A 72,089-nucleotide genomic window follows, 5' to 3' on the forward strand; every position below is an offset into this window, starting at 1 on the left:
AGATTTCTGGAAAAATTCTCCAAGAATAGTAAAGAAAAATTATTCTTCTTCCTCCTCTCAAATCTTTCCCTATCTTCCAAAATTACAGAGTTCACAACTCCAAGAGAATACAGAGGTTGACCTTGGTGGTGACTATTTGTATTTGTTGGAAGTTTTTTTTGGAGATCGAGATCCATAACGAAAAGTTCGTGATCCGAATTGAGGGAATACGTGAAGAATTATTTGGTTACAAGGGTAAGTCATTTTCTTCCCTAATTCTTTTGTGAATTAAGAATGTTGTAAATTAAATCTGTATAATGCATAATTTTGTTATGTAAAATTGAGTTTCTGTGAAAAATGAAAATTGGGACCGATCCCCACGTTTCCGCTCAGAACCTTCATAGGTTCCTTCAGCAGGTTGGTTCAATAATCTCTTTTCTCTAAGTATTTACATATATGTTACTTTTCTTTTGTCATTATTATTTATTTATCTTGTGAGTGTTGACTGGAGTGGAGATAGAATAAATGGTAACCATATGACTCATGAGATAGTGAAACAGTAAATCCAATTTATTTTCCATTCAAACTTAAATTCCATCCTAATTCTTTTATTTCGTTATTCTTTTCTTATTCAAAAAGTGGTGGCTATTTGTATTTGTTGGAAGTTTTTTTTTGGAGATCGAGATCCATAACGAAGGGTTCGTGATCCGGATCGAGAGAATGCGTGAAGAATTATTTGGCTACAAGGGTAAGCCATTTTCTTCTCTAATTCTTTTATGAATTAAGCATGTTGTAAATTAAATCTGTATAATGCATAATTTTGTTTTGTAAAAAAATGAAAATTGGGACCGATCCCCACGTTTTCGCTTAGGGTCTTCACAAGTTCCTTCAGCAGGTTGGTCCAACACTCTCTTTTCTCTAAGTATTTACATATATGTTACTCTTCTTTTGTCATTCTTATTTATTTATCTTGTGAGTGTTAACTGAAGTGGAGATAGAATAAATGGTAATCATGTGACTCATGAGATAGTGAAACAGTATCCAATTTATTTTCCATTCAAACTTAAATTTCATCCTAATTCTTTTATTTCATATTCTTTTTTCATTGAAAAAGTGGTGATCATTTGTATTTGTTGGAAGTCTTTTTTGGAGATCGAAATCCATAACGAAGGGTTCGTGATTCGAATCGAGGTAATACGTGAAAAATTATTTGGCTATAAGGGTAACTCATTTTCTTCCCTAATTCTTTTGTAAATTAAGCATGTTGTAAATTAAATCTGTATAATGCATAATTTTCTTTTGTAAAATTGAGTTTCTATGAAACATGAAAATTGGGATTGATTCCCACGTTTCCATTCAGGGCCTTCACAGGTTCCTTCAGTAGGTTAGTTCACTACTCTCTTTTCTCTAAGTATTTACATATATGTTACTCTTCTTTTGTCATTCTTATTTATTTATCTTGTGAGTGTTGACTGAAATGGAGATAGAATAAATGGTAACCATGTGACTCATGAGATAGTGAAACAGTAAATCCAATTTATTTTCCATTCAAACTTAAATTTAATCATAATTCTTTTATTTCGTTATTCTTTTATCATTCAAAAAGAAATCTCATCCAAATTCTTTTATTTCTTTTTTTCTTTTCAATCTTATCCTAATTCTTTATTTCGTTTTCGTTTCCTAAAGAAATAGCATCTTCAAGGAAAGTTTTTCACTTCAAAAAATTTCTCAAAAGCACACTACTAATTTAGCCAAAAAGATAGATAACAATACCTCTCCATAAATCGAATCTGAATTTTCAAGGCCTCATCTTGATCACGTTCAATGTTTTGCTCCCAAAGAATTTTTTTTTTTTTGAATCCTCATCATTTCTGAAAAGGTTTATTTGATATGAAAACTTTTTTGTGGTATCGCATTGAGATTGTGAAAATTAATAAATGACAATGAGATTATTAAGTTATTTATTTTTATAGGTAGATTGCACCCATATAATATAGTAGAAGAGTTGTGTTGTTAATATTTGCAGTTGTAGTGAGAAGTCGATTTTTTCCCACCCACCTATTTGTTTGTATATGATGTGCCACTATGTAAGTTTTTTTTTCCCCTTTCCCCAAAGCATATAAACAATTGCAGGGGCAAAATATGAATTATTAAAAAACACAAGGGCAAAGAGAGAATGTATAAATTCTCCATTTTAGATATTGTAGATATCTAGAGCATAACATTTCTTTTTTTTGGATCGAAGTTTACCCCAAAATTATTTAACATCTCTTGATTAAGAAGAATAGATATGCGAATGAAGTTCAAATCTTCATTGATGTGATTCGAGAGATCCACATCTATTTTTTTTTTTCCTTTAATTAAATTTAAAAATTGAAAGATAAAGAGTTTTTTTTATCTACGACAAATATTTTGTAAAAAATATTACTTTCATGTGGGGAAATCATCAATGTTGATTGGTTGCTCATGTTTTAACTTTTCATATATGTATTAACAATTTACTGGGTGGCTAAAAAACCACCTTCCATGGACGAATTCTACTATTCCCTCTTGTTTCATTTGTCTTTAAGCATTTTTTTAATACCTTTATTTGTATTAAAAAAAAAGTAGATATAGTTTAATTAAATCTTAAAAGGTAGTCTTTTAAAATTAATTTTTTATCGATATTGGTAAGATTTAATAATAATTTTCACGTAAAAAATGAGACTACGAAAATATTTTCATAATTTATAGAAAGTATGCTCACAAAGACAAATTTTATTTAGAAAAATTAACAAGAAACTAACCAGATTCAAGATCTATTAACAGTAGAAAAACTAAAGTAAATAGTTGAAACTATAGACATCGAAATATAACTAAACTCAAAATATCGACTTGAAAATGAAATTATCAATTTTGGAATTTTTGTTGAAGGCACAAATGTGTAACTCGTTGCTATAAATAGTAGTCTTCAGGAGAAAAGCGCGGGTCGCATTTCAGAGTTAGTGCGGTTCGTCAAGTCCGCCACTGTATCTCAGTGCGATCGTGCGCATCGCTAATTCGCACAGAAGGAACAAGACATTGAACAAGACGTTGAACGGCGACTTGATTCGAACGGTGCTGTCTTCGATCACCGAGCCGCCGCGGACGGCGACTTCGAATAATGGAGCGCTCTGTTTTCAAGTTCAGCACTAACGACGGTATGATTCATCAGTTACGTCTATTATTTCCTGATCATCTTCACGATCTGTTTATTGTTTTTCTATGGAAATCTGGAATTCTTAGGCGATTTTCTGTTATCGTTTTGCTTAGTTATGGAGTTTAGCTGAATTTAATGTAGGAATCTTCGATTGCTTGCTTATGCATTTATTTGTTCGTCAAACTTGAATGCGATGCCAGATCTTGTTATATTTGGAGTAATTTCGACTATCAACCGAATCTGATTGTTAATATGTTCGCGCATCGGAAAATTGTATTTCAATCTTCAACTAGTTTTTTGACGTACTATTAATTCACGAGTCATAATATCAATCACGATATTGAAAATCTCAAGTGATGTGGTCATATTAGGTCGTGGCAGCAAGCTGCCGCGATTTAGTAGGTATCATCAACAGTAAGGTGATGATATCGACAATAATTTAGTTTCTTCACAGAATCGGTTTGAGTTAAATCACAGTCGGGAGATATTTGGCTTGAGTTTCTGTAACCCGTGTTTCCACGACATGCAACTAAGTTTGTGATTTGTAAATATGTAGATTAAGAAATGAACTTTAGAAGATTGTATATGTAAGATTACTAAACTAAAAAATAAATGATCTCATATGTCAAGTATCCTATATATATAGAAGATAGACAAACTTATTATTTCTATGGCACTGAAGACTGAATTATCATCTAACTCATTGCTATAGAGAAATCTAACGAGTAAGTCGTTTTGTCTGGTTTTGGAAGGCCTTATCTCATTAGCGGCCTTTAGGTCTGCACAAAATACAGTGCCCCTACAATTGCTAGCTCCACATATCATTCAGTGGGTCTTATCTCTTGATCTGAAAACGGAGCGCACCTAGGTTCATTTGGTTTTTTAGTTGTTGATTTTTAAATATTAGGATTATAGATACCACTTCTATGCATTGATTTTTATGCTTTGTTATCTACTTTTTTTAGTAACATTTTCAAAATGGATCTAGCTACCTTTTGAAAGCTAAGAAAATACATCTTGAAAACTTGTTTTTGCATTTCAAAATTTGATTTAAAAGTCAAATGTTTACCTAGAAAAAGATGCTATGGTACAGGAATGGTGAGAACATAAGAACCCTTTTAGAAAATAGAAGATATAAAATCAAACGGTTATCAAATGGTTCAACATTCTACCCATCGATTTTGTTATATGATGGATGCACCATATGTTTGCAGTTTTAGACCTTTATGTTTCCTTGAATTTTTACTTCATGTTTTTCGTAGCTAGTCACTCATTGGGTTTTTTAGCTCCCGTTTTTTAGAGGTTTTCTCTCCCCCAAGTAGCAATGAGTTCCCGGTGCCTAACCTACTACAGTTAGTCTGCCACATCCTCAGCTTATCAGATAGATCAGAGTCCTTCTAGGTCTTAATTACATATTTTGTTTTGTCTTGGTGTTTTGTAACATATTAGCTAGGGTGAGAGGAACTTTTTGGATGTACATATATGTCTGTAAATATATATGTATGTTGGACCATTATGAGATGTATAAAGTTTTTTTATTGTCTAAGAGCTTAAGAAATGAGATGGATGTATGTTGCAAAGATATTACTATTTATTAGGACAAGCAGATGAGCAGATTAAGCTAGGAGATAAGCTAGGAGATAGGTGGACAGTAAATGTCATAAAATGGTTGATATTTACTATCTTCACATCCAGTTTCAGGTTAAGATAGTAATTCGGAGGGGGTGGGACATGAAACTTTGGAATTGAAAAGAAATCAATATAAACAGAATGACAAAAAATTGAATTGATTTTCATATTTATACATTTTAAATTTGGTAAGATAATTAGAAGGTAGAAAAAAAATAAAACTACTCTTAGTTCTGTTCATTTAATAATATTTATAAATCCAACGGTTTAAGGCATAACAAGGTCATAAGAACTTCTACATCTATTGAACTCAAATAATAATTGATAATAATGACGCATCATTACTATCATCTAACTTAATTCTATAAACATCTTCCATGAATTAAAACTAGTTTGTATACTCTTAATTAAGTTTTTAATAAAAATAAGGAAAATTAAGTGTATATTTTAAATCTTGTAAAAACTACTTTTTAATTAATCGGAGTTTTTAAAACCTTTTCTTTAAAATAGTCCTATCTATTAAAAGGAAGAGTCATGTCCTTATTCTTATACAACAAATTTCATTATAATAATAACGAATTATTAATTATTTTTATTATTATTTAAAAATCTAGATGAAATGATTTTAAAAAAATTGTATTTGAATTTTACATGTGATTGTTTTAGAGGCGATATGGTATAAAATAATTACAAATTCCTTTGGTTATTTTAGAAGATTTAAAATTTTTAATATAAGGAAATTAGAATCATAGTAACTTTCTAAGAAATGATATTAGTATAATTTATTAATTAGTTTTTTAAAATGTGATACCTAATTAATTAAATGTTAAGTTTGCTGCATGAATGTAACAAATCATTTAGAGACCAGATTTCAAATGAATGAAAACGTGACTGAACATCATGAGTTGTTCAGTAATAAAACTTGTTGATGATACTTTATTCTTGATTCCTTATTCCATAATCCAAGCTCGGAGAAGGAAGAGCCGTGTGCAATGAAAAATGTAAGTACGGTTTGGTGATGGATTTATTTATTTATTTTTTAGTTGAATACCTCATTCAAGAATTTTTTTTGATCCAATCCGTAGGAATCAATAGTTATTCTTTTCTAAAGAAAGAAAAAAAAAGTGTATGAACTACATATATATAACTACAAAATTTGATGCCACGAAAGCTTTTCAAATAAATTGAATGAACTAATTATTAACACAATTAAAAAGAAAAGATGGTTAGAATACAATTAAAAAAAAAAAAAAAAGTTAGGAAATATACATATGTTAAACAACGAGATAAATATCTCCCTAGCTGGTAACTTAGCAACTTTCCCCGGATCTTTACAACGGTCTTTACAATTACAACTTTGGGGGAAAGATAACTTTTATGTTAGAGAGGTTAGTTATTTATTCAAAGGTAAAAAGTGCCTCCCCTTGTAATCCATCTTCCAAAGTCAAATATCGGATAGCAACTATCCTCTCCATTTTCTCCCGAGAAGTTCATAATTCTGTACATAAGCATTGTTTTTCAAAATTAAACGTGATATTACACTTGGTTTTTGGAAAATTAAACCTTCTATTTATTTGTTTTCTTATCAAAATTTTAGCAGTGTTTCAATCTAAAAGCTAAAATATTTGAAAATCAAGAGTCCATTTGTTTTCTTATCATAATTAAATACGATGATTTTTATTTTTCTTGAGTAATAAAGTTAAATTCTTATTTAAATTTTATATATAAAAAAAGTTTTTAAAAGCTAGTTTTCTTAGTTTCAAAACTTGGGTTGATATTTGAAACATTGGTGGATAGTAGAATGGATGTTCATAGACTTAATTTTCAAAAACTGAAAATTAAGATCCATTTATTAATTATCTCGTTTTTTGTTTTTTGTTTTTGAAAATGAAGGCAATTTTTCCTATTTGTTACAATGATTTGCATATTTCTTATGTACAATAGTTGAATTCTTAGTCAAATTCAAAAAATAAAAATAAGTTTTTTAAAAGTTACTTTTTGTTAGTTTTTAAAATTTGGCTTGTTTATAAATCATTGGTAAAATGCAGATAACAAATAAAGAAATTTAGAGACTCTATATGCTTAATTTTAAAAGACAAAAAAACCAAAAATCAGATGATTACCAAACTACTTTTTGAAAATTAAGTTCATAAATACTCATTCCATCTCTAAATTTCTTACTTTTTTAATTTATTTTTTTACCAATATTTTTAAAAATTAAGTCAAACTTATACAACTCTTTGTACTTAAGTAAGATGCAAATCTTTCCAAAAAATTGGAAGAAAATAAACTTAATTTTCAAAAACCAAAAAGAAAAAATGAAACGACTACCAAACAAGACTTAAAAAATGGTTTTTAAAAAAACTTGTTTTTATTTTGGATTGTACATAGAAAAGATTAAAACCACGATTAAGAAATTATGGAAAAATAATAACAATTAAAATAGAAACAAATAGTTTTCAAAAGAGTGTCATAGTATCTAATTTTCATGTATTTTCTGAAGGATATCTAGAAGATGTTTAAATTTTAAATTTTGAGTCTATTTTCGAGAGCAACTAAATACAAAATTTAAATTTATAAACTTAAGTTCCATTGGGTAATCATTTGATTTTAAATTTTTGAAAATTAAGTTTATAAACACCCATTTCACCTCTAAATTTCTTGCTTTGATATCTACTTTTTTATCCATGTTTTAAAAAACTAAGTCAAATTTTGAAAATTAAAAAAGACTACTTTAAGAATTTGTTATTGTTTTTGGAGTTTGGCTAATAACTCAACTCTTTTACTCAGGATTGATACAAATCATGATAAGAAAATGAGTAGGAATAGACTTGATTTTTAAAAAGAGAAAAAAAAAAATGGCTATCAAATTAGCCTTATAAATTGTTTTTGAAAATTTTTGGACTTATTAAACAAAGACCTAAATGCTTAAGTTGTAATGGATGACGATTTTGTTGTTAAATTTTTGTTCTTGAAACTTATCTTTACTATATTTTTTACATTTCTTACAAAAAAAAAATCGAATATTTAATCAAATTTCAAAAATAAAAACAAAATTTTAGAAATTAGTAGAAAAGCAAAAGAAACCATGAATGAAAATAGAATTTGTAAGCATTTTTTAGAAACCAAAAAATATATATAAACAAAACCATGCATTTGACTTTTAAAATTTGTTTCAATTTTCTCACAATTTATTACTACTGTTTTCATTTTCCTTAAAAGAAATATTTAAATTCTTAGAAATATTTCGAATTCTAAATTCCAAATCTCAAAAACTTAGTTCATAAACTATCTTCTTTTTTCTTCTCAAAACTTAGTTTAAAAACATTTGCCAAAAGTAGATTAAAAAAACAAAAAAAATCTATATAATATTTATAATCTTAATTTTAAAAATTAAAAAAAATTAAAGGTTATCCAATGGGTTTAGAAATTGAATTTGTAATATGAAAAGAAAAAAATATGTGACTTACCTGTTATAGAGGTCTTCTTCACAGGAATAAATCGATTCAGAATACCAATCTGCGGTAAGAAATCTCGAGGTTGCTCTGTAGAACTCAACAAAATACCGTTTTAATGAGTTATTTAATGCAATTTTGTATCGCATGGAGATAATAAGCAAATAGAAACAATGAATAATTACCTCATTTCTGTATCTTCATGATTAGAATCTGACTCAGAACCAGAAACTACCTCGGGAAATTCTGGACTTGTGTACCTACCCAATTTTTTCTACCTATTAGCTATTAATGAAAAAGATTCCGAGATTATTTTTATATATTTTATTTTACTTCATACGTCAAAAAAAATAAAAAGAAAAGTAGGTTTTGAAAGACTATTTTTTTCAAGCCACATTCCATAGCTTTATATAATTTATTTTTATAAGTTGTTTTTTAAAAAGGTTATTTTAGTTAACAATTTTATTTTTCAAAAACAAAAAAAAAAAAAAAATAGTTATCACAAATTCCCAACTGTAAAATATGAAAGTTTTTTTTTAAAGAAAAGAAATATGGTTAACATATACAAACATGTGTTATTTTAAAACTACATCACGTAGAGTCCACCATTCTTAAAAATGGATAATAAAAGGCTATATATATATATCAGAGATACTTTCGTTTTTAAAAATTTTAATATAATTGTTTTTTTAGTAAAATGAAAGTAGAGAAAAATCAATAAATAGCAATATATTTTTTAAAAAAAAAAAACAGAAAAATAAAAGTGTTATAAAAGCTTTAGAAATAATAGAAATAAAACAATTAAGTATGGATAAGGGAATATAAATACAGATGTTTGGAAAAATGCATACCTGCAATAGGTTGAGATTTCTGGCATTAACTCGACGAGACATTTGTTTTGCGATTCTTCGTGCAATAGTTGTAAAAGTTCACTATCTTGTTTGGTCGTAGGAATTTCATTTTCTAAGAAAATATTGCTATCTGAGAGTGATCTTTTCATGGTAGACCTGCAATCCATAATATTTACGAATATTTATGATTTTTGAAATTTAAGTGAATAGAAACTTTGATTCTCTATTTCCTTTAAAAATGATTCCAAATAATGTCATATTTTACCACCATCTTTATTATAACCGTTTATTTGCAGTCCAATCATTCTCAAGCTCTACCATTCCTAATTGTTGGATATGAATTTGAAATTTGCATGGCTCCTACACCTATTAGATATTTAGTAACCTAGAACTTTGGATCACACCGTTTTGTCATCCCTCAAATATATATATATTTTTAATATGGGTAATTGCATTAGATAGGTTTTTTAAGAATAATAGTTAAATGTATAACAACATTTAAAAAAAAATTAAAACTATAGCAAAACTTGTCATTGGTTGGATCTATCAGTTATATACTTATGTGAGTGATATGGTTTGTTAAGATAGGCCTCTACTAGCATTATGGTTTATCACTAATAGACTTCGAAAGCAAAACGAAACCTAATATTTTTATAATTAAAGTTAAAGAAAAACCTCCATTTATTGTGCGTGTCTGGATCCAGCAGCAACGTGCGCTTCTGAGGAGGAGGGTTCCCTAAAAACCTGCCAAAACAAGAACACCTATAAACATCAACTCCTTTTGCTATTTAGAAAACCAATTTTTACTGCATTCTGCAATTACAAACAAACCCACCAAAATACTCACAGGTCAATGCCATTTTGTTTCTCTTCGTCCATATACACATTGTTTACAAATCTTTGAACAGATTTAATAATATCTGCATACTCAATCGTTGGTTTCCATTGACCTCTTCTCTCAGAAAATATCTGCAAGAAAATGCCTATTCAGAACTTCGACTCTAAAAATATAGTCTCCGTTTGATAACCATAGTAGTTTATTTTTTAAATTTATATATGTTTCCTCTCGATTTCTCTAATATAATTTTCATTATCTACCATTGATAGAGAAACTATTTTTTTTTTATACGATTGAAAACTGCTTTTTTTAGTTTTCAAAACGTGGTTTTGCTTTTATACATAAGAAAGGTAACAAAACATAGAAACTTGTGATAAAATTAGTGTTTATAAGTTTAGTTTAAAAAAATAGTTATCAAATGGGGCATGTTTTAAGTGAACATGTTCAAGTATGAGCATAATATTAGATTGTTTTATTAATTGCCTACAAAAAGTTAAAATGAAAGTTAAGGTGTGTTTGGCTGACCAACTTCATAAGTTGGTATTAAACCGTTTAATTTCACTTCAATAATAAAGATAGTTGAAGCTAAACATTTGTCGAGAAATTTTATCTTCCTCTCTTTTTTATTTTGTATGTCTATCGAGAAACTTCATCTCAGAAAAAGAATGCATCTTCAACTTGAAAAAGCTAAAAAGAATTATTACCTTATTGTGGGCAGGTGAACCACCATATTGGAGAGCAAGCTTGTCTCCCATTATCTCATAAATATCCATCAAGTGTCTTGTAAGAGGGTCATCTAGATCAATGTCCGGTGATTCTAAATATCCAAAAGTTTGAAGCTGATGTCCTAAAGCAGCAAGCCCATAGGCATACTGAGCAATATTTGTTCGATCTAAACAATCAAAACAGTTGGTTCTGAGAACTCCATTTTGAACTCTTTTTATTTTGACATTACATTTACCGTTTGCATCATCGCTCCCACTGGTATTATTTTCACTAATATTTACATCTCTGCATGAAAAGTTCACAGAAGAAAAATAATAATTAATATTAATATTTTTTTAACAAATGTGTGTGGAATATCTATACCATTAAACTATGCTTATGGTCACATAATAAATTATTTACAATAAAAGAAATAACACCAAAAGAAAAACTAGGAGAAGATTGTCGCCTATCCAAAAATCATATATGCTTTATTTTTTTCATTTTTCATTTCTTTTGTTTGAGAAAAATAAGAGATGAATCCTATTCACGATATCGGTAATGAAAAAAAAAAATTAAGCTAATTTAATTTTCACAAAACATTGATAACTAAATGAAAATATATAAGTTTTAGGGTTTAAATTAGAATATTCCTACGAAAAATTAAAATTTTCTTGTAATCATGTTTTCATATGAAATCTCATATTTATATTGTTTTTAAGAACTCTATATATAATAATTAGAGTGAAATTTTGATAGTTTTAGTTCTCTGTTTTCATATTATCTTTTAGAGAGAAAAAAAAATATATATTTTAGAGATCATAAATATGACTAAGCCAGATCAGTGATTCTTTTGATTCAAATAAACTAAAATATATATACATTTTTTTTTATCATACTTACTCGAGATAGGGCCGAGCAGAACCCTCTGATGGTGAATTTCGAGTCACTTGACAATGAAATATTCCATTCAAGTCCAATGCTAATTTTGTCAATCCTTTTAAATTTGACAATACGGTTGAAGCTTCACTGAAAAAAAGTTGTCGTTTTTTCTTTTAAGTTTTAAGTAAAATAATAAAATAAGATGTGATAATGAGAATGAAGAGAAAAATTAAGATAACCTTCTTGAGTGTTGTTTTAGATCCCATTGAAGAAATTTTAGACGATTTTCCTCTGAACGTTCTGCGTTGATACATCCTATAGCATTTACGTACTCGGCATGGAGTAGAGTTTCTCTAGGCTTCTTTTCTCGCGTCTGTGTATTAGTAAATCGTTATTGTTGGAAAATTACAATTAATAGATAAAATTAAATAAATACTTAAAATCTATTAACCTATTAATTATTAAAAAGGAAGAACAAATAATTTTGAAATAACTTATCAAAAGTTTTAACAAAAACATACAAAAAAAAAAATCAATCATCATGTATTATTAAATACCTTAGTTAAATCTAAGATGATTATTGGGTTCCCGTATCTCTCAGCAAGATTTTTGAAGTGAAGTTTTGTGGCTTTATAATCTTCTTGCTTCGGTACTGAAAGCAGAAAATAAATTAAAAAAATAATTCAAAATAATATGTAGAAATAAACCAGTGAAACTTAAGATAAAATGTAAATGCATACATATAACGACTGGATTGAATATTTTCAATAAAGAAGTTTCCTGTGACCAAAAGATTGGAATTGAGCCTCTATTTTGGACGACGGAACTTATTTGCAATGTTCGTCCTTCAAACATAATCTCACTAACAACTTGTTCTGTCTCAACATCATTTGCAACTTTGCCTTTATCATTTACCCCTCGTCTTAAAAATCTGAAGAAAATAGTAAACAATTATTTTTCTTTAATAGTTATTACTATTAGTAGTGTCAAAACACAAAAAGAAATAAAATTATATTTATATCCAACACAAAGTTTTACACAATAAGCTATATTTTCTTTAATCTAGAAGAATCAATAATTTCTTAATATTATTTCAATATATTTTAATTTGTGGGTAATATAAAATTTATATAATATAATATTTCAAAGTTATTACCTCGTACCGGCATAATGACGTGAACGTCGAGCTATAAGAGTTAAATCAAAGTCCCTGCCAGATACGGAAAGTTTAATCTGCAATATTTGAAAGGTGAAATCAAAATTTATATATGTATATATATCTAATTATACCTTCTTATAAGTTATATAATAAAAATATTGATATTAGGGAAAATGTATTAAAGGTTATTATTATTATTTTTCTCTATTCAAATAAAACAGTTTAAGAATAAAAATTTATTAAAATATGAAATCAAAATTAATATATTGTGGATAATTTTTTTTAATTAATCGTGGCAATTCATATATTTTTATTGACAAAACAAGAAAAATAAAAATATATTTACATACCTGTTTAAAAAAGCCGTACACTAAAGCCACTGTCCAATTATTATTCATGAGCTGCTTTCGAATTCCTCGAGTTAAATATTCATTCCACACGAACATTGATTTATAAATATTTTGATCTGTTTTATTTTTATTTAAATTATCTTGAAGGCTACGCATAACATTATATGAGTAGCTGAAAAAGAAATCTTTGGTTAGATCCACCGAATTAAGAAGCTTCTGATATCTGTTTAAGAAAAAATAAAAATCACAAAAATAATATTAATATTATTAAATTATGGGGAAATGTAAAAATAAATGGTAAAATTTGAATAAGGTGTGAACAATTATAAATAATATTCTCCGTTTTCTCAAATTTGATTTAGAAACAAAAACAACATTAATAAAGTCAATCATAAAACAATAGTGCAGAAACTTGTGAAAAAGAAACAAAAGTCTTACTTATATTCAAACCAAACCTAAACCAATCAATAGTTTAAAAACAAGAAAAAATTACAAAAGATTACAATGTTACCTTTTCTCCGTATTGCAATAAGCCTTTTTGGTCCTTACAATAGGATTTGGAATTATAACCATCATGCTCCTAGAAACGCCGTATACTTTAGCCCCAAGCATGGTGCCTATTTTCTTTCTCTCGGTAATTATTAGCATGTAATATGGTTCTAGAAACCGTATGAATCCTAAATTAACCCAAAAGTGATAGAGACAAAAAGAAGTATGAGTTGATAACATAGAAAAAAATACATAATCAATAATTAAACTTTATAAGGCATAGACATAAAAGCTTACCAACTATTCCATAGCCAATGGTAATTAATTTAAGACCACCCATAGATCTGTTCCCCTGATGTATTCTTTTCAAAAGATCAGAGCACTCTTCTGCCGTATAAGTGGTTTGATCTTCAAAAATATTAAGATCGGAAGGTTCCATTCTGTCAATTGAAAACACCTTCCACAAGGTTCTCTTCCTCCCTCTTCCAACTACATAATATCGCTGTAGTAATTGAAGTAACACATCATTAGAATCATATTGTGAAATCAGTTTATTGATTTTAATTTTCAACCATTTATAAGCCCATATATTTGATGAAATCAAAATTAAACAGACACTCTTCGGCCATCAATAACAAGACATTGCATTCCACATTCATTGAGTGTTCTTTGCAAACTCCCAAATCATTCTCTGGACGTATACATGAAACATATAAAATATATAAGAAGAGTAAAAGCAAGCAGAAGATGTTGGAACAGAATTTCATAAGCAAGAAACAGTAGAAGAAAGTAAAACCAAGCGTTACAGTAAAAACATATTAAAATCTTTCTCAATGAGCTAGAATTTCGATAGCCATAAAAAGTAAACGCAAGCAGAAGCACCATAAATTTTTCCCAAAAGCACTGCAACGCCTCAGAAGTACTAAAACTTGAAAACTTGAAAACTTGTGTACATTTAATGTGGCCTAAAGAAATTGAAAAGACAGAAACAGAAGGGATATTTATAGGACTTTCAAGCATTGAATGAAGAATATACCAAACCGAATATCAAACGAATTTGCACATATTTGATAACATTGTACTCACATCTATGTCTATAAAAGAAACCGCCAATCATTGTGATTCTGGCATTATAATTTCCAATCATCTACCTTACTCAAGTTGCTATCTAAGGAAACACAAAAAGTCCTTACAATCTCCAGTTTATCACTCCTAAAGCTCAATTTCAGCATCAAATAGAAGCCAAACTTTGTTTCATTCAAGTCGCATACAGATGGGAAAAATTATCAGAAAAGTAGACAAACTCATTCTCGGATCAATAACAATTTTGATCGCTCTTCAAAAACGTCAATAACAAATTAAGGTTTAAGGAAGAAATAATTGTCCTGCAAACACGTTTTAAACATCTTCCTAATTCATCTTCTAATCAATGAAATTCGATAGGATGCAATTCATGCTTCAAAAATACAATGTAGCATTCGAAAACACAGAAACACAAAACCTATAGGATGAATTACAATGTATGCATCAAATCAACACAGCAATACTATTTCAAACAAATTAAACGAGCGCTAGTTTGCATAGGAAAAAGAAAAAATCATACCGCAAATGTTTGGTAGAGCCAGAATTTCTGGACGTCGAACGTGCAGGAGTTCGACGATTCCATTAAACCTATTCAAATTGCTCGAGTTCAATCAACAACAATCCGGTAAACAATCCGGTAATCAATCGTAGCTCAATGCAAGTAAATACCGCCGATTAACGTAAAAAGTCGAAAATCGCCAAAATCCTTATGTAGCTTCTCTGTAATTCCAGCAATGCACAAAACCTCTAAACCTTCTCGCCACAAAACGCGATCGCATTTACGATGAAATTCCGTGGACAACTAGAAAAATCGTAATCTATATTCGATAACGATTCCAAGAGTTAGACGGAGATTGATTTTTAGTGATAATGAAGAATGTGATCAAACATTGGGAATCGAAAATTCAGAAGGAAAAGGAAAGAAAAAAAAAACGGAGAGAAACCTGCGAAGAAGAAGATGGAAAGAATCGTATGGTTGCAACACTCACCATTCTAACCGCGGGAAGTAAGCTTTTCTGATTCTTATTATGATTTGTTTTGGGTTTCTTTATTCAGTTAAAATTTCTTATTTCTTCCCTTTCCTATTCCCTTGTTTAGCATTCAAATTCAATTTTCAGCCGTATATTTTATAATAATCTTTTTAAAAAATAATTGAAAATGTGAAGTCTATCTTTTTCGTTTATAATGATTTTATCATAAATAAATAAATAAAGTAATTGTAATATATATCTTAATTTATTTTTAAATATTTTAAGGATGTTTATGTGTTTAAATATGAGTGGCTTGGCCAACTAATTTTACATTATTTAATTTAGTTCTTTGGTCAATTCCTAAAAATTTTAGTGGTCTTTTATTATTTGTATTATTTCATTTTCTACCTACAATTTCTTGTATTAATTTTTTTTTTCTTCGAAGATCTTGATATTATATTAGTATAGGGATATATAAAATTTTTAATTTTGATTAGGTTATATTACATAATAATTGTATTTCCTAATATTTTTATCTATATATATAATAGTATCAGGAATTGCAATTGATAGCATTTTTAAGAATAATAATCAAATGTATAACATTATTTAAACAAATTACAAATATAGCCAAGTCTATCAGCATTGATAGACTCCTACTGGTGATATGGTCTATCATTGATAGACTCCTACCAATGATATGTCTATTTGATAAACTATTTAAATTTGGCCATATTTATAATTTTTTTATATTATGTTATATCTATTAATATTTTAGGTTTAATGTCTATATTTGCAACTGTCCCTATATTATAGGGACAAAAAAATATTTTATGTTAAGAGATTTATATTATTCAAAAATAAAAATTATTAAATTAATTTTGGAATTTTTAAATTATAAAACTAGTTTTTTTTTTCCTAACCCTCAATCCACTTTATAAATCGAAATCTAAACAAATTTCAAATGACAAACTAAGAATAAAAAAAATCTTATCCAATAGAATAACAACAATAATTTTAATATGGTATAATTTTCATATATAAATTCATTTATAAAAATTAATCTCAGGTAATTTTTTTAAAATTAAAATATAATTTGTTATTCTTTTTCTAAAAAAGGAAAATGTAAGTCTTTTTTTTCATTTAACAACTCGATAATTAAATAAATTTTAGATAATTATTTTCACGATGATAGCACAAAAGTTTTTGACTAACTACTATTACAGGGAACTGATTTTAAGGTTTAGTTTTCTAATTGTAAATTAACAAATAAATGAACAAAATCTCTAAAAAAATATATTAAAGTCTGAATTAATATATATTTTATCTTTAAAGAAAAAATTAATAATTATACCCCAGATATACAAATGGATATCCTATTAATTATATTTTTTCGAGTTTGTCACTAAATTTAATATAATAAACATAAAACTATTTTATTATTTAGTTTTAAGTATGAAAATTGGAACTACCACTTTTAATATTAGAGAATTCATGTCTATTGGAGAGTACGTGTTAATCAAGGAATTGATTTTATTTCACACACATGTATACACATTAATATTTAATGGCTTCTTGTTTTAATTCATATTGATTAGCTAATAAAAGAATGGAAAAAAATACTTAATATGATATAGAAGTTGACTATCAAATATATTATAAAATTGTGCCCTTAAAAAAAAAAATTGAAAACTATCTTACAACAACATAATCTACTTTGATAGAGGAAACTATTATGAATATTTAATTTGCATCTATAATTTTAGTTATGTTTGACCCTTATAATCTCTAAAAAATAATTTTGAAAACATTGCTATATTTTATCATATTCGACCACCTAATGATGGTTACGTTACCGTGTTTATATTTGAAAAAAAAAAAAATCTAAGAAAGAAATATCAGATAAAACATTAAGGATGTCAACTTTATCTTGGTAACCATCTTAATATTTTAGAGGACATATGCATCACCAACTTGTTTTGAGTGAGGTCTAGCCTGTACCCAACTATTAATTATTATAACTCAAACTAAAATAATTTTATTCAAACACATTCATGTCATTAAGGGTATATTTGTTTCACAGACATTACCATTAGATTTCAAATAGACATTTAATATCTATGTTTATTTGATTTCACCTCTTAAATTTAGATATTATTATCCAATACCCTCCATACTTATAGGGGTGTACATAGTCCGGGTTGGGAGAATTTTGTAGATCAACCCAAAAATTCGGGTTGGCTAATAATGAACCCTATTAGTTCATTTTTGGAAGGTTAACTCAACCCAACCAACCCAAAATTTTCGGGTTGGGTCACCGATTCTGTTACATGATCGCTGAGTAAAAAAACGCTATACGATTGCCTGCCCAATGTTATATGATCGCCTACCAAATGCTATACGATCGCTTACCAAATGTTACAAGATCGCTTAGCTCTGCTACACGATCGCAGAGTAACAAAATGCTATACGATCGCCTACCCAATACTATACGACCGCTTACCAAATGCTACATGATCGCTTACCAAATGCTACACGATCGCTGAGTAACAAAATGCTATACGATCGCCTATCCAATGTTATACGATCGCCTACCAAATGCTATACGATCGCTTACCAAATGCTACACGATCGCTGAGCTCGGCTACACGATCGCTTAGCTTTGCTATACGATCGCTGAGCTCTACTAGACGATCGTTGAGTAACAAAATGCTATACGATTGCTTACCCAATGTTATACGATAGCTTACCAAATGCTACACGGTCGCTTACCAAATGCTACACGATTGCTGAGTAACAAAATGCTATATGATCGCCTACCCAATGCTATACGATCACCTACCAAATGCTATACGATCGCTTACCAAATGCTACACGATCATTGAGCTCGGCTACTCAATTGTTGAGCTCTATATATATTCGGGCCGGGTCGAGTCGACTTGACCCTGAAATGGGGTAACCCGAGACCCGACCCGAATTTAATATTTTTAAAATTTTTTTAATCAAACCCAACCCAACCCTTACGGTTTGGGTTGGGTAATCCGGGTTGGTCGGGTTATCGGATTTTTTGAAACCCCTACATACTTATGCGATTTTTATACTGATAGATAGAGGCTAATTTCCAATATCAATTAATTATTACTATTAATTTAAATTAATTATTAAATACAAATAATTTGTCTTTATGTTATCTTAACTATTTTAATATAAAATTTTATTATTAATTATTAACATTCTAATTAATTTATATTTATTTAATTACTTTTATTAATTAATAAAATAATTTAAATAATGTTTAATTTAAAGATATTTTTAATTGATTAAATAATCGATCAATATAACAATATATTAAATAGTTAAATTTATTATGACTACGTTACTTATGTTGGGATTGGTGTCCTATTTCTCCCGGTGGTCTCGTAGTTGTAAACATTTTGTACATATTGTTATTAATAAAATAAGTGTTATTTTATTTGCATTTACTCATATCTAATAAACTAAGATTCGTGGTTATTTCATGTAACTTAAGCACGTATTTGAGACATACAACTAGATCATGCCTTAAGTAATAAGCTAAACGGTCTGTAGTATAAGGATAAATGAGGGATACCTTATCCTAGTGACACTATGGATACGACTAGCTTTATAAATATTTACAAGTGTTGTAAAGTGCTGCAAATGGTCTGATCCTGACCATTCATGTGGAGACATGCGAGCGGGGGTGTCCTATACAAAGAGTTTGTATAAGACCGGACCACAAGATGATTAATCTCTTTATATGACGTTGTTGATCATTGAGACTTACATTTCATTAAAATGACCATAGGTGATATGACTTTAATCCTGAGTGAGTTGAAAACTCCTGTCTATGAGAGCAGTCCTTTGATTAGTATGGATAAGAGTGGCCAGATTGCCAAGTCTACCTTTTTGGGATTCATCTAATTAAGGAGCTGGGAACTCAACTACACATGAATCATTCCCTAAAGTAGGGGTCAGTCATAGTAGGACTATGATTTATTGTTCATTAGAGGAATCAGTAGTACTTAAGGAGTTAGATGTAACTACAGGGGCATAACGATAAATTGGCCCAGTTGTACTTACGAGCGATTTGTGAAGGGTTATCGTATTGTTGATTGGTCATATGGACACAAAAATATATATATATAGTGCAAAGAGTGCAGCTATCAGTCTTTAGTGGAGTGACCAACAGTTAATGGATGGTGTCTCGTGACTAAAGAGTTTAGTCAATTATTCACATACCATTGGAGCTTCAAGCTACAAGTCCATGAGGTCCCCTTGGTAGCTCAATGGGTTCAAGTTGAGAATCAGATTTTGGGTTAGTTTGAAGTGTTCAAATTAACAAGAGGCAATTCAATTATATGTGATATAATTGATATGATGTATTAGATACATTAATTGGAGGAATTAATATAAATATGATTTATATTAAGTATCAAAAGTTAGAAAAATAACTATGGTTTATATGTTTCATATGATTAAATATTAAAACTATAGGTTATAAATTAATATGATTAGTTGGTTATCATATTTATTTATAATATATTAATTATACGATAATTAATTCTTTTTCTTTAATAACCGATTTGAGTGGGAGGTTATTGGAAGTTTTATGGTAACCATGAGATAAAAGAAAAATTGTTTTCCAAAAATTAGTGGCTGCTTCATTCATAAAATTCTCGCGGAATAAGCTATCAAGTAAAAAGAGTTTTTACTAAGCGATAATGTTAAAAAGCTAAACGATCGAGCTACGAGTTGACTATACGATAGTTACTCGTTGATCATTGCTACACGAGCGAGTAGAAAAGTCTATATGATAGGCTTCTTTATCTAAATGATCGAGTACATAGTCTATACGATAGACAGTCTTCTTATCTCCCACTTATTCGATCGTATACCTCCTATCTTCCTCAATCCAAGATCATATAGAGCCTACAACTTCTAGATTCTCACATCGAGAATACCAAGGTAACACGTGTGGTGGTGTTCTAACTCAGTTTTTGGATCGAATTGGACTCGATTGGGTTCAAGGTGCATTCATCCGTTCGTGGAGGTAGTGTTCTATTTGTTGCATTCAAGTGCTGCTTTGGACACATTGGAGACTGATCGAGGGATACTTGAAGAATACTTCTTCAAAGGTACGCTACTCTATCTTTTGTGTATTTTTATAGCATGCTGTAATTTCGGTTTATGCATAATCTATTTGTTTCCGGTTAGATTGTGATTGTTGTGTTCATTCTGAATGGAATTTGGAACGATCCACTTTCGTTGCTCATGGAGATCTCTATTATGATTTCCTTCAATTGGTATCAGAGCCAAATTGTTCTGATATTCCAAATTCTATTGTTGTATTGAACGTCTTTTACAGTCGCGGTGGGTTTTAAGTTTTCTACAATGCATTTAAGCGTTAAATGTGTTTGTGGATGTGTTGATGGATGTTTACGGGATGGTTACCTCTATTTAAAGCTTTCTTTAAGTTTACAAAGTGTTAATTTGTAAGAGCCCCTATGTTTTTTGGCATAATTAATAAGAAATCGAGACTGTATTCAAAGTGTTTAAAGTTGTTTGAGTCATTCGTGATGAAGTTTCGAAGCATGGAGATGCAATTTTCATCGAGGAAGAAGACCAAAGGTTGGTCGCATCGTGTAGCCCAGGCTAAACGATCATTCAGATTTGGTTAAACGATCGTGTAGAAAAGTTATACTCGATCGTGTAGTATTTACTAAACGATTGTATAGCTAATGCTAAACGATGAGGTAAAGAGTTTACTCTATCGTGTAGCGTTGGTTGCTCGATCGCGTAGACGCTTGAGGTAAACGATCATATAGAGTATTTGATGCTCTTTGTTCAATAGGTGTGCGCACTAAACGATCGTGTAGCTTAGCATGCTTCATCCCATAGTCACTGACTACACGATCACCCTGTATACGGTAACTTACGCTTGCTCAGCGATCATTTAGACGATTATGCTTCACCGCATCGTTGTCGTCTACTTGATCGTTTAAGGCATGCGTTGCACGATGTGCACTGCACGATCGCGTGACCTTCATGCTTCATCACATAGTCAAAGTTACACTATCGTTGCTAAACGATCATTTATGCTCACACAACGTTGCTAGACTATCACAAGGAGTTGTTACACGATCAAGGAGATGCGATTTTCGTCTGAACGGTTCAAGACCCAGTTCGCCTATTTGAACCAGTGGACTCATTACTTTTTGTAATAGTTAGCTTTGTTTCTTAAGAATTTAAGGTAATTATCCCGGTTCATCAACTTTTATTTAATGTACATGAGATGTATGTTTGTTTATATGCCATAATGTATGACATATAAATTTAAAATCCACCTTAGGTTATGCATTTTATTCATGCATCATATAATATAAGTGTTATAATATAGTAAATGGCATGATGAAATTACAAGAAAGCATGCTCTTGCATCATGAAATATAAGAGTTATATTTATGCATGCATTGAGCATATTCATGCATCATCTTTATATTATAAGAGTTATAGTATAAGGGTGTATGAGAGCATGTATGCTTGGTGAAGGAACTCTTATTCAAGAGTACCTACGAATGGAAATGGATCTTTCCAATTTATTGTGACAGAATTACCACATATACATTCAAACATACTAATATGCATTCATAATGCTAAAGAGATCAAAAGATCATATCAGATGAAGATTTCTTCTTCACAACAAGTCTAAAACCCAACCGTCTACCTCGAACAATCACCACTCGAATAGAAGGAAACGAAGATGACACTACCACTCAGAGCCCTCAGTATTCTTGGAGTGAGAATCCAAAGTGTGGGCTTTGTTTGGATTTGGTAGAGGGAAGAAGAAGATGAGGTCGTCTATCGCATAGACAAGATGCTTTATCATTTAGGTGAAGTATACGATTGTGTAGGAAAAGGTAAGCAATCATCTAAACGATCGTGTAGGAAAGGGTAAGCGATCGTCTAAACGATAGTGTAGGAAAAACTAAGTGATCGTCTATACGATCATTTAGTAAATATCGGGAGCTAAACAATCGCTTAGGAAAAGGTAAACGATCGTTTAGTTAATAGCGCGAGAAGGTGTAATCGGTAAGCGATCTCTTAGCAATATCGTATACGTAAGTGATCGTGCAAGCACTATCGTATAGGCACTAATTTTCTAAGCGATGACACTCTCCTTAACATAATGTCCGTGCATCTCATGCTTAACACGCTGTCAACTATTTATGCATCCCAAAGTGATCTTTCAATACATTCATCCATTATTAGAACAGAAGAGACGCCGTCCCATTTCCTTTATAATCGTCCAATGAATGTGATCTCATCATATTCATAACATACAAATTAATATCATATATTAAGTATAACATTTTCCTCTACTAGATATAAATCATATTTATATCCAATTTTCTCCAAATTAATGTATCTCATATATAAAGTTAATTATATCATATTTAATTAATTCGTTCAATTATATCATATATAATCAAACTCCCTCTTGTCAATTTGAACATTTCAAACTGACCCAAAAACTGACTCTCAACTTGTATCTAAGCTACCAAGGGGATCTTATGAACCTATGGCTCGAAGCTTCAACAATACGTGAATAGCTGACTAAACTCTTTAGTCACGACATCCACCATCCATTAACTGCCAGGTATTCCACTAAAGACCGACAGTTGAACTCTTCTTGCCATAGATATATTTTTATGTCCATTGGATATAACCAATCATCAGTACGATGACCCTTCACAGATTTACAGCAGGCCAATTTAGCATTTTGCCCCTGTAATTACATCTTCCTTCTTAAGTACCATAAATCCCTCTAATGAACAATACAACATAGTCCTACTATGTGTGAACACCTCTCGGGCCATGAGAAGGTGCGCAGCGCCACATCGTTCAAGCCCCGGGATCAGCCCTTAAGAGAGCAATCTATCTACTTACCCCTACTTTGGGGAAGGAGTGAACTCCATCTTGTGTAGCTGAGTTCCCAGCTCCCAAATCAGAAGAATCCCTAAAATGATAGGTTTGAGTTGGCGTTCTGGCCACTCGCACCCATGCAAATCAAATTACCGCCCTCAATGGCAGGAGTTCCCAACTCACTCAGGATTGAGGCCATGTTATCGATGGTCATCCTAAAGAAGTGAAATCTCAGTCATGAACGGAGTTATATGACAAGACATTAATACTTCGAGGTTAGGTCTTATACAAACTCTTTGTATAGGACTTCCCCGCTCGCATGTCCACTACATGAATGATCAGGATCAGACCATCTGTGGCAAGTCACAATATTTGTAACAATTCCACAAAACGAGCCGCGTCCGTAATGTTTTCAGGATAAGGTTTCCCTCCTATATCCATATACTACAGACTATTTTGGTTGTCACTTAAGACATGATCTACTTATATGTCACTACATACATGCTTAAGTTACATAAAGACAACCAGGGATATTAAGTTTATTGGTTTGTGGTAAAATAAAAAACATCTAAATGTGCAAAGTCAAGAGGTGAAGTAATATCATATATATTATACATCACAAGTTTCGTACAAAGTTGTTTACAAACTATAGGACACAAGACTTTAGGGCACAAACCCCAACACTTGGTTTATTGTTTTGTCATATAAGTGTTATACCAATAGTAATGAATGAACAATGCATAGAGCATGACACTTAGGCTTATTTATAAGAGCTATGAATGTCTTGTATGTGTTGCTTTGCATTGTGGTTGGTTTTAGTTGTTTCCTGTTATAAGTGTTATAATGGAAATTAGAACTAAAATCAATAAGAAAGAGTTGCATGCGAACTTAGGTGAACTCATGTTTTAAAAGGGTTTTAAAATTGGATTGAAATAGACCTAAGTTCATGGTTCTAATGAGATTATATACCTAAGTTTAATCTTTTAAATCGGTTTAATAGGATTAAATTGATTTCCATACAAGATTAAATGTGTATTAATCTATCTATAAGAGATTTTTTATCTAAGGCTGGTTTTGGTTGGACTACGATATTTAAGCTAACGGAAACGGAACACCCCTACCTAGGAACCTACTTTGAAAGGTGAATTAGATAGATTTGCTACAAGCATGCAACAGTTGATCAAAGACTTCGTTAAAGAGTTTAATGAATGATGATCAAAAGTTTTTCAACTTTCCAAAGTAAGAGTTACTTTTGGACAAACCTAAAAAGTCACTTAGTTAAAATCATTAGCCGTGTTTTTTCTAAGTAAACTAAACCCTAGGTTATAAAATACTCAGTGGGAGGAAAAGATATATATGATATGTCAATTCCAATCACGTTTCTCCTTGAATGTTCACACAGTGAGATTCATGCTTGGCCTCGTGGTGCCCTGTGAGCATCCCCCTTCAGATGGTGTTTGCATGAGTCAATATCAAGGTGGATAGAGAGAGTATTTATTGTAAGTAGATGAAGGATGTGTGTCAACATGTCTTGCGGTCTCCTTCATTGGTTTGCATCGTGAGATCTTCTTGCACGACCTCGTGACACCTTGGGAACATCTCCCTTCAGATGGTTTGTGCAGTTGGTCAATATCAAGGTGAACTCCAAAAATGGATAGGGTCGCTTTAGTTTTTTCCCCAATCAGATTTTTTCCCTTCGAATTGGCTGCTTGGGGCGGAACTCTAGGATCTAAAATGAAGGGTCACACTTACGAGAAGTTGTTAAGCAAGTTGATGATTTCTTGACCAAATCAATGATGGTTAGTCGTTATAGGAACAAGAGTTGTTCTGATGTTAATGACTAGTTGAGAGTGTCTCAATTCAGATGAGGGATAAATTGACTACCCTTTGGTGGCTTTTGTCCTCAATGAAGCGTCATTGCAAAACTAGATGTAACACGGGATTCATTTAGATTTTGCTAAACCATATTGAATTTTGTTTAAGAGTATTTCCTAAAATCTAATGTAGATCAATGTGTTTATTTTTTCGGCAACATGTATGATTTTTCGTTAGTTGCCTCTTTCATTTTGACTAATTACATATATTGGAAAGAGTCTCTTAAAACATATTTTGTGGTAAACGACCTCGAGTTTCTCATGGTTGAGGAGTATTCTTAAGTCCCGACCTTTGATGTACCACGAAATGTTCGTAATACATATGAGGTGTGGATAAAGGCTAACTCGTTGGCCCGACTTCACATTTTGGCTAGCATACCTGATGCATTAGCCAAAAGGGTTGAGAACATGGTCATTGCACGTAAGATCATGGACTCGTTGCAAGAACTGTTTGAACGTCAGTTCTCACTTTTTGAGCAAAAAGGGATGGATGACAAAAAATTCAACTAAACTAATTAAATTTTAGCAAATTAATAAGAAAACTAATTAAACTTTTTATAGACTTTTTTTATTCTAAATTAACCCAATTAAACTAATTAATACACTTTTTATAAATAATAAGAAAAATTCAAATTATGCAACAAATAAGATGACAAAAAATATGATAATTTAATTCTATCAAATTTTAGCAAATAAATAAGAACAAACTAAAATATACAATAAATTGCTTAAATTAATTGCAAAAATAAAAAAGAAAGAGTTAAAGAAGAAGACATCGTAATTTTTATAGTGGTTCAGTCAAATTCACCTACTCCACTCCTCAAGCGCCTCTTGAAAATTTGAATAAAATTTTTTCGACTCTTTCCACGGATTAGAGCCCAACCGTTACATCGCCGCTCCTTTTACGGGTTCAAGAGCAAACCCGATCCTTTCCATGGTTTATGATCAAATCGTTACAAATGTTGGAATTTTTAAAGAACACAATATAACTCTCACTAGAGTGGATTTATAAGTTTAAGCACTCAACAAGTTTATCCTCACAATACAATAACACTCTCTCAAGAATAAGATGAAAAGAAAAACATTGAGAACTTAGAGAGAGCAACAATGGAACTTTTGAGTTTTGAAAGATTATGAAATGTAAATTTTTTTAAAAAAAAAAATTGGAGAGGAAGATGGTTTATATAGAGATGGAAAAATTTTTAGAAACCACAATTAATTTGGACCATTGGATTTTGAAAAAGAAAAATCAATGGTAGAGATTTTAAACTAAACTAGTCGTTAGATACAAACAAAATATAATATTAAATTTCTTTTCTTTTGAAATTCATTTTCTTTTTAAAATTAATCCAAAAAAAAAACATATCATGTGTCAAAAACTAGACGTTAGACACAAACATAAAATAATATTAAATTCATTTTCCTTTTAATTCATTTTCTTTTTAAATTCATTCTCTTTGAAGTCAATCCAAAAATAAAAAACATACCATGTGTAAAAAACTAGCCATTAGACACAAACATAAAATAATATTAAATTTATTTTCTTTTTTTTTTTTAATTTCAATTTTTTATTTTAAATCAATCCAAAAATCAAAAGTCTATCATATGTTAATCTCTTAATGATCCACCATTCAACCAATATGTTGTCACATGTCTACATGCAAATGGTTTGGTTGTGACATGTCATCCACCACGGTATTTTCTCTATAGACTTGTTTCGGTCATATTGTCTTCATTTTAACTCCAATTTGAATGATTCAAGAGGTGTTGGAATCTTTGTTCCGAGCTCTACACTATAGACATATTAAAATACTAAGATTTTCAGTAATTAAAAATTGAGTTTGTTATCATCAAAATATTGATTAATTAATTAATTAAAATTAATTAATTTGAGATTAAGGGCCAAAAAGCCAACAATCTCTCCCTTTTTATGATGATAAACCATTCAAGAAAAATAGTTTGAAATACATGTAAACCATATATAGCACATAATAAAATTCAACATATCACCATAAAGATCATTCTTGAAATTCACTCAAAAAAATAAATTCTCCTCCTAATTAATACAATCAAAATCATAACAAATTTATAGCATGTTTTTCTTAAACTTCTCCCCCTTTGGAATCATCAAAAAGAATAATTAAGAAAAATTTAGAACTACATAAATGTTTCCCTTAAAAACATGAACATAAATTTAGCACAACTTCCCCTAAGAATATTAACACATGTTTTCCATATCTTCCCCTATCAAAATGCATTCTAAAATATTTAACAAGTAAAATTATAAAATCAAGAGGCATCACAACGAATAATACCGAGCTCAAGCCTATTTTTGCAAAAGTTTTCTTCATTCAAAGGCTTGGTAAAAATATCCGCTAATTGATTATTAGAGCCTACAAATTCAAGAGTAATATTATCACTTTTCACATGCTCTGTAATAAAGTGATGCCTAATATCAATATACTTAGTCCTAGAATGATGTATAGGATTTTTAGTCAAATTAATAGCACTAGTATTATCACAAAATATAGGCACACTGTCAAACTTTAATCCAAAATCACAAAGAATTTGTTTCATCCAAAGAATTTGAGCATAACAACTAGCAATTGTAATATATTCTGCTTCGGTAGTGGATAAGGCAACCGAATTTTGCTTTTTACTAAACCAAGAAACTAAGGAACTACTAAGAAATTGACAAGTCCCACTAGTACTCTTACGGTCAAGTAAACTATCCGCAAAATCTACATCGGAATATCTTACCAAATTAAATTCAACATTTCTAGGATACCATAAACCTAAATCAATAGTACCAAGCAAATATTTAAAAATTCTTTTAACAGCATGTAAATGTGATTCTTTAGGACAAGATTGAAATCTAGTACAAAGACATACACTAAACATAATATCGGGTCTACTAGCGGTTAAATAAAGTAAAGATCCAATCATACCTCTATAAGTTTTTATATCCACATACTTACCTTTTTCATCCTTGTCAAGCTTAGTGGATGTGCTCATAGGAGTTTTTGCAATTTTACCTTCATTGAATTTGAACCTTTTGAGCAAATCCCTTGTGTATTTTCTTGACTTATGAAAATACCATTCTTGAGTTGTTTGACTTGGAGTCCAAGGAAGAAGCTAAGTTCTCCCATTATACTCATCTCAAATTCACTATGCATACACTTAGAAAATTCTTCACACAAAGATGGATTAGTAGAACCAAAAATAATATCATCTACATATATTTGTACAAAAAGCATATCATTTTCTTTAGTCTTAATAAAAAGAGTAGTATCAATTTACCTATTTTAAATCCATTCTCAAGCAAGAAATTACTAAGTCTATCATACCAAGCTCTTGGAGCTTGTTTTAAGCCATAAAGAGCCTTTTTCAACTTATAGACATGATTAGGAAAATCAAAACTTTCAAACCCCGGGGGTTGTTCTACATAGACTTCCTCCATGATATAACCATTTAAAAATGCACTTTACACATCCATTTGATACAAAATGAAATTCTTATAAGAAGCAAAAACAAACAACATTCTAATAGCTTCTAATCTAGCAAAGGGTGCAAAAGTTTCTTCATAATCTATTCCTTCCTCTTGACCATAACCTTGAGCTACAAGTCTAGCTTTATTTCTAATGATATCTCCATTTTCATCCATTTTATTTCTAAATACCTATTTAGTTCTAATTATAAAAGCATGAGAGGGCTTAAGGACTAACTCCCAAACTTTATTCCTTTCAAATTGATTTAATTCTTCTTGCATAGCTAAAATCCAAAATTCATCATTTTCGGCATCTTTAAAACTTTTTGGTTCAATTTGAGAAACAAAAGCAAAATTATTAAACATATTAAGAGAGGAACGAGTTTTCACACCTTGTTCGGGATCACCAAGAATTAATTCTTTGGGATGTGAAGGAGCATACCTCCACTCTTTAGGCATGGATGAAGAACCAACTTCGTTCTTTTCGATTAAGCTCACCTCTTGCTTACTTGAAACAATTTCCTTGCCTTTGTCACTAACAAGTAAATCTCCAAAATTTCCTTCTAAAACATCACTATAAATAGGCTCATTAGAAATAACATTGCAAGATACTACATGCATAGATTCCTCAATTACTAAAGTTCTTTTATTGAAAACTCTATAAGCTTTACTAGTAGAGGAATAGACAAGGAAAATACCAACATCCGTCTTAGAATCAAAATTTTCAAGTTTTTCTTTGTTATTCAAAATAAAACATTTGTAACCAAAAACTTTGAAATACCCAATATTCGAAATTTTGTTATGTCAAAGTTCATAAGGACTTTTATCCAAAGAATGTCTAATTAAAACTCTATTTAAAACATAACAAGCGGTGTTAATGGCTTCCACCCAAAAGTATGTAGGTAAACCATACTCATGCAACATTGATCTAGCAAATTCTTGCAAAGTACGATTTTTCCTTTCAACTACACCATTTTGTTGAGGAGTTCTTGGAGTGGAGAAATTATGAGAAAACTCATTTTCTTCACAAAAAGTTTCAAAAGCATTGCTATCAAATTCTCCTCCATGATCACTCCTAATTTTAGAAATCAAAAAACCTTTTTCATTTTGAACTCTTTTTGCAAAACTAGAAAAGCTTTTCAAAGCATCATCCTTATGTTTTAGTATCAAAACCCAAGTAAATCTTGAAAAATCATCAACTATCACAAAGGCATAATAGTTCTCTCCAAAACTAGCAATTCTAGAAGGGCCAAATAAGTCCATGTGTAATAGTTGAAAGGGTTTACTTATAGAGATTACATGTTTAGATTTGAAAGAGGACTTAGTTTGCTTACCCATTTGACAAGCATCACAAACTTTGTCTTTTTCAAATTTAAATTTGGGAAGACCTCTAACCAAAGAATTCTTGGAAATATTTGAAATTAAGTGCATACTAGTATGTCCTAGTCTTCTATGCCATAACCAAGAATCATTATGCAAAGCCGATAAGCATTTTTCATTAATAGGACAATCATTCAAATCAGTAGTATAAACATTTTCATCTCTATTTCCAACAAATATAACTTTTCTATCACTAGCATTTTCAATGATGTAATTCTTTTTATCAAACACAACTCTAAAGCCTTTATCACACAATTGACTAATACTAAGTAAATCATGCTTCAAACCATCAACCAAAAGTACATTTTCAATTAAAATAGAAGATTCATTACCTATACTACCTTTACCAATTATTTTACCTTTCTTGTTGTCACCAAAGGTTACAAGACCTCCATCCTTTTTTGAGAGAGGCAAACTTGGATGGGTCCCCCGTCATGTGCCTCGAACAACCACTATCCAAGTACCACTTGTTTTCTTAGAGGCTTTCAAACAAACCTACAAACACAAATGTTTAAGTTCGATTCTTTGGTACCCACACTTGTTTAGGTCCTAGATGGTTAGCATTGACAAACTTGGGAATCCATTTCATTTTTGCATAGACATTTAAGGCATTGGATTTAGACAAGTAACAAGAATAAGTTGTATGTCCAAACTTGCCATATGAGAAACAAACAACATTATGCAAATATTTATCTCTTACAACAAATTTATGCACTCTACTTTTCTTGTAGAAATTATTCCTTGGAGCATTGTGAAACTTTGCCCTTTGAGAAAAATTTCTTCTTGGAGAAGTAGTATGAGCATATTTCAATTTAAAACACTTAGGTCTAATATGGCCTTCAACACCACAATAATGACATATAGGCACAAAGTTAGATTTAACATGTTTAGACACAACCTTAGGCATATTAAGCTTAAGCATATTATGAGATGCTTTAACAAAGATAGTTTTAGAACTTGAAGGAGTAGAACATTTATCAATATAGCCTAAACCTCTTTTATCACCAAAAGGCTTGCCTATTTCAATTATCTTGTCTAATCTTTGAGCACTTATTGTCAACTTTTTAATAGATTCTTTAGCCTTATCAAGTTCTTGCAAAGCACTAAATTCCTTTTCTTTGAGTAATTTAATCAAATTATCTTTTTCACAACTATCATGCTCAAGAAATTTAACTTTGTCAAGCAAGGCATTTTTCTCATCACAATCAAAAGCATGCTTGTCACAAGAGATATTCATTTCATCAATATGCATAGCATCATGCTCATTCTCTTTTAAGCAAGCAATTTCTTCAAGTAAAGACTTATTTTTACTAGATAAAACATTGTATTTCTTTTTAAGCACAACATACTTAGAACTAATTTTTTCTAAATCATTTTGCATATTTTCAAAAGCTTCAAACAATTCATTATAAGAAAGAGGTTCTAGAGTTACCTCATCATTTTGTTCATCCTTTTTGTTACTATGAACCATGAAGCAAAAATTGGCCACTTCTTCATTATCACTCCCACTTTCGCTTTCATCTCTATCATCCCAAGTAGCTTTCATTGTTTTCTTCTTGGATTTCTTGGATGATTTGAGAAAAGGACAATCGGTTCTAATATGACCCGGCTTCTTGCATTCATAGCATATTACCTCATCCTTTTTTCTCTTTTCACCTTTTGACTCTTTTTGGTTGGAGAGATGCTTCTTGAATTGCTTCTTTCTCTTGATGAAGTTCTTATACTTACGTGAAAGATAGGCAACATCATCTTCATCTTGGGAGTCAACTTCTAAAGAGATGGTCTTTAAAGCTATACTCTTTTCTTTCTTTTTCTTCTCATCCTTCATGTTTTTCTTGATCTTTATCTCATGCGTCAACAACGAGCCCATGAGTTCATCAATGGAGAGAGATTTGAGATCCTTTGCCTCTTGAATGGTGGTGACTTTAGGCTCCCATTGTTTAGGCAAATACCATAATAGTTTCTTTATCTTGTCAAGATTTGAGTACTTTTTCCCAAGTCCTTCTAAAGCATTGACAATGTTAGTAAATCTAATAAACATATCGGAAATAGCTTCATTTTCATCAATTTTAAACATTTCATATTGATGAACTAACATGTCAATCTTTGTGTCTTTTACTTAACTAGTTCCTTCATGAGTAATTTCTAATTTATCCCATATCTCTTTAGCGGTTTTGCAAATAGACACTCCATTATATTCAACTTCATTCAAAGCACAAAATAAACAATTAATAGCTTTGGCATTTAAAGAGCATGCTTTCTTTTCATTTATTGACCATTCTTCCTTAGGTTTTATAGTGCTAACACCATCAACATCTTTTGTTGGAATTTTAAAACCTTCCTCAACAATATCCCATAAATCATGTCAATAGAAAGCAAGAAAAATCTCATTCTATTTTTCGAATAACTATAATTAGTACCATTAAAGAAATGAGACTTTGTAATAGATTGACTATCGATAAAAGGGATAAAACCTAAAGTTGTCATAGCTAAAAAATAATTAAGTTTATCAAGAAATAAATATTTCAAGAAGAGCAACCCACTTTGATACCAATTGTTGGATCGATATGGCAACCCTAGAGGGGAGTGAATAGGGTTTAATTAAACTTTTTTTTCTAAATTAACCCAATTAAACTATTAACACATTTTTTATAAATAATAAGAAAAATTCAAATTATGCAACAAATAAGATGACAAAAAATGTGATAATTTAATTCTATCAAATTTTAATAAATAAATAAGAACAAACTAAAACATACAATAAATTGCTTTAATTAATTGCAAAAATAAAAAGAAAAAAGTTAGAGAAGAAGACACCTTTATTTTTATAGTGGTTCGATCAAACTCGACCTACTCCACTCCCAAAGCACCTCTTGGGAATTTGAATAAAATCTTTCCAACTCTTTCCACTGATTAGAGCCCAACCGTTACATCACCGCTCCTTTTACGGGTTCAAGAGCAAACCCGATCCTTTCCATGGTTTAGGATCAAACCGTTACAAATGTTGGAATTTTTAAAGAACACAATACAACTCTCACTAGAGTGGATTTACAAGTTTAAGCACTCAACAAGTTTATCCTCACAATACAATAACACTCTCTCAAGAATAAGATGAAAAGGAAAAAAATTGGGAACTTAAAGAGAGCAACAATGGAACTTTTGAGTTTTGGAGGATTATGAAATGTAAAATTTTGTTTTTTTAAAAAATTTGGAGAGGAAAATGGATTATATAGAGACGGAAAAAATTTTAGAAACCACAATTAATTTGGACCATTGGATTTTGGAAAAGAAAAATCAATGGTGAAGATTTTAAACTAAACTAGTCGTTAAATACAAACAAAATATAATATTAAATTCCTTTTCTTTTGAAATTCATTTTCTTTTTAAAATTAATCCAAAAAATTAAAAAAAAAACATACCATGTGTCAAAAACTAGCCGTTAGACACAAACATAAAATAATATTAAATTCATTTTCATTTTAATTCATTTTCTTTTTAAATTCATTCTCTTTAAAGTCAATCCAAAAATAAAAAACATACCATGTGTAAAAAAACTAGTCGTTAGACACAAACATAAAATAATATTAAATTTATTTTCCTTTTAAATTTCTTTTTAATTTCAATTTTTTATTTTAAATCAATCCAAAAATCAAAAGTCCATCATATGTTAATCTCTTAATGATCCACCATTCAACCAATATGTTGCCACATGTCTACATGCAAATGGTCTAGTTATGCCACGTCATCCACTACGGTATTTTCTCTATATACTTGTTTCGGTTATATTGTCTTTGTCTTAGCTCCAATTTGAGTGATTCAAGAGGTGTTGGAATCGTTGTTCCGAGTTCTACGCTATGGACATATTAAAACACTAAGATTTTCAGTAATTAAAATTTGAGTTTGTTATCATCAAAACCTTGATTAATTAATTAATTAAAATTAATTAATTTGAGATTAAGGGCCAAAAATCCAACAGATACTTGATTCAGGTGCTATTAATCACATAAGTTCTTCCTACCAAGGATTTAATTCTTGGAAAACATTGGAAGATGGAGAGTTGACTCTTCGAGTCGGTACTGGTGAGGTTGTTTCAGTTGTTGTTGTAGGCAAGCTGAAGTTATTTTTGGACAAGAAATGTTATATGTTACTAGATAATATTTTTGTAGTTCCTCATATTAAGAGGAACTTAATCTCAGTTTCTTGTCTGATTGAACAAGGTTATACTGTCTCCTTTTCTGAGAGTAAAGTGTTTATTTTCAAGAATGGCATGGAGAATGGTTTTGGTTCAATGGAAAATAACTTATATGTACTAAGGTCGTTAGTCATAAAATCCTTGCTTAATATTGAAATGTTTAAAACAGCAACAACTGCAAAAAGATCAGATGTTTCTCCTAAGGAAAACGTCCGTCTTTGGCATCTAAAGTTAGGTCACATCAACCTCAATAGGATTGAGAAATTGGTGAAATGTGGACTTCTAAATGATTTAGAAGAAAACTCTTTACCGGTATGTGAATCATGCCTTGAAGGCAAGATGACCAAATGACCTTTTACTGGAAAGTAGAGCCAAGGAAACCTTGGAGCTTTTACATTCAGACCTCTGTGGTCCGACGAGTGTTAAAGCTCGAGGTGGGTATGAATATTCATCTCTTTCATAGATGATTATTCAAGATATGAGTATCTATACCTAATGCAACATAAGTCCAACGCTCTTGAAAAATTCATGTTAGGTAAGAAGATAAAAACACTACGATCTTATCGTGGTAGAGAGTATATGGGCTTAGAATTCCAAAACTATATGATAGAACATGAAATCACGTCCCAACTCTCGACCCCAAGGATACCTCAACAGAATGGTGTATCAGAAACGAGAAACAGAACCCTGTTGGACATGGTTCGGTCTATGATGAGTTATGCTCATCTTCTAGACTCATTTTGGGGATTTGTAGTAGAGATTTCATATTATATTTTGAACAACGTTCCCTCGAAAAATGTATCTGAAATACCTTTTGAGCTGTGGAGAGCCCGTAAAGGTAATTTACGCCACTTTAGGATTTGGAGATGTCCGACCCACGTGCTTATGGCTAACCCTAAAAGGTTGGAACCGCGTTCAGAAGTTTGCCTCTTTGTAGGCTACCCCAAGGAAACGAGGGGTGGATACTTCTATGATCTGAGTGAGAATAAGGTGTTTGTGTCGACAAACGCTATCTTCTTGGAAGAAGACCATATCAGAAATCATAAACCACGAAGCAAGCTTGTTTTAAATGAGATTTCTAGTGAGACTATTGAGTGTTCAACAAGAGTTGTTGAAAAAATTGATAGATCAACTAGAGTTGTTGATGTTGGTTCATCTAGTCAACCATCTCAAAAGTTGAGACTACCTTGACGTAGTGGGAGGGTTCTGAACCCACCGAAACGCTACATGGGTTTGACTGAAGCCCAAAACATCATGTATGATGATGGAGTTGAGGATTCATTGTTTTATAAGCAAGTAATGGAGGATATTGATAAAGATAAGTGGATTAAAGCCACGAATCAGGAAATAGAGTTTATGTACTTCAATACCATCTGGGAACTTGTGGATCAGCCAGATTACCTATAAGGTGTAAATGGATCTACAAGAGAAAACGGGGTGTAGATGAAAGGTGCAGACTTTTAAGGCTAGACTTGTGGTAAAGGGTTATACCCAAGTCGAGGGAGTGGACTATGGGGAAACTTTCTCACCTGTTGTCATGTTGAAGTCTATCAGAATTCTCCTGTCCATAGCCACATTTTATGATTATGAGATATGGAAAATGGACGTCAAGACTACCTTTCTGAATAGTAATCTTGAGGAGACCATCTACATGGCTCAACCAGAAGGGTTCATTGTTCCAAATCAAGAGTAAAGAGTTTGCAAGCTTAATAGGTCCATTTATGGGCTGAAACACGCATCTAGATCGTAGAACACTAGATTTGATTGTGCGATCAAATCATTTGGCTTTGATCATAATGTTGATGAACCTGTTGTTTACAAGAAAATCATCAACAACTCAGTAGCTTTCCTGGTACTGTATGTGACTGGTATCCTACTCATTAGAAATGATGTAGGTTTTCTGACTGGAATTAAAAGGTGGCTAGCCGTCCAATTCCAAATGAAAAATTTGGGAGAGGCGCAGTATGTTCTAGGGATACAAATCATTCAGGATCATAAGAACAAGAGGTTGTCCTTGTCTCAGGCATCGTACATTGACAAGATCTTGATCAGGTACTCGATGCAGAATTCAAAGAGGGGTTTATTACCTTTATTATTTTGTCTAAGGAATAGTGTCCTAAGACACCTCAAGAGGTTGAAGAAATGAAACGGATTCCCTATGCTTCGGCTGTCGAAAGCCTCATGTATGCAATGTTATGTACTAAACCTGACATTTGCGATGCAGTAGGGATTGTCAGTCGATATCATTCAAATCCAAGATTAGATCACTGGACGACGGTCAAAACGATTCTCAAGTATCATCAGAGAACGAGAGACTATATGCTCATGTATGGAGATAAGGATTTGATCCTTACAGGATACACAGACTCTGACTTTCAGACTGATAGAGATTCTCAGAAATCGACATCAAGGTCAGTGTTCACTCTGAATGGAGAGGCTGTAGTTCGGCGAAGCATCAAGCAAGGATGCATCACAGACTCCACTGTGGAAGCCGAATACGTAGCCGCTTGTGAAGTTGCTAAAGAGGCAGTTTGGCTTAGAAAGTTCCTTACAGATTTGGAAGTTGTTTCAAATATGTCTTTGTCGATCACACTCTATTGTGATAACAGGGGGCTATGAAAAATTCAAAGGAACCTTGGAGCCACTGAAGAGGCAAGCATATTGAATGGAAGTATCATTTGATCAGGGAGATTGTGCATCGCGGTGATGTGATAGTCACGAAGATCGCGTTGGAGCACAACATTGCTGATCCGTTTACAAATGCTCTCACGGCTAAAGTGTTCGAGAGTCATCTGGAGAGTCTGGGTCTACGGGACATACGGCACCTTGTCTAGGGTAAGTGGGAGATGATACTAGGGTATAGAGTATGCTCTAGTTTATTGTATATTGTACTGTTTTATGTATTGTACATTAGTCTCCCGAGGCATTAGAACAAGTGGGAGATTGTTGGGTTTAGTGTTCTAATTCTCCCGGTGGTCTCGTAGTTTGTAAACATTTTGTACACATTGTTATTAATAAAATAAGAATAAATGATAGAAAAAAAAGTCTAACTGATTAGTTAGACCATATCCATTAGTCCCACCTAACTTACTAACCATAATATGATTTAATATGTACCAAAATTCACCTACCACCCATTTACTAGCCCAAATTTATTTAATTTCTCTACTTAAATCATAATATTAGTCGAACGAATTTTGAAAGAAAATATAAATTATTAGTTAAAGATTTTTTGCATTTACTCATATCCAATAAATTAAGATCCGTGATTTTTTCATGTAACTTAAGCATATATGTGAGACATACAACTAGATCATGCCTTAAGTAATAACCTAAATGGTCTGTAGTATAAGGATAAAGGAGAGATACCTTATCCTTGTGACACTACGGATACGACGCGTTTTGAAGATATTTACAAATGTTGTAAAGTGCTACAAATGGTCTGGTCCTGACCATTCGTATGGAGACATGTGAGCGGGAGTGTCCTATACAAAGAGTTTGTATAAGACCGGACCACGAGGTGATTAGTCTTTTTATATAACAACATTGATAATTGAGACTTACATTTCACTAAAATGACCATAGGTGACATAACCTTAATCCTGAGTGAGTTGGGAACTTCTGCCTATGAGGGTGGTCCTTTGATTAGTATGGATAAGAGTGACCAGATTGTCAACTCAACAAGCCTACCTTTTTGGGGATTCGTCTGTTTGGGAAGCTTGGAACTCAGGTACACAAGGAGGAATTTACTCCTTCCTTGGAGTAGGGGTAAGTAGATAAATTGCTCCCTTAAGGGCTGATTCTGGATCTTGAACATAGTGGTTACACCCTCTCTTTGGAAGAGAGGACTCAATCATAGTAGGACTATGACTTATTATTCATTAGAGGAATCAGTGGTACTTAAGGAGTTAGATGTAACTATAGGGGCATAACGGTAAATTAGTCCAACTGTACTTACGAGCGATTTGTGAAGGGTTATTGCACTGTTGATTGGTCATATAGACACAGAAATATATTTGTAATGCGAAGAGTGCAGCTGTCGGTTTTTAGTGGAGTGACCAATAGTTAACGGATGGTGGACTCGTGACTAAAGAGTTTCGTCAGTTATTCACGTACTGTTGGAACTTCAAGCTACAAGTTCATGAGGTCCCCGTGGTAGCTCAATGGGTTCAAGTTGAGAATCAAATTTTGGGTTAGTTTGAAGTGTTCAAATTAACAAGAGGAAATTCAATTATATGTGATATAATTGATATGATGTATTAGATACATTAATTGGAGGAATTAATATAAATATGATTTATATTAAGTACCATAAAATAGAAAAAGAACTATGATTTATATGTTTCATATGATGAAATATTAAAATTATAGGTTATAAATATAATATGATAAGTTAGTTATCATGTTTTATAATATATTAATTATATGATAATTAATTCTTTTTCTTTAATAACCGATTTGAGTGGGAGGTTATTGGAAGTTTTATGGTAACCGTGAGATAAAAGAAAAAAAAAATTTCCAAAAATTAGTGGTTGCTTCATTCGGGAAATTCTCACAGAATAGGCTATCAAGTAAAAAGAGTTTTTACTAAGTGATAGTCTTGAAAAGCTAAACGATCGAGCTACGAATTGACTATATGATAGTTACTTGTTGATCATGGCTACACGATCGAGTAGCAAAGTCTATGCGATAGGCTTCTTTTGATCAAGTACAACGTCTATACGATAGACAATCTTCTTATCTCCCACTTACTCGATCGTATACCTCCTATCTTCCTCAATCCAAGATCATACAGAGCCCACAACTCCTGGATTCTCACATCGAGAATACCAAGGTAACACTTGTGGTGGTGTTCTAACTCAGTTCGTGGATCGAGTTGGACTCAATTGGGTTCAAGGTGTATTCATCCGTTCGTGGAGGTCGTGTTATGTTTGTTGCGTTCGAGTGCTGCTTTGGACGCATTGGAGATTGATCGAGGGATAATTAAAGAATACTTCTTCAAAGGTATGCATACTCTATCCCTTGTGTATTCTTGTAGAATGCTGTAATTTCGATTTATGCATAATCGGTTTGTTTCTAGTTACACTGCGATTGTTGTGTTTATTCTGATCGGAATTTAGAACGATCCACTTCCGCTGCTAATGGAGATCTCTGTTGCGATTTCCTTCAGCTTGTTCTCTTACACTTGATTAAATAATTATTTAGTTTTATTCATTTAACTACTAAACTATCAAGCGTAGACATTAATTATCTCGTACATTTAAAACCCAGAATTTTAATTCGAGACATTTAATATCCATACCCATGAAATAATATTTGCGATTCAAACAACTAATATATAGAATCTCAAACTACAAATGTCAACTTATAGCCCTAAACAATAAACATTGAGTTATATTAATTAAAATAATTATGAATATCAATTTAAACCATCACATTCTTAAGTGTCGATTTACGCCTTCATTTCATTCAACCAATATCATGTGAAACTTATAAATTGAGTTAATCAAACTTCAAAATTTTCTCGAGTGAATCACTATAGACCATTCATTATCATTCTTTAAAAATCATCTATTCACCCGTAAACTTTGTCAAATGACAATTTTACAAAATGAACAATTAGAGTAAACACTTGAATAATTCTCCAAACAAATTGTAAAAATTAATTTATTTTAAAAAGCTAAAGAATTGATATAATTATAAGTTTTTATCTCTCAACAAAACATAATGGAAGTGAAATTAAGACACTTGTAAAAATTCAAGACTTAAATTGTTACAATTAATTCATAGTTTAAATTACTAGCACTCTGTATAATTTAGGAATATAAATTGATATTTTAGTCATTTAAATTAAAACTTAAATAAAATAAAAATAACGCAATTAAAAAAAAAATCTTTAAACACAACTCAAATTTTGACGATGTAATAACTAAAAAGGCAGCTCAATCTATATCATTCGATAAGTGACGAACAAAGCATACAACGAAATAGTCTTGCGCCATCCCTCAAAATCCGAATGACTACTTTTACTGGATTCCCTTAAACATTAACTAAAAATCTCTGAAATAAAATTATTCTTCCAAAATCCTACAAAGTAGAAAATAATTCATCAACCTAAATAAATAAATAAAATAAAATAAGAAAGAAAAGAGAAGAAAGGATGAAAAACCACTTAAGTCTAACTAAAAATCTAGAGTGATTCACTTATGAAAGTTAAAGAACTTAATTCAAACTATAATTATTTTGAAATTTTAATTGACAACTCCTAAATTGAGATTTCTTTCCACTCGGAAAAGGAGTTAATGAATATATCCATATAAACATGAAATAGAAAATGCAGTTATAATGTAGGCATACAGTATTATAGCTCATCAAGAGACGTAATTAATAATAATAATAATAAGTATATGATAACTCCCAACACCATTCTCCAAAACCTGTAAAAATTATGTTGCCACAAGTGGGTGTTGGTTTAAAGATTGAACAAAAATAACCTGATCTTCTCTCCGTTTTTATATTATCATGTAATGTGGGCCCTCAATGTAATGTGGGCCCAATAATGGAGGGCTTGAGGAGAATTTGCTGTCATGAACCTGCGTATGAGAATCCAGAACCTTTCTAAAGAAGAAAAATACCTTATTTTTTCACAGATTTATATATCATGATGGTGTTTGTCAATAATTCACAAATAGGAAATTGAAAAAACTATATCTGCAATTGTTAATTTGGAGATCCAATGGAAAAATATTTTCCCTAGAAATATATTTACAATGTGAAAACTATGAGAATAAAGAACCTGGAGTTATTCTGTGTGGCTCCAGATATAAGTTAGCGCTCGAGACTTATTCTTCTACTTCCAGCTTTCTTTTGGCCTCTCATATGGGGCAGAGGTCTACACAGTCAGATAATTGGCTGCTACTCACAGATGACCTGAAGATTAAACTCCAACAAAAAATTTCTGCACAATAGCAACTATTCATTTCTCTCCCTCTCTCTTTTCGCAAGTAATTTACCGTCCTTTATTTACCGCCTCGCCAAGCTGACTGATAATGTTATGTTTTCACTTTTGGCTACAGAAAGTACATCCTTCGGATGTAATTTATCAGATGAAAGAAGTCAATGTTGATTAGAAACCTTGAGTAAGCTTCACCAGAAGAGCACCCCACCATGGCTGACCCAGTCGACAAAATGATCGGAGTATTCAGTGACAATATCGTCACGACTAACGTCAGTTCCAGACCGTTCTTTTACCTAAAACACACAACAAATCAACTGATTAGTTGATGTTTTTTTTCTTAATCCGTTTCTTGCAAGAACAAGAAAGGGTCACAAAAGGCATTAGTTTGAATTTGCAATGTGTCATGATAATGCTGGTCCTAGGAAGAGTAGGGATATCAATCCATCAATAATCCAACAAAACAAACAAATAAGTTATAACGGATGAGGATTCAGGATTTCAGACTAATGATGATAGAAAGAGTGAGCAATTCCATTTTTGGTTATTTTGTTTTATCTCGCTTATTTTGTCTCATTGTATTTCAAGCGTTAGTCTCTTTTCATTTCATCAATAAAAGCTTTGTTTCCATTTAAATTTAGAGAGAGAGGGATTCCAAGAATTGGTCTGAATCTAAACTGCACAATTGATTAAATATTCCGAATAAATACGTGACTTTCTACACTAGGAGTAAGGCAAGGATGGCCGTGAGATCTTGTCATATTTCCTTGTGTTTGATTGGGCAAACTGTAGTGAATTCAATTAAATTGATTTCCATCCTCTTACAAAAGAATATAGAATGGATATTTCAAGAACCAAACAAGTGAGACTAAATACAAACTGAAACTACTGACCTTTGAGCTCGATCCAGACTCACTTGCAGACGAAATAAAGTCAATCTTCATCTCACTTGCAACATTTTCCGATGAAAGACTGGTGACAGACCTATCAACCATGTACAATAATCAGTAAACAGATTCCTAGTAAGCGCAAGAACTTACAGAAGGCAATAACAAAGAATGATTGAGTTTGAGAAGGTTAAAAAAAGAAAACAAAGAGTGACTTTATTCTTATCAGATTATTCATTATTCTCAGGACAATCAAGCATTCAAATGTGAGACCACAGTAAGAAGCAAAAATCATAGCGAATGTGAGAACTGAGAGGCAAGCAAGCAATAAGAATGCTATTCACATCTTATAACAGAATGCACAACAAATAGAAATACCTTTCACATAACTCATCTTCACAAGAATTCCCAGACGAAGAAATCCAGTCTATATCCAGAAAATTAGAGCAGCTGCATGAATCCCCATGCTCATCATGACAAATACGATCATCTTCAAGCGTTTGATCATCCTGCATGTTTTCATGAAGTTTTCTAGTGCACACAGAGGGAGTATACCTATGACAAAGACCAAGACATTTGGTGAAAAATGACAATAAATAAATTTGTTAAAATAACCATGATATGGAGCTCTTTAAAATGAATTAGTATATTTGAAATGTTAAAAACTTATAACTTGGACAAATTTTAGGATAAATTGGATAATTACATGTTCTTGTCACATACCATTACATAAAATCCTACAATGTAAAAAGGAAAACCATAGGAAATGTGATGTTGACAAACCTGCAAAGAGATATATCAGATTCACAGGTTGAGACCTCAGGTGCAGACTCTGAGAAGCCTTTACTGCTTCCTTCATTCAAATGAGGAAAGGGCCTGCTGCTTCCATCATGTATATTCCCCATATCAGAGTCACTCTGACCAAGTATATTGCCATCTGATAGTGATCTTTTAAAAGATGTCCTTCAGGAGGGTGAAAAGTTCCATTTAAGAATTCTAATTACCATTCAACTCTTTAACCAAGTATAACAAAGATAGTATAGAGTTCATTATGTTATTTGTCATTTCTCATTTTATGTTACACATGATATGCTATCTGCAGAATGTCTGTCAAAATTCATTGAACATAAAGATGTACCTGAAATTCTCTTCAATAAGATCAGGAAAGCGCTTCCCAAGATCATAATGCTGGTCAGAGTCTAATTCCCACAAGGCTGGTTTTCCCTGCTGTGGCTGATAGTAACCTAAGAACCTGAGGAAATGCCATGTCAAATAGTTTGTTATTTCTTCCAAGTGCACAATTTATAAAACTTGCTGAACTATATAAACCTCTGACTTACACGTTAATGGCACGTTGTTTCTCAGCATCTAGGTATGCATTGCTGCAATAACGTTGTAGTGTTCTGAAAAACTCCTGAGATTGTGTGGCAGCTTTCCATTGGCCTCTCCTCTCAGAAAATATCTGTTGGATGTGAATTCAAAAATATAAATGGATAATGGCCAACTCAGAGTGGCAGATCATACGCAAGCATGAAAAGAATAGGACATGCTAAAACCTATTTAGTCGGGCTAGGGACTTCACAACCAAAAATTATTATTGGTCTTCTAAACTGTTTAATCAATACTGCCACAAAGAAATGTGGGTGTAAAGATCCATAGCATTGGGTGTCACATGATAACACCGAAAGTATTTAACTCTACATGAAGGAGTCGACAGTTGAATAAATTAATTTTGTTGTTTCTATCGAACCTATTTTTTACTCACTAGAAGAGGCCTTTTTCTTCTCTTTTCCCATCTAAATCAGGAATCCAAGTTGACTAAGAAAACTCAATCCTAACTATATAGCTGAAGTACAGAACTTGTTGAAGAAACATAATTGATGCTTGACTAAGATTCTTCATTTTAATTAAAAAAAATGATACAAGCCTGTATGATCCATAAAGAAGTACCTTATTATGTGCTGCAGAGCCACCATACTGTAATGCAAGGGTATCCCCCATGTTCTCATAAGCCCGCATCAAATCCTCCGCCAAAGGGTTGTCCAGATCAATTTTTGGCGAATCAGTAAACCCTAAAGTATGTAATTGACGTCCTAAAGCAACTAGCCCATAGGCATATTGGGCGACATTTGTCCGGTCTAAACAGTCTATACAATTGGTCCTAAGGACACCGTTTTGAAACATTGCAACTGGATGATTTTCAAGTATACCATTAGCATACACCGTACTACTAACATCTTTTTCTGGATTTTCTTCATTTTCTTCTTCTGTAGATAGATTCTCCATGGAAGAATCAGTACCTTGACTTTTCCTGATACATTGAAACATAGGCAATGTTGGTCAAACATATTATGCAAAATGGGGTAACAACCTAGTACCATCCTTACATCCAAATAGGCAAGTATGATGGAACGAGTTTCATGCACCTACTAATAAACAACTATCTGTAAAACTTACTTAAAGTAGGTCCAACTTAACAATTCCCCTGAGCTTAAATTGGACGCTATCTGACAGTAGAAGATCCCAGTTAAGTTCAAGGCATATGTAGCAACCCTTCCAAGTTGCATTAAGACGTTGGAAGCTTTGCTGCAGAAGAGTTCGAAAAAAATCATAATGACATTCACATGAAATTAAACAATTTCAATAGAACATCACTACTGCTAAAAACAGAATGGCTATAATACCTTTTCGCATGTTTGTTCAAATCCCAGTGGAGAAATCTTAGACGGTTCTCTGCAGATAAACTTTTATTTATATATCTTATAGCATTTGCAAACTCAGCACGGAGGACACTTTCTCGTGGCTTCTTCTCGCGAGTCTATTTCACAAATGATTTCAAAGATAATAAGGAGAATTAAGTAAGACCATTGAAAGAAAAAAGAAGACTAAAGATTGAATAATAGAAGTCACATAAACACAAACAACGAGTGCAACTTAAAGCTAGAACATAAAACAAAATCGTTAATAAGGAAATACCTTAATCAAATTCAATATAATTATTGGATTCCCATATCTCAAAACGAGATTCTCAAAGTGTAGTCTCGTGGCTTCGTAATTCTGATCCTTCTTTGACACTAGAAGGGAAAAGAGATTTCAGCAACAGATTAGAGAAGTTACCACTAAACGAACACAACATAAATATGTCACAATCATACATATGATATCAGGCCTAATATTCAGCCGTGAGGTTTCCTGGGACCAAAATAGGGGGATTGATCCTCGATTTTGCACCACTGAACTTATTTGAGTCGGTTGCCCATTGGACGCATCTTCGAAAACAATCTGCTCTGTCTCAACATCATTAGCTACTCTTCCCTTCTCGTTAACGCCTCTTTTTAGAAATCTTCACAAATTAACGAAATAACAAAATGTGAGACAACTTGCAGGACAATTTATAGTCCGCAGGCTGCACATATAGACATAATAAAAGCCTAAAAGACAATGGTACATAGAGGAAAAGATAGTTAAACCCTAAGGATCTAGGTGACCATACTATCCTGCTTGGATGGACATGCACAACACAAGGATTGTAGTCAGATTATGACCAGAACTCGAATATGAACAATACCATGAACTTAATCTGGTTGCATGAGTCCGCAAATGCAGTACTACATACCTTGTACCAGCATAATGACGTGATCGTCTAGCAATGAGTGTCAACTTGAAATCTCTGCCAGAAAGAGAAAGATCAACCTGGACAAGCAAAGGACAAAGTATTTATTGTCTAAAAATCTGGTTTTGTACTAAAATGCAAAGGAACCTGCAGAAGGGCTCAATAGAGAATGTAACATTTTCTTTACAAAGAGCCAAGGAGAGGAAAAGAATATGAAAAGAAAAATGCAATAGAAGAAACAATCACGAAAAAAATGCAGTAAGAGCAAAAGATGAGCACAATTATGAACTAAAATATGAAGCAAAGGCACTTCAACTCCTTATGGAAACAACAACGGCTGCCAGCTACACAATAGTTCCCTTTCTGACATGTTACTAAAAGCAAAAACGTTTATGTAAAACATCCAATAACGTGCAATATCTATAAATAATAAAGACATACCTGTTTAAAGAAACCATAAACTAAGGCAACAGTCCACATGGTATTCTTGAGAATGTTCCGGATTCCACGAGTTAAAAACTCGTTCCAGACAAACATTGTATCATAAAGTAAATGTCCTGTCTTATTATCACATATGTTCTTTTGCAGGCAACGCATGACATTGTATGAGTAGCTGAAAAAGAAGTCTTTTCTAAGATCCACTGTGCGTAAGAGCTTCTTGTATCTAAAATCAATAAGAAGGAGACAACAAGAAACATATTAGCATCAAATTAACAAAAAAAGAAAAAAAAAACCTTGTAAATTTGATGAAAGACAAAATGGAAAAGAGGATAACATATTGAAATGCTAAACCACAAAGAAAGAAGGAAAGTAACTTTCCCCTCTCAAACCATACTACCTTGCGTTTATTCGACAAGTAATACAAACATCACATCCTGGTAACTGGCAAGTAATAAACAGGCACTACCTTTTATATGAAACTTCTAAAAATAAGGATATATATTTATAGTAGAGCTATATTCATATTATTAACTTAAAATACGAAAGAAAAGATCCACTTTTGCTCCCAAAAAAATATAGGGAAAAAGGAACGAGAACCCATATAACAGAGAAATATGGCAACATTTGTACAAGAAATTGAATCAATTACTTTACACCGAAGGGTGTATTAACAAAATAGACTACAGATAGATTACCTCCACGGTGTAGAACTCAACTACCTAGCAAATGACAAATAAAAAAATTATTTCCAAGAGTTCAATTGTCAATGTCATCACAATAATATAGGACCACAGAAATCTAATTGAAGTACATATGGACACTATTTCTCAAAGCTACCCCTTAGGTCTCCTTAAGAACCAAGGACATATTACATTTACATGAAAAATGGACTAAAGACCTGTTTTCATCCTTAGAAATAGCCAAATTGGACCGGGCAGTAGAATTTGGAATTGGAATCATTTCACTCTTCGAAATTGCATAAATGGCATGGCCGCAGATAGTTCCAATCTTTCTTCGCTTTGTTATCAATATCATGTAATGCGGTCCTAAAAACTTGATGATACCTGTAACGGGAGAAACCTTAAAGTTCTGAAGAAAGAAGAACGAAAAATGTGCATAAACAAACACATGTCGATAACATACCAACAATTCCATAACAAGTGGTCACAAATTTAAGCCCACCCGTTAACCTGTTTCCTTCGTGTATCCGTTTCAGCAGGTCAAAGCACTCATTATCCGTGTATGTGGTAGAATCTTCAAGAATGTTCAGATCACTAGGTTCCAATCTGCTGATCTTTAACACTTTCCAGAACGTTCGGTTCTTGTCTCTTCCAATCAAATAAAAATTCTGTTACACCCAAAAATGCATAAGATTGTGGCAGGCATTTTGTAATATAAGGTTAGAGAGTAAACAAAAGAAACCAGAAAGGATATACCTAAACAACCCATTTAGAGAAATAATTCCTTAAAAGTTTAAAACGTCAATTTTTTTCAAAAAGAACCAAAGCATACAAGAAAATCTTTGAGCAAGTCTACACAAGTTCAAATTGAAAACAGCACGTCTTCTGAAGATGTCGATTTCCTCCTCTACTCAGATCCTCGGACTCCAAAATCACACAAATCGTGCCCAAGGAGGCCACAGATCCATTTCGAAATACCCATGAGAAGAATTAAATGAAAATTACCCGATTCCATAAAACAAATCAAGAATAGAATCGTGCTCAATCAAAACCAAGTTGATTAATAGATTCGGAACTTCAAAAACTTATGGAAATAACCAGAAAGATTGTATAAAAATCAGATTAAAGATACAAAAAAAAAAAAAAAAAAAAAAAAGCGCGTTCTCAATTTTTTAGCATGAGATATTTACCGAACGCGTCTCATATAGCCTGAATTTCTGCAAGCAGTGAGAATTGGGATCAGGTTTATCATGAATCCAGCTTTGCTGCTCAGTCTCCGCACCCATAGTTTTGATCTCCGAGCCTCAAGGCCCGGCCTCACCACCAAAAACCAAACTCACAACCTCCCTCGCTGCAGGAAAAATCCTCAAAAACCCTCAATCAGTAAAACACTCGACACACATCTACCCTCGCAAGACGAAGGCGAAAGAGAAAATGCTCAAGAACAGTAGACGCCATAAGAATGAAAGCTCCAAAAGAAGAACAGAACAACATCCAAACGAGAAGATAAAGAGGAGAAATGACGCAGCAGAAGAAGTACAAGAAGTCAAACCGGTAGTGAAAGGACGAGGATTTGCAGCTTTTTAGAAGAAATATAGATGGAACCAGTCAGATCGTACTCGTTATGAGGAAGGAGGAGGAGAAGGATGAAGAAGAAAGGGCAGACCAGAGGAGGCTGCAGCAGAAAAATGGCAGAAAACAGCTTCGAAGACTGTATCCACACAAAATTAAGGTAATAATAATAAATAAATAATAAAAAATATATAAATAAAAATAAATAAATAAAATAAAATCAAAATTTTGGGGGCGTTTTTACTTTTCTTCCTTTTAAGTTAAATTTAAATTGTAAAATCGTAATTAATTCGCCGTTATACTAATAATAAGCCGCCCAATCATTGTGTTCTTTCTGGAAACACTTCCATTGGTGGGTAACTCAATTACTGAGTCGCACGAGTCAATGAGTTAACTCAGTCCGATTCAGATATTATAACTCGTTCCATGTCATTTGTCGCTTTGCAATAAGGCCCAGTTTACACGACTAAAGATGATTTTGGGGTTCACGTTTTAAAGCAAGTTATTTTTTTTTAATTTTATTTTTTATTGCTCCGTTTCCTGTGTTATTTTGTCCTTTTCATTTATGGCAATTGTTTATAATTTTTTTTACCATTGCGTGGAGGAATGTCCTCATAATTCACTTTAAAAACAATTAATTGAAATGTCTCTTGTTTAATAAGGATAAATTCAATAATTTAGACTAGCTCGGTAACCATTCGATTTATCAAATAAAATATATTTTCTTAAATTTGCATTTCTTTTAAATAAAAGAATTGAATTTTTTTTATCAAAAGATAAAAAACACTTTTTAAATTTATGATCTCATTTGATAACTATTTGATTTGTTATTTTTATTTTTGAAAATTAAACTTATAGACACTATTCTTGCCTTCAAATTTTTCTGTTATTTTTTATATCAATTATTTAAAAATCAAGCCAAATTTTGATAATTAAAAAAATAATTTTTAATTTTTTTTTAATTTGATTATAAATTCAATCCTTATACTTGAGAAAAATGCTAATTATTATAAGAAATAGGAAGAAAATAAAGTTAATTTTCAAAAATCAAAACAAAAACAGAATTATTACCAAATGTGACATCATTTTTAAAACATAGCACATTGGTAGAACCAAAATTTTAGAGGTGTAAGAAAAAGTAGTTGTATTTTTCAAAAATAAAAATCAAATAGTTACTGAATTGGTATTTTAATAATTAAAAAAAAAAGAATAAAGAAACATATTGAAAACACTTCTTGAAAGATGAAAAGCGAATATGCCTATGTTCCTTCCGTTACCCATCTTGCTTCTGCTTGCTTGGAGTCTTCTTATTAGCTAATACAAAAGTTCCACGGCCATTTCGTATCCTATAATACAAACTTCTTTCTTTTTTCTTCTCTTCTAAATCTTAAATATTTTATTGAACTTATGTCTAATCCCACCCCAAAAAAAATGACAAATATGTACTATGTAGAATATATTTGAACATACAAAATTTGAAAAACGAAACATGATATGACGGACTATTTAGAGTAAATTTTGGATAGGAATATTTTTATCGTCTAAAGTTATGGTTCAATACTCTACTACCAAATTTCCTGTATAGATAAATTCTTAACATTATTATTAAGATCTTTGCTCATACTTTTATTTTACACATTTTACGCATGTTTTTTTCCGCAACACTTAGTCTCTCAATTAATATTTTATACGCAATTTATTTTCCTTAATTCAATACTTTTTGTAAATATTATAATGTAGCATTTGTCAATTATATACCTATTCAATGATCATATTTGGAAATTTTTTATAGAGATATTTTCAACATCTGGTCTATAAGCTAAGTTCATCATCATAATTATGCCAACTCACAATCTATTATTCCATACATCTATCACACAACTAATTATTGATTAAATAGTGTTTAATGAATTAATGATAGATTAATCTATCTCTACTTACCATTTACTACTATAATGCAAGAAGGTATAAGTTACATCTTTTCAATACCAAATCTAATATATTCTCAAAATTTTATGTTATTCAACCTTTTGTCTATGAATAGCCATATAGTTTTTTGTTCCTTATATATGTTTTCTTATCATATATATTGATTTGCATACACGAAGCCTAAATATTTATTTGAACTTGATATGATTGAGTAGATAAGTTGAGTATAGTTCAATTAATTGAAATATTAGTCAAGTTCGATTAAGAGTTGAAATGTCTGGATGTCATCAATCTTATATTTGTAATGTTATATGATGATTGCAACCAAAATTTTCCAATGAAAATTATTGTTTTTTTTTTTTTTTTTATGAAATTCTTTGCTTGCACAATCATCAAACATGATGCTTAATCAAAATATGAGAATTAATAAAAGGAAGCAAAGCTGGCCGAGAAATTGAATTTTATCAACCCAAGACCACTTCAATTAATTCTAGAGAAATCTATTTTTTTATTCTCATTTTTTTTTTTAAATATTAGTATTTATGTCAAACGTTAAAATAATATTAGTGGATTCACATAGGATAGTGATTTGGGTACTAATTAAATCAACGAAATGAATATGGAAGTGAAAAGTTGACCGTGTGATGTTGATCGAACGGTGAGGGGATGAGAACTTGAAGGGGAGATTGACATGTTCAAACGTGGCCAGATCGTAGACGTGGCTGGAGACAGCTGGCAGTTGATGTGGCCAATACGTGGACTTTTTAATTTCCACAACGTGAAAATGTGCAAGCCACAACTAATTTTTGTCTTTCTTCTCCGGCCGACAAAGAGGCCACGTGTCCTGTCTGTGATGGGTGGAAGAACAAATCATTTTCTCAGGATCCCACTGGAAGTATATCCCACTCGCACTTAGAGGTTTACTTTTGTACTCGCTTGCTGTGCCTGCCACGTGACTTTCTCCCTCTGTTGATTCTTCGCTTTGTCATCGTAAATCACGTTCCTTGAGAAAATGAGGTTTGAACCAATCTTTTTAAAAGGAAAAAAAAAAAAAAACAAGTTTATGTTATTGTTTAGCGACGTGACATTCTGATTTCTATGATAAAATTGAAATCAACATATGAACAAGAAATTAACCATTTTATAGCAAATGTTGATGTTGGATTAATATGTCAATGTAAGGTTTTATGATTGATTTTATTGAAATATGGCACAAAATTGTGGATGATTATGATTTAGATCATGTTTGGTAATTATTTGATTTTTGTTTGTGTTTTTAAAAATTAAATTTATTTCATCCACATTTCTTATCATATATGCATTTTTCTTAAGTATAATGGTTGAATTTTTTTTCCAAATTTCAAAGACAAAAATAACTTCTTGAAAGTTATTTTTTCAAGTTCTTAAAATTTGACTTGAATTTTTTCAAACTATTGGTGAAAATTAAATAAATAAAAATGAATAAATTTAGAGGTAGAAGTAGTGTCTATAGACTTAATTTTTAAAAACAAAAATAAATAATAAAATAATTATCAAAAGAGATCTTAATATACTATAATGTTATTAGACTTGATGAAACAATGGATATAATCCCAATAACTTCGAACAACTATATGAATCAAATTTTGTTTGAAATTTTTCACTCTAAAAGTAAGAATAAGATGCCAATCTTTTAGAAATTTAAGATTCTAACATGTGAAAATACACCTGGAAAAGAATCAAGCAAAGAGTATAGGAAAATTATGAAAGAAATTGTGCGAATAGTAAATTTGTATTACTTAATTAAAATTTTGTTGTATTGTCAAACTGGTGCTAATATTTCACTAGTTCGTAGTGATTTTTTTAAACAAAAGACTCTAATTAACATATACGTACATACTCACAAACGAGCCAAATTAAAATGAATTACTATACTTTTAAAGACTTTAATTATTTATTTGTTTCCACATTTTTTTTTTCAATTTCATTCCTTTCCTTTCAACATAGCAACAGCAAGATTTAGAATCCAACTTATAACTTTATGAATTAATGTCAATTATTGTCGAAGTTCATTTATTTTTACATGCACTATTGCCTTTTTTGACCTCAAATTTCAAATTAATTAATTAATTAATATTTTAATGATAACAAACTTGTTTTTATTTATTAAAAATTTGAATGTTTTGAAGTGCCTATTGTGTAGAGTTTGAAACAACGATTTTAACGCAAACGAATAAGATATGACTGAAACAAGTTCAATGAAAAAATCTCGATCTGATGACATGACATAGGTTTTCTCATCAAAGTGGATCAATTGAAAGGTTCGTTTGGAGCGGAAGGTGACACATGTTGGGCTTTTGATTTTTGTATTGGTTTTTTTAAAGAAATGATTTTATTATTATTTTATGTTTGTGTTTATCGGTTAGTTTTGGACACATGATAGGTTTTTGCTTTTGTTGGATTTTTAAAAAGAAAATGATTTTTTTTTTAAAAAAATAATACTATATTTTATTTGTGTCTAAAGGCTAGTTTAGTTAAAAATCTCCACTATTGATTTTTCTTTTCCAAGATCCAATGGTCAAAATTAAATATGGTTTTCAACAATTTTTCTCTCTATTTAAACTCATCTTCTCCTCCAAATTATAACAAAAAATTTTATTATTTTCAATCCTCCATAATTAAGTCACTGTTGTTGCTCTCCCTCTTAGCTTTAATTTTCTTCTTTTCAACTTCTCATTGAGAGAGATATTTTATGTTGTGAGGATTGATCCATTGAGTGTTAACTTTGTAAATCTACTCTTCAAGAGAGTTTTTCTCGTATTGTTCTTCATTTTCAAATTAATTGTAAGGGTTGCTCTTTATCCCTAAAAATAGTGGTGGTAACGGTTTGATCTTCAATGGCGGAAAGGATCATGTTCGTTCTTGCTCTTGTAAAAAAGAACATTGTAGCAGTTCGACTCTAAGTTTCTATAAAATATATTATATAATTTATTAATATATTTCATTGCATAAAATTAATTGCTATAGTCTGTTCTTGAATTTGTTTATGCCAATTTATTGATCTTTTTTAATTGAATGTATTTTCATAACATTTTTGTTTAAATTACTAATTAACAAAAATTTGTTAATTTATTTAATTGGGCTCACATTAGTAAAAAGTTTTCATTAAGTTAAATAAATCTTGTTCATCCTCTATAGAGTTGCCATACTGATCCTACATGCCCTTCATGTAAATGTCAAGCACTAAATTCATTATAACATACATAAATCATTTAATTTTCTTAAATTGGACTTCCTTTTTTATTTTATTTTTTTTAGAAAAAATCGTTTTGTTAGGTTAAATCATAAAAGGTATCCCTAAATTTGAGTGTAAATTTCAATAACACTCTTTGAAATTTTAAGGGTTCAAATTTTAAATTTGTAATACATATAATTCCTCTATTTATTTTTTTTGGTTAAAATGAAAACAAAAGAGTGACGTGAAAACTTGCAGTATAAGATCACTTTTGATCAAATTTAATGTTTGATTTTGAAACTTGTTCAAAGTGGATTCTTTTGATTCCTATACATAACATATTATATATCAACATTTTTGGAGAAAAGTCATGCGTTATTAGTAAAAATAAATATTTTTTACTATGAGAAAAATCAAATACTTGAAAAGTCGAATGAGTAGGAAGTTAATAGAAAAATCTTTGTGCAAGGAATATGTTGTATAACGAGATAAATACAGTAAAATTCAAGAATCGATTGAGAGTGTCAATTTGTCCGATAAAAGAACACAATTTTTTTTCTTAAATGAAGAAATATACCAAAAACAATGATCACTAGATTCGATTATTTTGATTTTCTTAGCTTGTAGCTTCATCTCCTCTCTTCATGCTCTAACAATAATTTAATTAATCTTTTGCGTGATAAAAGGTCCCAACTTTCACATGTCTCTCATGCCTCAAGGTCTACATCAAATTCTCTAAAGGAAAGGAGAAAAATAATCATGTCATCCTATTCTTCAAAATCTATATCCACACACACCATTTAAAGTGCAATTTATGGAGTAAAAAAATAAGGATAAAAATAATTCCACATTATCAGATTCGGTATAAAACATAATAATTTTCTAAAAAAAAAAAAAAAGTTTTAAATGAAATCGGAGTGAAAATAGGTTTTTTTTTTTTTTTTTTTTAAAATAAAACATTAAAAAGATGTTTCGATATTATATTTTTTAAAATACTATAGTTGTCTTTATGCTTCATTCCAATTTCCCCAACAAATTGTAACCATAAATAAACATTGAATGTTAATTTTTATGATTAAAAAAACTTCAATGGGTGGAAAATTGTAATGGATAGCATTTTAGGAATAGGATATAGCGAATGTGTCACACACTATTCTATTTTGCAGATATGATACTTTTTTAATTATCACGCGTACCTTTTCCAGTCAAACACCCATTGTACTGAGAGACAACACGCCAACCAAATGTCTATGATACCGAGACCCAAAACCATTAGAAATAGCCCCTGAAACCGAAGTCCAATGCACTGAATTTAACCTCTACAGATCGAGACCCACACATCGAAAACAATTTAGTGAAATCGGAGACCTACATGGCTGATATAACTCACTGATTATTGAGACAACCTATGCCGCAAACCGGACGATGAACGACTACCCTTGATTGAGGACAGTTGAAGATCGAAGTGGGCTGGGAATGAATACGTCCTTTGGACTTCCCTTTCCTTTGTTTTTCCTTTCTTTTGTATTATGTTTCCAATGACAATTTAATGCTACCCTATTGCTTTATACAAGTTTGTCCTAATTCTTACAATAATAATGATACAAAAGGGAATAAGAATATTGCAAGTGGCACAATATGATTGGTGAGTAGTAAACAAATTTTAACTACCTTGGTGAGTCATCCCTTCTTCCTCCAACTTGGCTTTTCCTTTTCCATTTCTAATTTCTTCTCTAACATCCCCCGCAAACTAGAGGGTACTTCAAGTACTCTTAGTTTGGCTTATAATGTATAGAACCGTGTGTTGTTGAGTGACTTTGTGAGATAGTCAGCAAGTTGGTCGGTCGATGGTACATAGCGAATATTGATGTGTCATTTGAGAACATGGTCTCTAATGAAGTGAAGATCAATTTCGATATGTTTGGTTCGAGAATGAAACACCGGATTTGCAGCTAAGGCTCATACTCCTAGGTTGTCGCACCATATAATTGGTCTAGTGTTGGACTATAATCCCATCTCACCTAGTAGTTGTTGAAGCCAGAGGACTTCTGAGGTGGCATGAGCAAGTGCTCTATATTTAGATTCGATGCTCGACCTTGCTACCACTGCTTGCTTCCTCGAGGACCAGGAGACGATGTTATTTCCCACAAAAGTACAATAGGCTGCCACTGATTTTCTGTCATCAAGGTTAGAGGCCCAATCAGCATCCGAGTAGGTAGATATGTGTAGGTTCAGGCTCGGTTGAAAGTATATTCAATAGTGTTTGGTGCCACTGATATACCGAAGTACCCTTTTTGCCGCTTACCAATGGACATCAGGGGATTGAAGGAACTGACTGAGTTGATTGACAGCATACGTGATGTCCGGCCTTGTGTGCGTTAAGTATTGAAGGGCTTCTATAGTACTTCGATATATAAATGGTTCAGACAGAGGTTGCCCAGCAGCTTTGTACAGTTTACTACCTTGGACTGTTGGCGAGAGTACTGGTTTCACATCAGACATATTAAGCTTTTGTAGTAAATCATCAACATACTTAAACTAATTTATCAGCAGGCCAGATTAAAAATAGTGTACTTGAATTCCCATAAAATATCGAAGTTGGTCGAGGTCTTTAAGTGCAAAATGTATGTCCAGTGTTTGTATGAGATATTCAGTAAGTTTAGTATTGTTACCTATGACTATGACATCATCCACATAGATGAGAAGATATATTATCGAGCCTTTTTTGCAGTAGATGAATAGAGAGGTGTCTGATCGTGACTGATAGAATCCCCATTGTTTGAGAACTGAGGGCAGTATTCCAGGCTCGTGGTGCTTGTTTCATACCATATATTGCCTTGTCCAACTTGCAAACATGCTTTGGATACTAAGTGCTTACATATCCCAGTGGTTGGCTCATATACACTTCCTTAGTTAGTCGTCCATTTAAGAATGCATTATTGAAGTCAAGTTTCCTCAACATCCAACCGTGTGTTATAGCAGCACTGATGACTACCCAGATCGCTGAGGACTTCACCACAAGGTTGAATGTTTCAAAGAAATCGACTCTATGATGTTGATGAAAGACCTTGGCTACCAATCGGGCCTTATACCTTTATATTGTGCCATCCATGTTCCTCTTAAGGTGAAATATCCATTTGTTTCCAACAATATTCTGAGATGAAGATGGAGGAACTAGTGTCCATGTTTTATTTCTCATCAGTGCCATGTATTCTTCGTCCATCGCCTTTTTCAATTGAGGGGTTGCAAGTGCTGTATTGATTCTGGTGGGCTCTGTTTGAGACCAATTCGTTGCTTTGCTTGTTAACCAGGCCTTTGGTTTAAAGATGCCAGCTTTTGCTCGAGTGATCATAGGATGAGTCAGAGCAGGTGAGAGGCGGGTGATGATGGTTAGCTGTGATGAGCTTGTAGAGGCTAAGGTAGAGTAAGGATGTAATATATAAGGCAGGGTTGAGCTGATATCGTCTTCAGAGAATATTTGAGGCAGGGTCTCGGATGGGTGTTGGTGTGATGCATACTGTTGTGAGGACGTCTGGTTTGTGGAGTGTAAAGTTTAGTCTGGTTGATAGGCTGGTTGTGCTTGAGGGAGAGACGGTGATTGAGGTATAGTATTGAGGATTGGTTGAAGACTCAAGACTATTGATTCATTGAGGTGTGTAGGTATGGGTGGGGTTGTCGCCTGGACGATCGTGTTGGACGATGGACTATCCATGATCGATGGACTTACTGCGATCATTTTGTACGAACGATCGTGTTGTCTTTCGACTAGGCGATCGTTCTAAACGATGGAGACTGAACGATCGTATTGTCTGGCATCTGGGCAATCGTTCTACACGATGGGACCTGAATGATCGTATTGTCTGTTGTCTGAGCGATCGTGCTAAATGATGGAGGCTAAGCGATCGCATTGTCTGTCATCTGTGAGATCGTTCTCTACGATTGTGTTGTTTTAGCGATCGTGATGTCTCTTGTAAGGTCTATCGTCTTGGTGATCAGACTAAACAATGGTTGTTTAGTGATCATTGGCCCGGTCGTCTGGACGATCGTGGTGCACGATTGATTTGCAAATGGAAATTTCTTTTCATTAAACTTCACATGTCTGCTTGTATAGATCCTGCCTGATGGATTGAGGCATCTATATCCTTTGTGATGTGAGTTGGGACCAATATATACACATTTCTCCGAGTGTAATTGGAATTTTTTACTGTGATAAAGTCGTAGGTATGGGTAGTAGGCACAACTGAAGGTCCTGGGATTAAGAAAATCAAGGTTAGAACCAAATAAAATAGCAAGGGTGATTTACCTTGAAAGATTGAGGTAGGCATGCCATTAATGAGATAGGCAGCAGTGGAGAATGCCTCCCACCAAAGGCTTAAGGGCATGGATGCCTGTGCAAGTAGCGTGAGCCCGCACTGCCATTTTGTGCTGAGGTATACGGACAGGACTTTCAAACTGAAATTCCTTTGGACTGGCAGAGATGATGTATTTTATCATATTCTTTCCCATTATCTGACTGTAATTTCTTTATTCCGGTGTTGAATTGAGTTTGTATTAGTTGTATGAAGTGTTGAAATGCTGTCAGTGTTTCACTTTTCTGTTTCAGAGGATATAGCCACACATATCTGTTGTGATTGTCTAAGAATGAAATATAATATTTGTATCCATCAGTAGATTCAATAGAAGTAGGCCCCCTTACATCAGTATGTATTAATTCAAGCATGTTAGAAGCTCGAGACTGAGAATTAGGAAATGGTAAGGCAGATAACTTTCCCAATGGACAAGATTGACAAAACTCATTTCCTTCATTTGATTTAACAGGCAGTTTACATTCTCTGATCACATATTTTAAGGATTTTACGGATGGATGACCTAGTCTTCTATGCCAAACATCTCTTGATTTAACTAAATTGATCCTAACTCCTGATAGAATTAAGGCAGTTGACTTGTTATTTTTGTACTGAGCTGATCCTCGGCCCTCTGTAGTCTCATGTATCACTCTAGCTCCTTGAAGTCTGTATAGCCCTCAGTCAAGCTCCTCTTTCAATAATGTTCTGCCCGTATCCTTGTCCTTAATGACACAATAGTCAGTGTGAAATTCAACAACCACAATATTATCACGGGCTAACTTTGATATACTAATGAGATTCTTGGCTATGTTAGGCACACACAAGACATCATGCAAGATAAATTCATTCCTTCCATCCGACAAGCAAGATTGACTAGTGTGAGATATGTGTAGTTGTTCACCATTACCTACAGTTACCAATTCATTACCTCCATATTCGGTTGGATTATTGATATTGTTGTAGTCTGGAGTGACATGGTTGATAGCCCCACTGTCTATGTACCAATTTGGATATGTTACCGTTTCTGGTGTGGCCATGAAGGGGTTGGAGAACTGAGCTACCGTGAACAGGGCAGTAGTATTGTTGTTGGGGCTGACTAACCCTTGGTTTCCTCTGCCTTGTCCAGTACTCTGTGAATATTCTTTGTCATAATGATGATAACATACCAGGGCTGAGTGACCGTACTTCCCACACACTTTACATGTTGGTCTGTTTGAGTTATTGTTGCGGCTTCTTCCTTGACCAGACCACTTCTTTGTCCATTAAATGGATTATGACTGTTGTTACTGCCTTTGGAGCTATTCCCCTGCTGTTGACTTCCATTGTATGAAGGATTGAAGTGTGGTTTACCACCATTTGGATTCCTGCTGACTGCTACATTAATAGAGGGTTGTTGTGTAAAAGAACTATGTATTTTGATAGAGTTTTGATGCTCCAATCGTTTTTCATAAGATAGTAACTTAGATTGCATATCTAGCCATGATATACCTGGTTTACCTTGGATGCCTACTACCACCGGGTTGTATTCTTCATTTAAACCGAGAAGGACTTGTGAGATGAGGGCTCTTGTCGACACAGGGTTGCCGGCTTGTGCAAGATTGTCGGAGTGCAACTTCATCAATTTGAGGTACTCACTCATCTTTTGGCCTCATTTTCTTGTCTGTTGGAAAAGATGTCTTAAGTAATCTTCTTCAGCTATTGATTGAACTCCGAAAAGCTCTTGAATAGCCTGCCACAATTCCTTGGTAGTTTCATATCCCATGAGTTGAACAACCACATCCGGTGCCATCGAGTTGTAAAACCATCCTAGCAAGAGTTGGTCGATTGCAAGCCAAACTTCATATTGTGGGTTGAGTGATCGTTCCTCTGATGAACTCACTCTGTCATCGCTGGCCATTTGAGAACTTAAAAGTTATTTCAAAGGTGGTTGGAATAAACATTGGTGGGCAAGGTATATGACCGGAGAGGTGACCTTCGAGCTTGTAGCTCCTGAAGATCGGCAACGCAAGGGTCTTCCACAGCATGAAGTTCCCTCGTTCAAGCTTTGTGGTGGTGAGTTGATTCAGGAGTTGATTGAGAGACGGTGTGGTGAACTTGACTGGGCCGGTGGAGGAGTTGTTTTCGGTGAAGGTGGCATCAACCATTTTTGGCTCTGATACCAAGTTGAAGATCGAAGTTGGTTGGGAATAAATACGCCCTTTGGACTTCCCTTTCCTCTGTTTTTCCTTTCTTTTGTATTATGTTTCCAATGACAATTTAATGCTACAACCATATTGCTTTATACAAGTTTGCCCTAATTCTTACAATAGTAATGATACAAAAGGGAATAGGAATATTACAAGTGGCACAATATGATTGGTGAGTGGTAAACAAATTTTAACTACCTTGGTGATTCATCCCTTCTTCCTCCACCTTGGCTTTTCCTTTTCCATTTCTAATTTCTTCTCTAACAAGGATACTGGCGATGTCGACCACTGATCGAAAAAAACCTAGACCCATGGATTTTATCTCTCAAATTGCAGAACTTTCACTCTATCTCTAAAAATGTGTGTTGCAGCTGTCAATTTTTTCTTCTTCTTTTATCTCTCACGATGGGTGCCCTAAAATGTGGAAGATTGATCTATCTTCAAAATTTCCATCAACCTTTAATTACTTAAATGCCATAAACATAATTTATTGCCATCAAACTTAGAACCCTTTAATATTTTGTCAATTTCAACCATCTTCAGCCATTTGTCCAGGCATCATTTGTTTCTGCCACCACTTCTCATCTAAATTTTGTTGGCTGAAAGATATATAGAGAGAGAAACAAATAGAGAGGACATTTGCAAGTATCGAGTATATCTATCAGCAGTGTATCAAAGGTATCAAGTGTATATCGATAGTATTAAGTGAATCAAATATTTATCAATAGTTTATCAGCAATGTATCAAGTATATCAGGTAAGTGTATCGAGGGTATCACGCGGATTGAGTTTGTCTTTTGCCATTTTTACAAAAATAATAAGACTAAGTTACGAGTATAATATTTTAAACTTAATTTGACAAATCTGCTAGAAGCACCTTATTTATTACTCAGCAGTTGGGCACAATAACTTTTACTTATATAAATATAAGATTTAGAATTTGTTTAAAAGAAATATATAATTTTAGAACAACTTCCAAACAACCTTTTAGACCTTGTGAGACTTCTTTTTCAACCCTCTTGAATAAGGAAGTTGGACATTTTTGTTCTGACAGCTTGGAGAAAGGTTGATAAATATTTATTATAAATGCAAATGAAATTTTTTAGTATTTTTTTAAATTAAAAACAAAAAAAGCAAAGGCAATAAATTCATAAAAATCAGGTGAGTGAGGGTGAGCAACTCTTTGGTAGGTGAGTGTGACACTAATAAAACCCATTAATTTTAAATAATTAAAAATACCTGTCAAACTGAAAAGGACAGAAGACCATAACATATCAAGCAATAATTGAGAAAGGGTAAAATGATAATAATAATAAAATTAAAAAAGTATTGATAAAAATAAAAATAGAAATAGAAAAAAGTCAAAGAAGACTTTTTAAGTGATTCGAAATTCCCATCAATCTTGACTTAAGAGTTCACATGTAAAATGTTATAAGGTTGTGTTTGGTTACATCTTGGATTCTCTAACTTTGGCTTCCTAATATTGGGAAAAAAAAAGGAAATAAAAAATATATAAAATATAACATAAAAAGGCATCTTTTATTCACTTCTAGTATGCAACCAAAAAAAAAAAAAAGTTTTATTTGTATTGAAATAGGCTTTTTGGGTCCCAACTTTACGTGATTCCTCCTCATCATATGCATAAGGTGCAAATCTATGTCAGAAATTTGTTTTTATTTTAATGTTATAGAAATAATCAAATTAAAAAAAAAAAGATAAAAAGCTCAAAATCTTTTTACTTTCAAACCAGGTTAAAAAGTCTGTTTAAAATATCATATTTAGAAAAACTATTTCTTAAATCCCCCCATGGTTTCACAATAATCTATGATTAAATTGAGTAAAAAAAATAAAATAGAGAATACTTTTAAGATTAATAATTAAGTGTATGACAACACTTTTTAAGAATTTCAAATAGCGAAATATATCAGTATTAGATTCTTATTAGCAATATACTCTATTACTCATACATTCATATTGATTAATCACTGAAAAGACTCTTAAAGTTGGATCTAAATTTTGTTATATTTACAATTTTTTTTAAATGTACTATATTTGCTAATATTTTAGACTTAATTATTATATTTATAATTGTTCAAAATAAATAAAATATTCTTCTATGAGATAAATGTATAAATTCTATTTTTGATTTGCATAATAATACTAACCCTTTTCCAAATTCATAATAATTTAATCAAAAATTAACTCCTTGGATAATTTCTCTTAAGCAACTTCCATAGGATTGTTTTTTTTTTCAAAAAATTAATATTGTATTATTTATAGATCAAAAGAGGATTGAAAGCTACAAATGTATAGAAAAAATTGCACGTTTTAAAGTAGACAAATATTTAGATTCATTTTGATAATTATTTCATTTGTTGTGTGTGTGTTTTTTTTAAATTAAGTATATTTCCTCTATAAAATGTATATTTGTTAAATACAATGATTGAATTTTTAATCAAATTCAAAAAACAAAAACAAATTTTTAAAAACTACTTTTTTAGTTTGGTTTTTGCTATCAGATAAAAAGTAGATAATAAATGAAGAAATTTGCAGGTAAAAATAGTATCTACATGCTTAAATTTTCAAAAATAAAAACAAAAAACTAAATGGTTACCGAACAAAGGCCATTCAAATTATTTTTTAAGTCAACAATCTAAATAATAGGTGAAGACGTGAAGTTATCTAGAACATAAACGATACAATTTATTTTTTCTTTAAATACTTTAAAGAGAAGATAATACGTGTCTATATTTCAAATTTATATTGAAATTGATTTAATATAAGAAAAGAAAGTGAAAGTAGAAAAGTTGGAACTTTAAAATAAATTATTCATTGGGATTGATATTTTGTGATACTTAAAATGATTTACCTAATAAGATGACGCACAAAGCAATACTTAAATAGTAGTTTGAGATCCAAAGGGTTGGTGACAGTGGGATCCTCCTCCCCATAAATAGCTCACCAATTTGTTCACTGGTTCTCCGTTTATAGTACTTTTCCAACTTGCTGCTTTTACTTCTATAAAATCTATTAAAAAAAATAGAAAAGATTAAAATGGAATATATATATATATATTTATTTATTTATTTTATATATATAGAGAAATTTCTGTGACTTTGAGCTTAAGTTAAAATGGAATATATAATGATACAATTATTGTGTGTGTGATATATTCTATTCTATTGCTTTCAATCAAATTATATGATGCCTTCACTTTAAAGATATAAACTATATTGTTATATTCTCGATTTTAGATTCCATTTTTTTTTAGCCTAGACTATTTGTTGTGTATTGAAGAAAACGTATAATTTAAATAATAGTATCGATTTTGATGTTACTGGGAAATTAAGATATTAAGAGTATATTTATAAAGAATATTTTCATGTGCGTAGTATGCGAAGTGAGTGTTATTTATGTATAAATATTTCTTAAGAGTGCTCTTTTATTACTATATTAACTTAATTAATTAACAAAGTAAGAAACTGATTTTCATTGTATTCAAGGTAATAAGCATGTTTAATCACATAATTAGTCACATGTTTATCATATTGTATCCAATATAATAAGCATGTGATTAAACATGTCACTAGTTATTATGTGAGTTGTATATCTTACCTTAATATATTCAATATATTCCTATATAAAGATGTGATGTATATTACGAACTCATGTATTTATGAGTCAAGACTCAAGGTTAATGGTTACTTTCGTTTTATTATTATCTTTTTTGTCAAAACAAATTTAATCACTACAACAAAATATACAATCAATAACACATGCACAATAATACATATAGAGGGGAGAGTGAAAAAACAATCATAAAAAGTTATTTCACACGTTTTTGGTGGAAAAAAAATGGAATTTTCCAATTTTTTTGAAATTCATGACATTTTTTATGTCACAAATTAATGATTGTGAAATAGAGTCGTAGAAAAATGAAAAATGCGCGTTTTTTTTGCCGAAAAAAATGGAAAATTTCGCATTTTTTAATTGCTAATGATAATTTTCTTGTGTCAATAATTAATGACTATAATTAACATTCATTAAATAATGATAGTTGAGTCATTAAATTGTAAAATAAAAAATTCACTTTTAGCGGGATACAAAATCTTTTTTTATTTTTAGAGTTTTAGACTTTCTGCTTTTTAGTATCATTAATATGTAACTTGTATGAATTGTCATTAAAAAACAATTAATAAAAAAGTTAGTTGAGGTATTTAATAATTAGTTACCAATTAGAAAAATATTAACCACACTTAGTAAAATTTATTTTTAACCTCGGGAAAACTTGTTCCAGTATTTGGTAAATTAATGTTAAATTAGGAAAATATTAATAGCGTTTATGGAGATTTTAATTTTAAGTAGACATTAGATTTAATGAAGAAAATTGAGAATATTTGAAGAAAAATATAGTAATGTCCCGCATTACCAAATTTAGACTATAATTTGGAAAATTAAGGCCTCATATTAACTTCTAATTGAGCTAAAATTAAATTTCTTAAAAGGTTGCAAAAATAGGTTTTATTTTTTTTTTTAATTTCTAAGTTTTGGAGTTTAATTTCAAAAGTAGCATAATTATAATTATAATTTGACAACTTCAAAATTTAATAAGTTTAATTTTATAAAATGTAAACCTAATCCCTTTTGTTAAAATTGATAAATAATATAATGATTTTAATGTTGGGAGCATTTAAATAAGTTAGGTTCATTGACAATTTTGAACTCAATGGGGGCGTTTGGTGTGCAGGTTTGAAATTTTAAGCTTGGGAATGTTAAGCCTGGAGGTTAAGTTAGGAGGTTTAGGTAGCATAAGTTTAAGAAACTCGTGTTTAGAGTGCAGGTTTTAAAAGTCTGGGTTTAAGAAGCCTGTGTTTGGAGTGCAGGTTTAGGAAGTCTGAGAATGAAGTGCAGATTTATAAATCTTGATTATTGTGAAATATTTTCTTATATTTAATCAATGGTTAGATTTTAGATAATTCAAACTTGTCATCTTAATTATTTTAATATAGTTAAGTTTAAAATAAACTAACAAATTTAGAAGAATATTTGTTTTTTTTAAAAAATAGAAATGTGACTAAATTTTTTATAGTTTCATTTAATTTATTGTTTTAGTAATTTGGTATTTTGATTTTACAAGGTTTTGAGATAAAACTTCAGATTTTTGTCACTTTAACTAATTTGAAAATGATTGATTTTTTTACCATAACATGCTAACTTCAATATAAAATAAACTAATATAAGTCTTAAATTCAATTGTTGAAAAATTATATATATATATTTTTTATCAAATTACATTTGTGGAAAAAAAATCATAAAGTTTGAGTTTTAATTTTTATTTGGCGCTAAGTTGTTACCAACATTTCAATCCTTTATGTTTAAAAAATAATTCTAAATCTTCGAACTAGTTATATTGATCAACAAAAAAAAAAAAAAAAATGAAAATATTAAATTAAATTAGGGCTTTTTATACATATAGCCTAAATAAATGTACCTAATTATACAATTGCAATCTAATGAACTATTCTTTTACACACAAATATGACACAATTTACTTTTTTTAGCTCTAAGCATGTAAAGGAAGTTTCCTGTGGTTATGAACTTTGCAAAAAAGTTTTCTTTTTAGAACCTATATAAATAAGGAAAATATCTCCAACAATTTGAAAATTGTTGCCCTCATAAATGAAAACAAGAATCAACGAGAAGCTTTGAAGAATAAAATAAGGTATATTTGATATATATATATATATAACACTCTTTATTTGATAAGTGCATGAATAATACAATTTGTATACTATATTGTCTTATATATCGAACAATATATTTGATGTATATTTCCATTTTTTAGTATATTTCTAAATGCGCCAAAAATTAAACAATGGTATATGCGATGTATATTTACATTTTTCATTATACTATTCGACATATGCTTGAGATCTCAATGAATAGGTGATTAGTTTTCAACTAGTAAAAATAGAAAATAAATGAAATCTCCTAAAATGAAGGAAACATTAATTTTAAATAAAGAAGGGAAGAGAGGGAATTTAAAAATATAATCTAATAATAATAATAATTAAAAAACTCCAAAAAAAAAAATGATTAGAAGAAAGAGAAAGTATTTTAAAAAGTATTATTGTAATTACACTAAGGACCATTTTTTAATGACTTTTAAAAAAAAAAGTTCGCCGGATGGGTCGCTGGAGTTGGTGGTTGGAGATTGACCGATGACGGCGTTGGGTTTTATGTCCTAAAACTTGCAGTTTGTAAAATGATAAACATTTTCTGTAGTCAATAAATTTGTTATTGATTTTATAAATTGTATACATGAAAGTCTAAATCCAATAAACTAAAACCCATGACTATTACATGAGCACTTGAACTTTATGTGGAGACATAAAAGTGGATCGAGTTCGAGTAAATAGTCAAAATGATTTATAGTACATGGATAAGGTTGGGTATCTTATTCTGGTAACACTATTGGATGCGGCCTACTCTGTAGTTGTTACAAAAAGTTCTAAAGTGCTACATACGAAGAGATCCTAATTCATACATGTTATGACATGAGGAGTGGGGGCGTCCTATGTAATGAGTTTGTATAAGATCGGACCAAGAAATAAGTCACTCTTACTTTATAACATCGTGTACTGTATAAGACTGACTATTTCACTTAAATGACTTAGGTAACTCGATCTTAATCCTAAACTGACTATTAACTCCTGTTTCTTTGAGATTATCCTTAGATTTGCATAGGTGAGGGTTGGCTCAATAGCACCGGCTCAATAAGCTTTCCATTTCAAGTGTAAAACTGAATAGATAGCTGGGGACATAAGGTGCAAGATGGAATTCACACCTATCCGATTTAGGGATAGGCGAAAGGTTGTTCTATCAAGTACTGAATCTAGGGCTTGAACAAGGGGCCCCACCCTCTTACCGACTGAGAGAGTTTTAGTTTAGTGATTGGATCTAGGAACTTGAGGAACAAGAAGTAATCTTGAGGGTAAAACAGATATTTGACCCAACTGTTATTACGAACAACCTGTGAAGGGTCGATTTACTAATTATTGTTAAATCATGTGGACATAATATATCTATAGCGAGGGGAGTGCAACTATGGGATGAAATTTAGTGGAGTGATCTATTAGTTAACGAATGAGGGTTAATTTGGTCTAATGAGTTTAGCCAATTAATCTCAAATCGTTGGAGCCCATGATCTGTAGGTCCGTGAGGTCCCTTACTAGCTGCGTGATAAGTTTGAAACGTTCAAATTAGCATTAAGAGAATTTGTAATTATATGATATCTAATTATGTGTTTAATTTTAGAATTAAACGGAATAGGATAATTACTATTTAAATATGATTTAAATATATGAAGGTGGATTTTTGTAAAAATTAATTTAATATTTGATATTAAATTAATTAGAATTATTTAAATTGTTTGAATAATTATTTATTAATTTTATTAGAAAAATAAATTTATTGAAATTAATTTCATAAAATTAATAATTTTTCCAATTTCATAAATGAAATTTATTTTTGAAATCAATTTGAAAAGTTAGAAAAAAAGAAAAACACATAAATGGAATTTTTGGTTATTCCATTAATCACCTTCATTAGTTGCTCACACAAAATCCATTCATTTGCCTTCAATTACTCCAAGCATGAGCTGCACCTCATGCAGCTATCTTCCTTGAATGATGGTCTGCAATATATTGAAGAGATTGGAGTGATATTGAGGCATGCAATCGATAGAATTTTGCTGAAAATTCGTGGTGAAGAAGGTGTTCTTCAACCGGATTGCTGTTGTGAGCACTTCTAAAAAATCCTTTGATTCAAGTTTGTTTTGAGTCCCACAACTCAATCTAGAGCACCAAGAGAATAGTGGAGAGATCTTGAGGTGGTCTGCAACGAGATTTGGAGAAGATTGCAGCTGAAGATCGAGCTTTGAAGAAGTTCTACAAAGGTATGTCATGAAACTCACTTGTTTCTGCAAGAACATGTTTTATATTTTGCCAAAATTAATGAATTAGAGTGCTTAATGATCCTTGTTGCTTCCACTGTTGTTGATACAATCCTACATACGGTTGTTGGAGGTTGCGATTGAAGTTGGCCAACGACAGTCACTGGAGGTGGTGTTCGAAAGTTGGCTGACGAATTTTCTAATTTAAATTAGAAAAAAAGAAAAAGAAAAAGAAAAAGAAAAAAGAGAATCCGCTATTCAAACTCATGGGAAAAGGGTGTAGGAAGCCAAACTTCCTAGATCCTTGCCCCAAGCAAAAGTTGGGCTTCAGATGCTTAACCCATCCAATCCCAACTCTTGAAACAAACATCCCCAAGAAGATCTTCATCTTCTTTAGGGCTCCATCATGAAAATCAATTAAGAGAGAGGAAGGGTGTCCAAATGCTCAATTCACCACTCATTCCTTCTTCTAACCATTCATGTTTGTTCCCAGTGCTGTCCAAATGCTCAATTAAGTTTCTTCTTTCCTAAAAATGTGATATCTTTCTAGAAAATATCAAATGATAGAAATAAATACATAAAAAACCCTTTTGCATGAAAGCGATAAGATCTGAGGGGAAGCACTACAAAAAATCTGGGGTTTGATATCGGTTGAAAAAAAAACTAAAAACGGATGTACAATGTCGATTTCTTAAAAAAAAAAAAAAAGCGGATCTTTAATGTCGATTTAACTGACATTGTAGGCAACACTCTCTTTTGAATCCTAACAATTTTTTCATCTTCATTTTTTGTTTCACTCATTCCCCATTTTCACCTTCCAATCAAATTTTGAAACCAAATCCTAAATTTTATTTTGTTTCCTTTTATTTTGGGAATTTTCTCTTTAAAGGAATAGGAAAAAATAAGATAAAGAAAAAGAAAAGGAAGCAAATTCAGACACCAACCAACAAGATTACGAGTCGATTAGGTAAGTTTTTATGGGTAAGAATACTCTAATTTCCTTTTCGAACTAGATTACGGTTCTTAAAGTCTAGCTCTAATATTAGGGGCTATTCGTTCAACGTCTTTCAAATAGCCGTTATAGCCCTATTTAGATTTGTTCGACTTTAATTTAGGTGTTGTAATTTAGTTTAAAAAACTTGAGTATTTTTTGTGTGTAGTTTAGACATAATTTGAAATGTTCTATTTGAGGTTCAACGTGGTTTTGGATGTCTTTCAAATAGATTAGAAGTATTTTAATACATGTTAAGTAAGTGGAATTCTACTTGAGAGTTTGTTTGTTGATTGATAGCATGTTGTGTGCTTTTTGTGTATTATAACTTTACTTATGATTTAGATGCCTTATTTTCTTGAGATTGTTTTGTATTCTAGATACTTAAATATGCTGAAAATGTGATGTTATGATTGGGATACGTTTTGATTGTTGGGTATCTAAATACATATATGAATTATATGTGTTGTGAGTGTGTCATTGCCCATGGAAACTAGATATAACGTGGATACATATATGAATTAAAGTGGACATTCAAAGTTTTAAGGATCTTATGGTACTCAAATTGGATGTTGTAAATCTTATTTAATAAGATGGTGTGATAAAAAAAAAAAAAGGTCCAATAGTCCGATTCTCATTCAAGTTTTTCCTTATCATTCCATAAAATGTTTGGAAATTATGTTTGTCAAGTCTCGTGGAGGCAATACACGCCACAAATTCCTTATGAAAACTAGTTTTGTATTTGTTTGAACGTAATTACAATATGTCTTGAATGTTGTTTGCTTTGGTAATGTTATTTGGATTTGGTCACATCTTGAAAAGAAGGGATTATTGGACCATATATTACTTTGTATGTCATTGTCGGTTATTAGAAATTTTGTGTTTGAATCTTTTGTGCAGCTTCTTAATTATGGAACATGAGCCACAAGTATGACAAGTTTGAGGTAATCATTTAATGTTTATATAGATTAAAAAAATCTAAAAGCTAGCCCTTTATATGTATGTGTGTCTATATATATATATATATATGAGTTTCTGATGGTTTTCATTGTTTTTATGTGATTCTAATTTCAAGTTTAGAGGTTTTTATTTTTTTGTAAGAACAGTGACTTAAATACCATTTCAACTAATTTAGTTCACATAACAAACTTTATCTTGTAACGGTCAGATGATATGTGTTATAAATACCACTGATCAAAAAAAAAAAAAAAAAAAAAAGAGAATTCATCGTACTTTCTATTTTTCCTGTAAACTATAACTGCTGTAAGAAATCTTCAAGTAAGAAAGAAAATAATCTTCCCATGGGCGTAGGCTATTGGCCGAATCATGTAACTTTGCGTGTTCCTTCTTCTTCTCTTTATCTTCTTCTTCTTCAGTCTTCATCTGTTTCTATGCAAATCAATGAAAACACGATCTTATAATCAAATAACAACGTTTTCAGAGTATCGAGTTGCAACGAGTAAAATAATTTCTCTCATCAAGTTGCATCGAGTCACGAATGTCTCTCATTGAGTAACATTGAGTCAAGAATTTCTCTCATTGAGTTGCATCGAGAAAGGATTAATACTCATCGAGTAGGATCGAGTAATGAGTATATACACGTCGAGGAAAGAAGAAAAAAATCCATCGAGTAACGAGTAGAAACTCATCGAGTAATGAGTATATACACATCGAGGAATTAACAGTGCTTCTCGAATAAGAGAGAAAAACAAAGAGAGCTTTACCCGAAGAAACAGAACTTTTCTCAGCCATTTCTTCACCAACTCAGGATTGATCTTGATTAGTTGGGCCTACACAAGACAGTATAACCCAACAATTTTATTGTTTGTTTCTAAATTTATCTTCCTAGATCTTATATGCATATTCTTCATCCTGCTCTTGCTTTTTCCTCTCTTAGAAACTTCATTGTAGTTAGAACTAGTAGGTAGCTCTCTCATCCTTTTTAAACTATCTCAACCTTGCAGACATAATTCTTTTATGGACGTTTCTTATGTGTGAGATATTTTTTCATTATGTTCCCCGTATTCTCTTTGATACCATAAGTTACTTAGAAAGAATACCAAAATGAGAAAGTGGTTTGAAAGGGACCGTGTAACAATGCCAATTTCTCCAAACTCTTCAAGACTTTAGAATGAATTAGCTTTCTTATTCAATATGGCTCATCAGCTGAACCTACTATTTTCCTAAGATAATTTGAATTTAAATTGATTGGTTTCTCACATTTTTTTTTTATTTTTTATTTTTATTTTTATAATCACTACATATCTTACTTTGTATTCACAGTTTGTGATTGTGTCTTTGACTAGATGGGGTTTAGTTCTTTATGGGGCCTACGAGTTCTTCACTAAAGGCAAGAAGGAAGTGCTATGGCTTTTCTAGAACTTTATTGAATGAAAATATGGTCAATATGATTAGTTTTGTAGTCAAGTATTTGTTTCGATGTTGTGCGACTGATTCTTTTCTGCTCATTTAATTTTTGCCTCAACTTTATTGTATATAATAAGTTATCTGGTAATCGTTTCTGGATGCTTATATGATATGTCCATATATCCTAGTGCACTTTATATTGGCCATGCATCTGCCCAGGTTGTTGCTATTGATAACAGAATTAGCTCAATTTTTTTTGTTAGAGTTAGATCCAACTCCGAGCAACATAGAGGTAAAACTATTGTTTTATATATATTTTCTCTATCTTCAGTAAAATTTTTTAGGCAACTCATATGGTTATGTGAATTTCCAGCCAATACCAAATTATGTGAGTTCCTTATGAATTTGTTTTGGATCATAAATATGCTCATTTCCTATATAGTTGAATGAGTTTGATTTCAAGACATTCAAATACGAGATCGTTGTTATTTTGATAATTTGGTTGTTGT

The 72,089-nt window shown here is 31.5% G+C and overlaps 2 protein-coding genes across 4 annotated transcripts; both read right to left on the reverse strand.

Annotated features, from left to right (window-relative positions):
* Window positions 1-5,959: 5,959 nt before the first annotated feature.
* Window positions 5,960-15,416, reverse strand: LOC120087051 (phosphoinositide phosphatase SAC2-like). The gene is made up of 16 exons (XM_039043895.2): window positions 15,119-15,416; window positions 13,813-14,017; window positions 13,538-13,703; window positions 13,027-13,249; window positions 12,674-12,750; window positions 12,258-12,448; window positions 12,075-12,169; window positions 11,757-11,890; window positions 11,539-11,664; window positions 10,635-10,941; window positions 9,940-10,061; window positions 9,768-9,836; window positions 9,093-9,248; window positions 8,427-8,501; window positions 8,257-8,331; window positions 5,960-6,284 (listed from the first exon to the last, which is right to left on the reverse strand). Exons 1-16 carry the CDS (start codon window positions 15,179-15,181, stop codon window positions 6,188-6,190), a joined length of 2,181 nt encoding a protein of 726 aa, XP_038899823.1. The 5' UTR covers window positions 15,182-15,416; the 3' UTR covers window positions 5,960-6,187.
* Window positions 15,417-41,061: 25,645 nt separating this feature from the next.
* On the reverse strand, window positions 41,062-49,810 carry LOC120085725 (phosphoinositide phosphatase SAC2-like). Of its 3 annotated transcripts, none has more exons than XM_090317642.1 (17): window positions 48,575-49,058; window positions 48,213-48,373; window positions 47,486-47,690; window positions 47,241-47,406; window positions 46,343-46,565; window positions 45,905-45,981; window positions 45,444-45,631; window positions 45,265-45,362; window positions 44,973-45,106; window positions 44,746-44,874; window positions 44,239-44,599; window positions 43,629-43,750; window positions 43,427-43,540; window positions 43,072-43,251; window positions 42,667-42,843; window positions 42,295-42,385; window positions 41,062-41,697 (listed from the first exon to the last, which is right to left on the reverse strand). In XM_090317642.1, exons 2-17 carry the CDS (start codon window positions 48,306-48,308, stop codon window positions 41,593-41,595), a joined length of 2,466 nt encoding a protein of 821 aa, XP_090173768.1. In that variant the 5' UTR covers window positions 48,309-48,373; window positions 48,575-49,058; the 3' UTR covers window positions 41,062-41,592. The 3 variants fall into 3 exon arrangements, with proteins under 3 accessions (XP_090173768.1, XP_090173770.1, XP_090173769.1); XM_090317644.1 differs by having other exon boundaries at window positions 43,072-43,236; window positions 48,575-48,830; XM_090317643.1 differs by having other exon boundaries at window positions 43,072-43,236; window positions 48,213-49,810.
* Window positions 49,811-72,089: the final 22,279 nt, after the last annotated feature.

The sequence above is a fragment of the Benincasa hispida genome, chromosome 9 (genome assembly GCF_027475165.1).
Source record: "Benincasa hispida cultivar pf3 chromosome 9, pf3_genome.v1.1, whole genome shotgun sequence".
NCBI lineage: Eukaryota > Viridiplantae > Streptophyta > Magnoliopsida > Cucurbitales > Cucurbitaceae > Benincasa > Benincasa hispida.

What these genes read in the sequence shown, in the direction of transcription:
- LOC120087051 (XM_039043895.2), bottom strand. Translation starts at nt 15,181, where the DNA reads ATGGAATCGTCGAACTCCTGCACGTTCGACGTCCAGAAATTCTGGCTC. An exon ending in TATTGCAATACGGAGAAAAG is followed by an intron (nt 13,250 to 13,537) that starts GTAACATTGTAA and finishes TTTCTTAAACAG; the next exon opens with ATATCAGAAGCTTCTTAATT. An exon ending in GAAATCTCAACCTATTGCAG is followed by an intron (nt 8,502 to 9,092) that starts GTATGCATTTTT and finishes AAAATTGGGTAG; the next exon opens with GTACACAAGTCCAGAATTTC.
- LOC120085725 (XM_090317642.1), bottom strand. Translation starts at nt 48,308, where the DNA reads ATGGGTGCGGAGACTGAGCAGCAAAGCTGGATTCATGATAAACCTGAT. An exon ending in ATTTCTAAGGATGAAAACAG is followed by an intron (nt 46,566 to 47,240) that starts GTCTTTAGTCCA and finishes TATTGATTTTAG; the next exon opens with ATACAAGAAGCTCTTACGCA. An exon ending in TATTAGGCCTGATATCATAT is followed by an intron (nt 45,363 to 45,443) that starts GTATGATTGTGA and finishes TTTCCCTTCTAG; the next exon opens with TGTCAAAGAAGGATCAGAAT.